The 71,644-nt window shown below is 42.9% G+C and overlaps 5 protein-coding genes and 2 non-coding genes across 9 annotated transcripts in view; 4 read left to right on the forward strand and 3 right to left on the reverse strand.

Moving 5' to 3' along the window:
* Positions 1 to 889: 889 nt before the first annotated feature.
* sytl2a (synaptotagmin-like 2a) lies at positions 890 to 14,678 on the reverse strand (the record flags this gene model as incomplete). Its single annotated transcript, XM_084474190.1, has 18 exons — positions 890 to 1,038; positions 1,449 to 1,654; positions 2,029 to 2,134; positions 2,218 to 2,311; positions 2,528 to 2,695; positions 3,412 to 3,514; positions 3,621 to 3,790; positions 4,548 to 4,658; positions 4,769 to 4,860; positions 5,153 to 5,209; positions 5,414 to 5,509; positions 6,068 to 7,981; positions 8,735 to 9,253; positions 10,300 to 10,432; positions 10,528 to 10,597; positions 12,401 to 12,515; positions 13,464 to 13,618; positions 14,578 to 14,678. 18 exons carry the CDS (start codon positions 14,676 to 14,678, stop codon positions 890 to 892), a joined length of 4,359 nt encoding a protein of 1,452 aa, XP_084330316.1.
* A 2,346-nt stretch (positions 14,679 to 17,024) lies between these two features.
* AC3HAE_024898 (transfer RNA tryptophan (anticodon CCA)) lies at positions 17,025 to 17,096 on the reverse strand. The gene has a single exon. It is a non-coding gene; the product is annotated as a tRNA-Trp (tRNA).
* Positions 17,097 to 17,267: 171 nt separating this feature from the next.
* On the forward strand, positions 17,268 to 22,433 carry ccdc83 (coiled-coil domain containing 83; the record flags this gene model as incomplete). The annotated part of the gene is made up of 10 exons (XM_084474158.1): positions 17,268 to 17,326; positions 17,423 to 17,507; positions 17,780 to 17,936; positions 18,960 to 19,127; positions 19,664 to 19,752; positions 19,868 to 19,942; positions 20,070 to 20,191; positions 21,021 to 21,079; positions 21,539 to 21,633; positions 22,266 to 22,433. 10 exons carry the CDS (start codon positions 17,268 to 17,270, stop codon positions 22,431 to 22,433), a joined length of 1,077 nt encoding a protein of 358 aa, XP_084330284.1.
* Positions 22,434 to 22,675: 242 nt separating this feature from the next.
* On the reverse strand, positions 22,676 to 48,946 carry picalma (phosphatidylinositol binding clathrin assembly protein a). 3 transcript variants are annotated; one of them, XM_084474305.1, is made up of 23 exons: positions 48,810 to 48,946; positions 48,405 to 48,642; positions 39,533 to 39,675; positions 39,075 to 39,150; positions 38,860 to 38,962; positions 38,466 to 38,559; positions 38,274 to 38,385; positions 37,511 to 37,617; positions 37,338 to 37,379; positions 35,796 to 35,881; positions 35,264 to 35,387; positions 33,602 to 33,702; positions 32,869 to 32,963; positions 30,860 to 30,946; positions 30,203 to 30,289; positions 29,538 to 29,648; positions 28,071 to 28,199; positions 27,944 to 27,974; positions 27,723 to 27,822; positions 27,424 to 27,447; positions 25,106 to 25,165; positions 24,329 to 24,427; positions 22,676 to 24,185 (listed from the first exon to the last, which is right to left on the reverse strand). In XM_084474305.1, the coding sequence occupies exons 2-23, from the start codon at positions 48,532 to 48,534 to the stop codon at positions 24,171 to 24,173; spliced, it is 1,956 nt and encodes a 651-aa protein (XP_084330431.1). In that variant the 5' UTR covers positions 48,535 to 48,642; positions 48,810 to 48,946; the 3' UTR covers positions 22,676 to 24,170. The 3 variants fall into 3 exon arrangements, with proteins under 3 accessions (XP_084330431.1, XP_084330430.1, XP_084330432.1); XM_084474304.1 differs by having other exon boundaries at positions 32,869 to 32,966; XM_084474306.1 differs by lacking the exon at positions 27,424 to 27,447 and having other exon boundaries at positions 32,869 to 32,966.
* Positions 48,947 to 49,447: 501 nt separating this feature from the next.
* On the forward strand, positions 49,448 to 49,519 carry AC3HAE_024882 (transfer RNA glutamic acid (anticodon CUC)). The gene has a single exon. It is a non-coding gene; the product is annotated as a tRNA-Glu (tRNA).
* An 8,007-nt stretch (positions 49,520 to 57,526) lies between these two features.
* Positions 57,527 to 65,263, forward strand: zpld1a (zona pellucida-like domain containing 1a; the record flags this gene model as incomplete). The annotated part of the gene is made up of 10 exons (XM_084474185.1): positions 57,527 to 57,632; positions 58,176 to 58,396; positions 59,304 to 59,485; positions 59,881 to 59,953; positions 60,505 to 60,602; positions 62,279 to 62,359; positions 62,714 to 62,885; positions 63,286 to 63,391; positions 64,186 to 64,215; positions 65,088 to 65,263. 10 exons carry the CDS (start codon positions 57,527 to 57,529, stop codon positions 65,261 to 65,263), a joined length of 1,245 nt encoding a protein of 414 aa, XP_084330311.1.
* A 5,232-nt stretch (positions 65,264 to 70,495) lies between these two features.
* The window catches only part of LOC311354454 (zona pellucida-like domain-containing protein 1), a gene marked incomplete at both ends in the record, with an annotated part of 4,090 nt that continues 2,941 nt past the window's right edge, over positions 70,496 to 71,644 (forward strand). Inside the window, 3 exons of the mRNA XM_084474256.1 lie at positions 70,496 to 70,774; positions 70,868 to 71,052; positions 71,398 to 71,470. Coding sequence (XP_084330382.1) covers positions 70,496 to 70,774; positions 70,868 to 71,052; positions 71,398 to 71,470 — 537 coding nt within the window. The remainder of the gene's footprint in view (positions 70,775 to 70,867; positions 71,053 to 71,397; positions 71,471 to 71,644) is intronic.

Raw genomic sequence — 71,644 nt, forward strand, 5'->3', positions numbered from 1 at the left:
TGTATAACCATTAAATTGCTTTGGAGTTCCTAGTGTGGATGAAAACATTTACCATACTGCTTTTTCAGCCAAAGCTATTTCCCCTATGCAGCTTTCTTGGCTAGTTGACCAACACTGTGCAATGATTTGCCAATAAATCCCCCTCACCAAGTAGCATGTCTAATGCTTCTCAGCACTACTACTGACATGTTTAACCATACATGGATTATTTCTCTGTGTTTGATTTGAAGATTATTAAACAGGATTTTCTCGTTCTGTCCCTTCAGCCAATCCTAATCATTCCCTTCGGGGTGGTTGTTGGTGTCGTCATTTGATGCTTGGAACATTCCAAGTTATGACTACAAGCTGATGAATCCTTACTAGAAAGCTTACACCACAGCACATGCATACACAATTTTGTCATCTATGCAGTCTCATCTAACGGAACTGGAAAATTTCTTATCGTAGGCATGAGGTATCCAAATGTACATGTATTTCATGCAGTGACCAAATCTCCACTCCACTTGTGAATTATTTTCATGTACTGTTTATTGAAGAAATGCAGCGTTCAAATAAGGAGTAAATGACAGTACAATGGTCTTTAAACAAATCATTCATGATCATAAATCAGTGATGTTTTGATTCTGGATTAAAGTGATTTGTCAATATAAAAATGGTGTGTGTGTGTGTGTGTGTGTGTGTGTGTGTGTGTGTGTGTGTGTGTGTGTGTGTGTGTGTGTGTGTGTGTGTGTGTGTGTGTGTGTGTGTGTGTGTGGCACTTTGCCTTGTGTAACAAATTAACAAGATGCACATTACAGTATTCTGTTAATGGTTCCATCTGTTATGTTCCATATATATTATTGCTTCCGCACACATATTTATATTACTTTACTCTACATTTATTTTAAATTCACTTGGCCCTGCTTTTTGCCACCACAAATGTTCTCAGAGGCAAAATGTCTTCCACCCATTCTCCCTCAGAGCCCATCATCTTCTCCCATAGGTTGGTTTCAGGTTCAGAAGAATCCATCCAGTCTACTTCTGCTCCATAACTTTTACCTGAATGGGCAGACAGAGGAAATGGCATTGTGGACTTGATGATCACAACACTATATCATCACAATTGAACAATAAGGCATTTAGAAACACGTTTCAAAAAGCATGCATTCCCATAAACACACACTACTTGCTGCTAACTTGCCTATTTAATACAATAAAAAAGGTTACCTTGCTATAATGGTGTCCATGATGGTGCAATAGCATAGCTCTATATAGAGTCATATGGCAAAGTGTCCATCGACTGAGATTCATAAGCTAGTAACCTTATGAACATTAGCTCATTGTCATTCACATTGACCGTCACAAAATAACCCTCGATCACACCCCCTTCCGACAGGTTCTGGTCAGAGAAAGGCCTGTGGAGAACCTTCTAGCAGTGGACCAATGGACGACCACTGTCGACATCTCACCTGTTCCGAGACCCAGCCTGAGGCCGCCGATGTAGTGGTTGTTGAGCCGATCGTGGTCCCACACCGTGATCTCGGCGCAGGCCTCTCTCAGGTCCTCAGGCCGGAAGCCGTCGTACACCATGGTGTGGTTGAACATGGGGTTGGCCGTTCGCTTCACCACGCGGGTCTTCTGCCGGCTCTTCTTGCTGGTGTCAGGAAGCACAGTGCTGCCGCAGTGGGGGAGAGGTGATGCCAGTTTAGCCCTCGGTCACACTTTACCAACGGTGAATGAAGCATCGCGGTGTTTGTGTCAGATCATGTCGTAGGGGCACTAGGGCATGGGGATTAAGCGGATCCTAGAGTGCTCCACTTTCAGCTGAAAGGTCCTGGGTTCGATATTTCCTTTCTGCAGTCTACCTGTACATCCTTAATGACACGGATCTGAATTCACTATTTGTCTCTTCAGATAAATGTGGTTAACTAAATTTATTAAAAAGCCTAAAATATCAGTCCAAACAGGTTCCCACATTGATATCACATTCATAAGACTATAATATAAATCTTGGGAATCTAACAAGTAAGAAATGTATAAAAAACCCACCATTTTACAAAAGGGTCAATGATGACCCCTCGGGCCGGCGGGAGGTCTTTGCAGTCCTTCACCCAGATCTGCACCTCGCCCGGGTCCATCTTGGATGTCTTCTTGCCTACAGGTAGAGATGGGAGGTCAAAACGTAAACAAAACACGACTGAACCTTCCAGATTACAAAGAGCATGGCGTCAGGCTCACCGTGGGAGGGCTGGGGAAGGTAGCGCAGGGCTACCCTCATCTGCCCTTTCTTGTTGGTGGGCTTGGGCCGCTCACCCAGCGGAGATGGGAACTGCTGGAGTAAGGGATAAAAAAGCCCCATATATATATATATATATAAGGCAATTAAGACACTTGTTGGAAGACGTCATTAAAAACATACATATTCAGATGACATATGAGATTTATGGATTTGACAGCAAATGTACACAAGTCGACATAAATAGCCAAAACCTCTTTCATGTGCTGAAGTAATGCAGACGTCCAACATGAATTTCAATCGCTAGATCACCCATACCCGTGGTGTAAGTGCATAGTCGTTTATCTGGGTGTTGCCAAAGTCCCACTCAGATAAATCCAAGCTGATCTCGCCAAGGAAACTGTTGCGTCCAAAGGTGTCATTATGCCACACCGAGACGTTGAGCTTCTGCATTTTCAGCACTTCCATTAGGATCTTAAACTGCAGGAAGAGGAGAAATGAATAAGAATAAGATGAATAGGATAAAGTACAGTGGAGAGAGTCTAACAAATGAGTCTGACACTGCTGTGGTTTCGGGTCTAACAAATAACATAATTTATGAATGTCGTACAAATCTTGTTTCCAAAAATTAAGTGCAACTTACATTTTATTTCACTCATTAATATTATTTACATTCATTTGAAACATATGTAGTCTACAGTTGTTGCTAATCTTGTATCTAATGCCTTGTTCTGGCCTGGGGCAAACCATAGTGTAGTCGTTTCTAGTTTTGCCAAGTTATTTCAATGATGTTCTAAGATATCTACCAATCTATGGCTGTAATGTCATCACACTTTAGAACCAACTGGCAATATTGTGCATGGAGTGCAAACCACAATGAAATAACATTTCCTAATAAAGATGTAATTTTGATCATTGAAATTTTGATCGTCTTTATTCAGATAATAATTTTTAGAAAAAAAGGGCTGAACATGATCATTTCCCACATGCTTTCGATTTTTTTCTATGGCAAGACAAAACTGTCCACATGATATCATGAAAAAGATAGTATCAAGAGCCTCACAAGATATGTGTGTAACAGTCTGTGGTCTACAGAGGAGTGTGTGAAAAACACCCTGTCCCACTTGTATAAACAACTTTGTACAGGACTTGGACATCCAATAATTGGATTGAAGTAGCAGAGCTTCATTTCTTACCCTGAGTATTTCATTATAGGAGGGATTCAACGTCCTCTTCTTCACTGTGGTCTTTCTCTTTCCCAACTTAGTTTTATCAGGGACAAGGTAGCACTTGACATACCTGAAATTAAAAATAAATCATGTATCTAACGTAAATTTGTTAATAATATATTGCACTGTGATGAGATATATATATATATCTTTTGTTTTCTATACTGAGAACTTACGGGTCGGAGCGGCTTTTCTTGGGTTCTGCCAGTGCCAGGTCTCTGCACTGGACCACGAAGATGTGCAACTCACCCAGCTTCTGGACATAGTTCAACGCAAACTGCAATGTGCCCTGCACCTCAATGTCTCCAAAGTCTCCATGGCTGATGCTGGTCATACTGCCACTGACCTGTCGTTGGGGAGCCAAACAAAGAAGGAAACGTGTTTATGTGATTACAGTCATGACGTTAATGGTGCCCATTGTGGTGGGGTTTTGCTCTACTGTGTTCATATGCGTGCAAGAGAGATGATTGTTATTTTATGCCACGTTCTACTTTCCATTGGTTAAAGTCGCAATGTGTGACATTTCAATTAGTTTGTCGCTTACATTTAGCTGAACATATCTGTAGTCAATGCTGTTCGATATTGATTTTAGTAATGTTATATATTAAATCCCACTGACATGCCCAGAACCCCTACAACATTGAATCCTGAAAGTATCCCTAATAACTAGGAGGGGCTCAATCTTTTTTTTCTTTTTTGCAACTTTAACAAAGCAATGACAATGTCTGTAATAATTGAAAATAATTAAATAAAAAACGAAAATACATATGGAAGCTGATTATGAATTCAAGCAAATGTTAATTATTCAACAGACGTAATTACCGGGACATTAACCTATTCCTTAGGATATTAATGATAAGGTTCAGTAAAATGATTTATGAGAATGGGTTTCTCTCATCTGTCCATATGACCACGTGACCATTTTAATAGCTACTGCTCCCCTAAAAGTGAAAACCCCAGCGGTAAAAATGTACGATGGCGCTTCTTTTATGCCTCTACTCCTATTCATCAAACATAATCAATGGACATTCGAGATACATCAATAAAGTGCAAGCATAGCAGTAGGCTGTGACAAAACGGCGTGTGTCGGGCAGAGGATATACAGAGGACATGGACGCCAGGCCCGACGAGAGGCTGAGGTTCGACACGACACTGGCCGTTCTCCTTCTGGGTTTGGTGCCAAACGAGTCGTTGTCGTCGTCGTCGTCGTCCGTCTGCAGAGCGAGGGACGAGATTGAGCACACAGGCACCCACAAGCAGTGCGGCAGTGAACAAAGCCATTGAAGTCGGTGTGTGTGTGTTGAAGTGAGTCGCGGGCTATCACCTCTTCCAGCTGCAGCGCGGGCACGGATTTACTCATCCTCCGAGCCTGCAGGGGGTCTGGGAGGAGAGAGGCAGGCGCCACCGCAGCCCCGACTGGGGGAAGAAAAATGCTATGTTTAAAATCGGTATGTTTTAGACCGGGAGGGGTTACAGTAGTTCACACCACTGTGGTATTAGCATATCTTGTCCCTATTTACATTCCCTTACGTTAATCGGGTGTGCAGGAGGGGGGTTAATTCTGGCCATGCACCAAACAGCAGATATTGAAGTTACAACCAATCAGATAAACACACACATACATAAACAACAGCATTTTGATTGCGTCCCTGGTGGACCTTTTGTTTTGAATGTGTATTACAATATTGTTATGATGGTTGATTCTTACCATCATCCAAACTCAGATTCAGCTGTCCCAGAGAGCTGCCTTGGCCTTTGTCTTTGTCTAAGAAAAGTTTACAAGGGATTAATCTTGGTATACCAGGCTCACACGAATCAATCTGCACTGTGGACTAGGACTACATATACTGCTAAGTATCAGTGAAACAGCGAAACACAAACGGATTACAATTGTAAAGAAGTGGCTGCTGCCATATAACAATACAATATAAAGTTTTGGGTAGCAAAGTGAAAACAGGGCATCTTTTACCTGTGCGTGCGCCAAGATTCTCCATGCTCTGGGACATAGACATTGGTCTCTGTTTTGGGGCTGACCTGACAGGACTAGAATCATCATCATCATAACCTGCCACAAACAAAACACAATCAACTCAGGCAAAAAGAAACCTACAGTTTGAGATTGCACTGAACCGATTCATGTTGTTTGTCATTGAGTTAAATTGGTAATCAGTGGTTTTGAAAAATATATATTGGAATGGATATATACATTAAACTGAAAATTGTTATGATTTCTTACTAAATATGTTAAGAAAACAGCTACATTTCTAAATCAGGGTAAGTTTATTTTCAGATATATATTCACATAAGGGGTTAACCAGATGACCTCCATTGATGGTTTGATTTCTGAAAGTACACTGAACAATAAAGTAGAAGAAATTAAAATTCAGGAGTATAGAGTATCTTTAATGTGAAGAATTTGACCATTTACTGACCATTGACTGTTATATACTCAACAGGTTGTTAATGGGTTAGCCTTGAAACCTTATAGTTATTCAAAGTTTGCGTTGCTGGATCCCACATGGCTATTATGATTTGCGTTGAAAATTTTCACCATCACCAGGAGTTAAGTTACATCTCTAAGTTGTATCTAGAGGAATTGAGGATAAGAATTTTAAAAGCTCACTGCCTGAACTTGCCCGAAATTCGGACGGGGCGCTGGTTGTTTTGTCTTCGTGAGAAGAGCTTCCAGCATTTTGTGCAATCCAAGATCTGATGCGAGAATGATTACCCTCGATCATAGACTTGCCATAGGTTGCCCCTTGGCGTTTAAGAGGACGTCGGGGCTTACTCTTAGCATCACCCACAGAAATGGGACTGGAAAGGTGCTTTTCTTCCTCTTCAAATGGAGGGCGATGGGCCTTTTCGGGTGAACCAAGATAATGCTGATAATCATCAGGAACAAAAGATCTAGCAAGAGGGGTGGGCGTTCCAGGTAGTGTTTGCTTCTCAGAATCCTCAGGAGACAGTGGGAGAGATCGGGCTATGATATCTTCGCTGGGTATGCTAATCGATCCTGTTGCTTTTGCTTCATGCGATGGACCTGTTCTTTGCCTAGGTGCTGGTGTTGGCCTTTCGCCCTCTTCCTTGTCGTCTTTAGGTTCCAGAGCAATGTCAATCGGAAAGGTTTTCAAGGGAGAACCGTCAACGGCAGATCCCCTTGGCAGAGAGGACTCCCTGACTAGGACCTTGGGATGACAAGTCTTGGACGGACTCCTTCTGAGTTCATCGTCGGAAGAGTCTCTGGATCGTGAAGACTGAGACATAATAGGACTAAGAGGCCTTTCGCAAGATTCACTTTGATGGCTGAGTTTACTCAACTGTGATTTCCCCAAACTTTTAGGAACAAAGCCCTTTCCAATCATGGGTTTAGTGCTTGCTTTATTGTTAGGGTTTTCTACCTCTTCATTCAGGTCTGGTTGGGTGAGGCATACTTTGCCGATGAGGTCTTCTGATCTGTTTGGACTAGAATGAGCTGCACCGCTTGATGCCTCCTTAACTTTTGCAACAATGATCTTTGGTCCGGTGTACTCTTTCTCCCAAAAACCCTTGAGATCTGTAATCGTCGTGGGCTTGTCTTCTTGGTCTTCAGGAAGTAGTGAGGAACACATCACAGGACCAGAGAGGTTGTTTTCCTGGAAATCTTTAACTGATCCTGCAAGGGATTCATCTGTCTCGTCATTGATGAGGATTGGATGTGCGTGATATGTGCCATCTTCTTTAGGTAAATCGAACAAGTCATTAGCACTTTCATTCTCTTGAAAGTACGTTTCATCATCAGACTGGGCTGCTCCATAGTGCCGGGTCAATTCTGTCATAGACCCTGCGTTATCATGGGTTGGGACTTCGGGCTGGGTCTTCTTAGTGCCATCGGTCATAGCTTGCTCTCTGGTGAAGATCACTTTCGGTCCAATGTTTTCTTTTTCCCAGAAGGCCTTGAGGTTGGATAATTTCTGTGCCACATCTTCTTCACTTTCCACTGGTTCCTGTTGTGGATCTGAGCCTGTGTCTAATGATGAAGCGTCGCTGCCTTTAAAAGCAGGGTTTTGTAAGGCTGTGTGCTGCAGTGATATGACCTCTTTTGGCACTGGAGACTTTACTTCTTCATTGATCCAAGCAGGGTTGATTTGATTGTCCAATGGAACACTGTGGGCTGCTGTTGGGGAGATCCAGGGTTTTATTGAATTGTCAGCTATCTCCTCAAGAATCCTTGAAGAATCCTCTTCTTTAGAATTGTTGTCCATGGCTTCTACTTTGCTTAATGTCCCAATCAACTTGCTGCTGGGAATTGGCGAAACGATGTGCAACGGCTCCTTTGAGCCGTCATCGATCGAGGGCATGATATCTGAAGCGGCCTCAACAGGAGGCTGGGATGTTACGTTGTCTCCTGCGCACATTTTGAACCATTCTCTGGCTTTGGCCTGGGCATGAGCATCCTCTTCAGTACCGTTCTCCAGGTAAGAAGCCTTACCTGACTCCTGCTCAGTTGAAAGAGGCTTGGACACTTGGGGGAACTGGTCATGATACTGCTCTGATAGATCTGCAAAAGATGGGCAGTCATCGGTTGGATGAACATTTCATTATCTCAATTAAAATAAATACCAGATATATACTATTCATTAATATACTGTCAAATAAGTTGCGATTAAAGTATAGGTAAATACCAGATATATACTATTCATTAATATACTGTCAAATGGGTTTGATCAGGTTTGATCAGCATTCTCCATACAATGTTTTGATTATCAAAAGTATGGTAAAAAAAAAACTAAATAGCAACTTAATCAAACAGAAGTTTCAGTAGGTCTTCATCTGAATAGAATATCACAATTAATTTCACATTGATATATTAATGACAAGATTCTACGTGTAAATAAATCAAAACACAAACAATTCATAAAATTACAGGCAAACGGTATTGTAAACTGTCATTACCACTTAGTCTGATACTAAACGATAATGTCTGTTTAACAATAAATTAGTAAATATGCAAAGCATTAAGGAAAGTATGTTAGCAAATACATGACAGAGATGAAAAAGCACCAATATCAAATTTGCATAGCAATCAAGAATAGGTGGACATAAAAAGCAGGTTAATTATAGTTCATGCAGAAAAACAAACCAAAAAAATAAAAAAGGTAATAAAAGTAGGCAACAACCATCGTAAACAAATTTGTGTTTTTTGTCTGATTTTGTGAAGTGGTTGATTCAAGCTTCATTTTTTTTTTTTTTTTTTTATTCTACTTGATCTGAAGTTGATTGGACGGCGCATTGGTTTGAAGGAAACTCTTACCACCAGGGACCTGCTGTGCACTGACTTCTGGCTTCAGGACATGTATCTCCTGAGAGCTCACAGCCAGCAGTCTAAGTAAAGGCCTGCGCGCGCCCGCGGTACCACCATCATTGTTGTTCTCTGCTGACGGGGAACCCAGCACATGATCCACATCCAGCAGACTGTGCTCTCCGGGCTGGGGCTCACCTTGGCCCAACGCAGGGCCGAACCTCACCTGTTTCCCCAGGGCATCCCTCCCTGTGGGGCCTGCGTCCTCAGCAGCAGAGCCCCGGTCTGGGGGGCTCTGGGGGACTGCGCTGGCGGAGACGAGAGAGTCTGTGGAGCCCGGGTCGGACATGACCTTAAGGATGCCCCTAGGGGTTGGATAGTGAGCATGACTAGCTCCGTCTTGCGATAAGGTCCTTCTGTACACGGGGAAGGGGCTGGACGTGTTGGTGGGCTCTTCTGGGATTGATTCAAGGGGCTCTTGGTTTAGGTTAGTAGCATAAGATAGGGAAAATTCAGCCGAGGATAAAGGCTCTGAAACAAACGAAAGGGAAACCAGAAACCACATTATGATGAACAGAAACCTTTACTTAACAACAATGTTATGTCAATGTAATGTCCGGTAGCTTTGAGTTTCTATTGTATATTATATTATATGATGTTCTTTGCCTATATGCTTTGTATTACATTATATGGCACATACTTTAATTAAGTTGACAAATACAAAACAACCAAATATACTCATCAATTAGTTTGGTGTTTCAAATATAAACAGACTTTTCCATGTCTTCCTAGAACGCTTTCCTGCAGAGAGAAGTCATGCAGGGGAGATTATGCCACTGGAATGTATTTCTGTGTAATCCCAGCTAATCTTGGACCTCTGCGTATGAGAATATGCATTAACGACAATCCCTGGGAAACGCTCACTAACACTCAACCCTCTCCCACTCCATTGATCTGAGGACCTGCATGAAAACAAAGACTTGAAACTCTAAAAGACTGTCCACTAAATAGTGAAGCCACCACTTGTAAACAACATTTCCTAAACTGTTGAATTGTCACTTTCAAGCTACCTTCAGTGCTCAATTATTCCACCAAAGGCTAAGATTGCCAAATATGGACGTCAAAACTATTTGTATATCTTGGACAGATTAAATGCAGAGGATCAATTACGTAATGGTCCCAATCATCTATGTAAGCCTATTTTGGGTAAAAAAAAATTGCAAAGGAAGACAGAATAATTTCAGGGAGGATATATTGGAGACGAGAAAGTGTATGCTTGTCAACCGCCATGCAGTTAATGTTCATGCTAGCCGTCGCAAGTTAATATGCTGTTAAATATTTAGCAACAGCTAAAGCACACGTAGAACCAACCATGATACCTCTATATTACTTACACTTACACTGGTTTGCATAGAAAATGCTCTGACCGTTTTGACTGTCAAGATGCCCGCTTTGTCCAAAACATAAAAGATGACATTTGTTACAATATATCTGAGCAAACTATGGAATGCAACCACTGTTGTTCTCCAGTTGTCTGAGTTCTGCTGATTTAAGCGTCGGCATTGCGGAGAGCTCACCCTCATGGTGTGCAGGCGTGGGGTCGGGCGGTTCTTCCACTGCCTGCTCATTGTTTTCACTTGCTGGGTCTCCAGTCACTTCTGGGGGCTTAGTAGGGGCAAGGGCCTCCCAGTTGAAAGGGTTCTTTCTTTGCTGCTTGGGGACAAGGAAGACGAGGATGACGTAAGAACATAGGTGACTGTTATTCTTCTGTAGTTGTTTATGTTTGGCAGAACTGAATACTCTACCTTTGTGGGGGACTGTATGTTCGTTGTGGGTGTCTCTTTTGAGCATTCATATGAACTCCAGTCTTCATTTCTTTAAGAATAGACAAAATACATCAAATGACTACAAAACATCAAGTGAAAAACAAGAATCATCAGGTTCCTCCTGCAGATACTCACGTCTACTCTCTGCAGACCTAGATAACCAATCAGTTGCTTTAGGACTGATTTAAATCAATGTTCAGGCTAACAAGTCAGGCTTGTTGACAAAGCGGAGGGTTGGTCCTTTGGAAATTCTAATCACATGAACTAAACAATCAATGCTTTCTTTTGTATTTCCAATGTACAGTAAATAAGCATAAGTAGGGTACCAATCGGTCTTTCCTTCTCTTGCTTAAATAAGTGTTTTTTTGTATGAGCAATTTCAGGAAAAGGCTAATACTACGAACACCTGACAACACACACACACACACACACACACACACACACACACACACACACACACACACACACACACACACACACACACACACACACACACACACACTTAACTCAACTAACTAACCAAATGCAGCATGAACTTTATACTTATTTTTTACGCTTGCATGTGTGTGTGCATTTTTGTGCATGCATGTGTGTCGTGCACGTGTGTGCATGCATGTGTGCATGTGTGTGTGTGTGTGTGTGTGTGTGTGTGTGTGTGTGTGTGTGTGTGTGTGTGTGTGTGTGTGTGTGTGCGTGCATTTATGCGTGTGTGATTAGGAGTATGTCTGCTCCTCAAATTCTGTGGAAAAAACCAAAGCATGTGAGTTTGTGACCTTACAAGCGGATTAATGCGGCCAAGGCTCTTACAAGCGTATCGTTTCTCTCCTCTCTCACTACTAGCTACAGCCATGTAATTTGCTGTTATGTGAAACAAAACCAGTAAAACTTGTGATGGACTTTACGACAACATGACGAGATTAAATGCCGCTGGTTTGTTGCATATAATTGTTTGTTGCCTGTGTCTCAGAACAATTAATTGAAGCAGTTGAAATTGATAGTTGACGCTTTGATTCCCTACTAGCAGATATGTTAATAAATATGTAATATGTAAATGTAATAACAAATATGTTATATATATATGTATATATGTTATATATATATATATATATATATATATATATATATATATATATATATATAAGAAATATATGGAGAATTGCACGCATCATTTTGGATCGCTTTCAAAACTTTCAGAACCGATAGTAAAACCAAATAATTAAAAAAAATCATTAAGCTTTTGATTACAGATGGTGAGTGATGAATCTAATGAGCGAATAAGTGAGTCTAATTGGGTTCTGAATAACACAGTCAAAACATGTCACACACCCTAACCCATGAAGGGTGAAAGTCTCACATTCTCCATTCAGATCCTGTAAAACCGACACATTTTGGATAGGTCATAAGGGCGTGGATTCTTTTTTTCTGGATGCATGAAAACAGCTTTGTGTTAGCTTCTCATGAGAGGGCCGGTAATTGACTACAGAGGGGTATGGGTCATCAGACCCAGCAGTTTAATTGCACTGATGACCGGCTAGGAAGGCATTACGCCAGCAGTTCATACTCCAGGCTGCACTATAATAACTGTACAATGCTTTTAGTTTTCTACTAGAACCTGCACTAATCGCATAATTATCCTTTTTGCGCTGGATGTTATGCAAGTCTTGAGTTATTGCATTCATGGCTAGGCCCCAAAGTACAAAGTTCATTTTTTCTACTTTTCTAAACCAACGTAACTTTGAATACCTGCGTTCAAATAGTCGGTCCGGATAATCCAAAACGAATCCGTAAACACAAACAAAAAAACGTATTTGGCTCTTTTGTGAACATGGCTGAGCGTAGGTCCGGAGCTCACCTTCTGTTCTGAGGGTCCTCTGGGATGAGACCACAGAGCTCAGGGGGGATGTACACTTCCTGGTTACCACTGGCTACAAAGCTTGGTTTCTCAGGTAGCATCTGTGACAGCTCCACTGAAAGACATGAAATAAATGCACACACCAAGGTTGGTAATACTGTAAATAGATATTGTTCTTTTTCAATAAATATTTGTTCTAAAATATGCATCCAAAAAAAAGCCATTGTAATATTTGTTCATATCCCATATGTGTCCCATATCTCATGAATAAAACGTGAAAGCTATATTAACACTGATGTTTTTAAAATAACGAGATGTTGCATAAGTTGCTGAAATGAAAAACAGGGACATTTTTAGTTTGGCGGTCCATATATCAACAAGTTATTATTTATTTTAATTTTATTTTTGCCTATTCTTGTCATGGTAAATACAGTAATGTAGTAAAATATTTGGCAGTACATGACCATTGGTTTACTAGGTTGTGTTTTAAGTGTTGGTAAACGAGGCAAAAACAAGCCAAAGTGAGCCCTTGAATACAGAATCATTCTCTGCCATTTAAAAATGCATTCCAATATTTTTCAAATCACATTTGTATTGAAATAGGACATTACCGGGGACAGCCCCAGCCAGGGACAGGCCACCAACAAAATAATTTTTTTGCAGAACAAGATTAATCAACTGTCTCAATCTAAGAGGTAGGCGATAACATTTTAATAAGGCTCAACATTGTAATCTCAGGATTTGGAACTCGCCTGGCTAACATAGCCGGCTGCATCCTATACACACAGCATGCCAACATGTCACAGCTTGTTTCTATATCCCATGGCTTAGCTTGTTGTCTTACGATGTAATTTAGTAAATAGCCTTCAAGGTTTTTTTTTCTAAGAGTGCAAATCTTCCTTCACTTTCGCTGCTGTTCCAGATAAAACCTCCTGCAAATCCGTTGAACTCTTTACTAAATAAAGCAAACAAACACACCTACGCTTTTCAAAACACGTGTGTACATGCCCAAAAGGTGTGTGAATTTGTGTGTGGGTGGTGTGCACATTTCTGGGTTACTCACGCAGGGTGACGGGTTTGTGCTTATGCCTTATGGAGGCCCGGATGATGTCACAGCCGTGGATGCGGTCCCGATGGCGCAGCGACTTGGTCTCGTAGAACCACTCCCCACTCAGGTACTTCAGCAGGCCCCTGTCTTTCACCGACCGTTGGAGGCTCCTAGGCACCGGGACGGGAGCACAGAGCAGTATTTATAGCCACTTTGATGCGGCGCTAGTGAAATGTGCGCACAGTCTGTGGTATTTATAGTCATTCATAGTGTTGCTGCGGGTGGCAGTTTGTGCATTCTCTCTTCAGGACTTTAAAAAGTCATGTTGCTTATTGATATATCATTTAATTCATGATGGAGATATATCTTGACGACAGTCTCCAAAGGCTTCAGATTGACACATTTTAATTAAAACTCGCCAATACTTGGTGAATACTGTTCAACATGAACAACAATAGACAAGCACACACACGCACAAGCAGACACATTTTTGTCATGTCAGCAACTAATGCCATTTTTTTAACCACTTCAAAATGCTCTCCATTGAAGGCCATGCTCAGTGTGAAACCGGTTTTGCTTTTAAGTGGATAGCACACAGGCAAGTAAACCTTCATCAACAGGAAACTAAGACACAGGAAGGTGTGTATCTGCTGATATCTACACCGGCTGCTAATATCATTCATCGATGTTGCGTCATTTGTTCAAATGACAAACACAGGGGCTGTTTGTATACAGGGGCACTGTACACTGCACACAAACACCACTCTGAGACCACTCTGATTGGGCTACCGGGAACTTTCTTATGTTAAGTGAAAGTACTTTTTATGTGCTTAAGGTATATATTGCTTGTTATACCTGCACTTTACATGACCTTGCACTACCTGATTGGACGCTAACTGCATTTGGTGGTATTGCAATCGCCCAATGATGATGAATCTCATTGATTGTCTGGTCAACACAAGGCAGATCCTATCAATCAAATGCTATACTAAATGATCTTCCACATAAAATAATAACATATTAATATCTATATCTAAAACAATAAATATCAAATCACTTTGTATCAAGCCGATAAGCAGCAGCATCAACATGGCCGCCTGATGCGAGCGGTGGGCGAGCAGACGCCTACTTGACACGCTGCTCCTCTGCCTTCTTGAGCAGGGCGTCCCGTTGCAGGACGCCCAGGATGGTCTCCTGCTCCTCCTCGGTCAGGAAGCTCAAGTCGATCATGGTGCTGCTGGCGCTGCTGCTCAGGATGGGGGACTCTCCTCTCTGATGTTCTCAGCTCTGCCTGATGCCCTGAGCCTCCTGGTCGGGGGGTTCTCCTCACTGTGCGGCCCTCTGGAGACAACGCGGGGTGGGGGGGGGGGGGGGGGGACATTGTTGGGGTTTTCTTTTTTTAGGACACAGAGGACACACAGATCGTCCGTCCACGGATGTGAATCGGAGTGTGTTTAAACACACTTCCTAGTTGTAAAAGTGGAGTGAAAGAGAAAGACAACATCAACACCAAAAGGCTGTGTCCAGGGGGAAGTGGCTGAATGGTTTGTAGTGTGCCTGGTATGTCTGTTTTTGCTGAATGGCTTGCAGTCACACTAAAACATTTTGTAAATATTAAATTGCATTCGTATATATTCAATATCGATTCATATTCATTCAAAAATCTATATTTATTTTTTACATAGAAAATAATATTATCTGAGGATACTAACATTGACTTGTTTTTATTATACTCAGATTTGGACTTCACACCATGTGATTATTCAGAGACGTGTCATTTATGCCTGGGACTGTTGAGGGCCCCACATGAGATTTGCAACAGCTTTGTAACACTGTATAATATGGCCACTTGTTTGTTGTGCACGTTACACGATGATCACAATAAACATTTGCTGAGGACCCTCACTTACCACACTTCATCATTTACATATTTTTCGTGTCTGGCTTTTACATCAGAGACCTTTAAACCACATCCCACATCTTAATCACTGTTAGCCTGCCATTAAACCTATAAGCCTGCCATTTAACCTATAAGCCATGGTACATGAACAGCCTTTTGCAAAACCACTGCTGTAGCTGTTTTGGTCATGTGGTATGTTCCTGGGGCCTTGTGATGAATAAGCAGTAGAAAAAAAGACTTCAGCTCCTGCTGCCCTGCAGACCCTGTCCATCCAACGTTATTGATTCCATAACATATCGTCTACAATCACTCACTGCCATTTCACTGAGTCAGCCTCTCTGCAGGCCGACACAGATGGATGACTTGAAATTAGGAACTTAGCAAGCCTGCATTGACGCCTACAAACAAAGCCATGACAGTGAAGTCTTTATAAGTTATAGGCTATTGTTGTTATGTATTGTCCATCACATGTTTATATTAAATATGACTTTGGTCGAATATTCGGTTGTAAATAGAAAGACAAGCAGCATGCTTGGGAAACCTCTATCCACATCGCCAAAACAACCACCCAAAGTAAACCCTGTTTTTCCTAGGTAATTTAAGAGCCTTTCCTCAGAAAGGAAGAGACAGCTTTGTGTACGCTGCAGGCTCTTTGGAATGCTTGCATGTTATGACAATGTCCATATCTCACCTATAAAGCGTGTGTGTTGTCTGGAAACTGACCGCCCCCCCCGGACTAAAATGATTGTTCCCTGTCGGCAAACTATGTGTGAGTTTATGATTAAAACGAATAAGATAGGGAAATTCCACCTTAAGGAATGTTGCGAGTCTTCATTCACAGCAAGAAACATTTCCTTGTTTGCGTTTTACTAAGGTAATCAGAAAGGTTGGTAGAAGTTAACTGTAGGCGCCGGGGTTGCAGTGAGTGAAAGTGGGTGAAAGATTATGGTAGGTAGACCTATTAGTCCTACTTGTTGGCTCCAAGTAGACACTAGGTAGGCTAAACACTGAACAAAAAAGACAATTGTGATGAAAAACGAATGAATGTCTTATTTAATCGAATGTATTAAAGTGTCGAATGCATTTAAATATTAAAGTATCTATTGTTCAATTAGTTATGTGGATACAAAAATTTGAGGAACACTTTTTGTGCAATATTGTGTAAATTTAACTTTTTTAGTTAATCATATTACAAATCGCGGACTACTATTTGAATGAATACTACATTGAACGTCAGCTCCGAAATACATTTACAATACAATACATTTTAATATTTAGAATTAAAACAAAAACGTACCGTGCCGAAGTTGTCACCAGCAGACATCGAGTGGAAGCTGAAACCAGTGGGACGTCCAGTGGTAAAGCAACTCCATGTTAGCATCAGTCGAAAGGGGCGCGACCTAAACTGCCGTAGGAGTCGGACCTTATTCGGAAAGGGGTTTAATGCTAGATTAATTCATCACTTTGTTTCACTCTGTATTCCCTCCATGTTTGACATAATGTAATGTTTCAAAAAGCGTTAAATTGCCTCTCATATTTAAATCGTAAAACGTAATAAGGAATGAGATTTACAAATATATGATATAAAGGAATACATATAAAAGTAAACGGGAAATTAAAGTTGATATGGCTAAGTTAAAGATCGTTTATTTCAAAGAAATAAAAAGAAAAATGTATGACCCCGACGTGATTTGAACACGCAACCTTCTGATCTGGAGTCAGACGCGCTACCGTTGCGCCACGAGGTCCGTGCCGAGAGAAATGCGGTTATTCCAATTAGTTCACTACAATGTTGGGTTTTGGCGTTATGTTTCATTAGCAACGACATAGCAACGAACCACCAGACATCGAAATGGACCAGTACACCTTATAACATTATCGCCACTTCAGGTTCAGGCCCTAACATAGATGTGTCGGAAATGTCCAAACCATCGGGTGACGAAAAGGACACGCCTGCAAAGAGTTACATTGAATTTCGGTAAGTGTACATACGTATTGAGTTAGTATAACGTGAAGTAAAGGCAAACGTAGTTAACGTTTTATGACGCTGTTTTTTATTCCGTTTTCTTTCCAGTGTACAGTTAAAAAGAAAAGACATTCAGGACCTTCTCGGAGAGATAGACCAACTTGAAACGAAGAAGCTCCGAAACGTCAAGTTGGTAGGCCTACGCACATTAATAAGGTCATCTTGTAAATTGTTTTCAAAGATTTGTTTAGCTCAAACCCCTTTCATTACCGACACCTAGCGGTTTTAAACCACTGTTGATTAATGACCTTCAGAAACTCCCAAAATGTTTATTGTTTCAACCAAAACCATGCTGTTTAATCGATTGAGCGCACAAACATTATTTCCTCTCCTTCCCTGGTTGATCTTGTCTGTGACATTTTCTCTGAACGTTGAAATGAACAATGTCGGTGATGTTGTGGTCAGCTGCAGCAGCTCAAGTCGGAGCAGGACAACCAGATGCGGCTCCTCCTGAAGCAGGTGAAAGAGCAGGAGAAGAAACTGGCGCAGAAAGAGCTGGCGCACATGAAACAACTGGAACAGGACAAGGACGCAACCCTGGCCAAGAAGGCGGAGGTGGAAGGTAAACAGGCCTTCAGGTCCCTCGGACCTTTAAAAGGCAATACACAACCAAACACGATAAAAACACACCGCTGACCACACCTAAATGATGTTTTCAGAGGCGTCTAAGAACCAACACAGGTGTTTCTCATACCACTAATTATAGGCCTCCTTCTTTTATGTACTAGGGCATGGAGAGTAGACTAAACTAGTGAGTGTAACACATATTGACCATTGATAGTAGTGACACACGTAAATGAAACACCTTCCTTCACACACTACTTACCTCCCCAATGATAATGTTGTGGGCTACACCTGTGTTTTAACTGCTATGACAGCTTTGTGAAATGGTCAACGTGACTCATCTTTACTAGTTTTCTAGTCTACTACTCCCCGTGCCGTGGTGCATTAAAAGGGCTAACCCTAATAATTAGTGTTATGAACAACACCTGTGTATGTCCTACAATGGGATATATATGACTAACGCTTAATGAGGTGACCAGCAGGTAACCATATTAGCCAATCACAGGTTAAGCATGCTATCGCATGTGTTTAAACCAGAAGGGAGTCATGATCTAATGCAAATCAATGTACTGCTGTTGTTGGTTCTCCTTTCAGTACAACTACACCACCACAACCTCAGTACGACATCCTCAAATCTGCCTAGTACATCTCTCCCTTGTGGTCGAACAAGTATCAATGGCCGCGCTGGGTTTTACCGTCGTGTCTCTCATTGTGACTTGTGGTACAGTAAGGCCCAGTCCCATTTCTCTCCCCTTAACAAGAACACTTGCTTTGAGTGCCCTTAGCTGCTAGTCATTTACCGAGCTGGCTAGCATTCAAGGGATGATTTTAAGGGAAAAACAGCACTCCCCCTTGCTAAGTATTGGGACACCCTACCCCTTCGTGGGAACGCGCAAAATCTAGGGTTATAAATCTAGGGTTATAAATCTAGGGTTATAAATCCAGGGGAAGGGGGAGAATTGGGACAGGGCCTAAGCCTCAGACTGAACTAACTTACTTCTGGGTTTTGTTCACTTGGAAGACGCTCAGAGGAGGCTGAGCGACGTGGAGAGGCAGGTCTCGGAGCGGCTGGCCGAGTGCCAGGAGCTGCGGGACTACAGGGACCGGGGCGTCCACGAGCACCAGGCCCAGATCGCACAGCTGGAGGAGGAGCGCGAGCGCATGCAGCTGGACGCCGCCGCCGCCGCGGGTGCTGTGTTCTAGCTAGCAGCCCAAGGGGCTTTGGGAGGGCGGGGGGGGGGGGGGGGGGAACAAGAGGACTCACCTGTGCAGGTTTTGCATGGGAGAGTATTGGGATGGCAGTGACTGTGGGAAAATAGTAGTAGAGTAGTGCGCCGTTTCATTTAAAGTTTGTAAATTATAGTCTAAATTGCACCCCACATATACATTGAATGGATATTGCTACAAATATGGCAGATACAATAAGTCAAATGTCGAAGTCAAATTTAATTATACACAATTGGATTAGGGTTATAGGGTTATAGTAGCACTCTGCGTTAACCTTCTACAAGATGAGATGAGATTAACTGAGGAAGTCCTTTTTAGTTGAAGTGAACATCCTGAAAGGAACCCGAGGTGTGCAGTATGTAAGAGCCGGTTTCTCACGTTACATCGGACGGCGTGAGAGGGTTCCAGTGCGTCTGTTCCACAGCGCTCACAGACTCCTGCTGTTGTCCATGCAGTTATGAGTGTGCAATAATGAGTGCTGATGTTGTGCAATTGTAGAGCACATAAAGAGCCAGCTGTCCCTGACCCTAAGGATGATAGAGATGGGGACGGCCCAAGCCATCAAGGACAACAGACTGGCTGAAGAGGTAAGAAACTGAAGATTGTTGCCCTCCGTGTGTAGCGGTCACCCGCAGGTGGCACTATTTCTGAGGTCATCTCCTGAGGTTCTCCTTGCCATGTTTTGTCTTCCCCTTTTTTTAGATGAAAAGTAAAGAACTCAACATGGACGAGTCGCACAGAGCGGCCCACAAAGATAACGAATGGTTACGAGAAAAGGTAGTGCTCCTCTAGGGACCGTCCAACCCTGTTCAACGCTTTAGAAACCGAGGATTAACACTATTTATGTTTCACTTTATTCGGGGGATAAGGACTAACCCGCCTACTCTGTAAACTTTGACCCCAGGTTTCGGCCTACAGGGAGGAAGTGTCGGCCCTGGAACTGTCCGTGCAGAGTATGGAGGAGGAGAACGTGGGCCATTGCGATTGGCTGTTTGACCAGCGCCTCAAACGCCTCAGCATCTCCCGGTGAGTAAGCCATAAGTGCCAGCATGCCATTGCTAGGTTTAATACATGCAATAATTAGGTTTAATACATGCCATTGCTAGGTTTAATACATGCAATAATTAGGTTTAATACATGCAATAATTAGGTTTAATACCTGCGATAATTAGATTCAATACATGCCATTACTAGGTTTAATACATGCAATAATTAGGTTAAACACATGTGATAATAAGGTTTCATACATGCAGTATTAGGTTTAATACATGCTTTATTAGGGTTCATACATGCATTATAAGGTTGAATACATGCTTTATGTTTCATACATGCAGTATTAGGTTTAATACATGGAGAGGAATACATTCTGTAGTTCTCTAAGGAAATCCGAGAGGAGAAGTGTATATATTGGCAGAACACAATGAACAGGGAGGTGATAGGAACAGGAAGATGGCATTAACATTGTTATAGGATCCTTCGCTGGGAACAGAACAATGAGTGAAGTAGAGAAGGTCACACGCTGGTGTCCAGGGGCCTTGGAACCCTCCAGGCTATGTGCAGGTTGTAACGTGATGTGTGTTGTGTATGTTGCTTTTGTGCATCATTACATAAGTCACGATAATGGTAGAATATAGTATTGTAGAATAAAATATGGTAATGTTATGTCAGGTCGGTCCGGTTTGGACATCTTACCTTCATGCCGACTGGGCGGTGCAATCTTGATTAACTTCTTCTGCATTCGTTGTGTGTGTATTATTCAATATATATTTTATTAAATGAGAGGGACATGACAGGTTACAGCCTACACGATGCCCTGACATGTAGCAACTCCTTTACACAGGAAATATACTACTAGACCTGGGTCGAAACCGGGTTCAGACCGGGGGGAAAGCTCCATAGTGAATCCAACGTCAGGTGGGTTGACTGTGTGCACATTCTTAAGTGAAGATTTAATTTTAAAGTAGAAGACCCATGATGGGTAATTGTCCATGCACTACCATCCAAGTCCACAGGGTTGCAGCAGAGTTTAAAGAAAGAAAGATGTGCGATGTAGTCACTTTTGAGCAGACCTACTCATAGCAGAGGGCCAAACGTATAACTATCAGAAAGGTAAAACTACAGGTCACACTGCTCCCCAGCCTTTAACAGTTAAATATAAAAGATTCGCCTTTACTGACCATTAACAGTATTGTCTGCCCAGAACTATATGTTGGACAGGAGACAATACATCTTCAACTCACTGTATATAAACAAAAGGCAGTTAATTGTACATGCAGGGGTCATTAAAGTGTAGAAAGCTATGGGTTTATAATGTTTATTTTATTTTTTCAAACACCTGCACAACTCAAAACATCTGATGTCCATGGTTACCAGTTGCAGGATGTGGTGCCGTTGCAGCCAGCGTCCGTCTGGAAGGGGATGAAATAAACAGCAGCTGCATTGGATCAGCAACTCCCGACCAGCTGAGGGTGAGGGGAGAAAAAGTACTGTCTGTTCGGCAGGTTCAATAGACGGCTTCCTGTTTCACTCATCCAAGATGACTCTAGTCTGCGTTTATCAAAAGGTTCTCTCATTCCACCAGAGATGGTGTGAAAAAACTTTCCGAAAATATTTGTTATGCCTTCGAGCACAAATGCTTACTAGCATTGACTGATGGCTGGTTTGAGCAGTGAGAGCTTTCAATCAGAGATTCTGGTTACGAGCCAAACACACGTGGCTACTTTAGCCATCTGAGGGCCATTCAGACGATGTTCACCATCTATAGATCACTGAGAAGGGGAACAAGACCCAATTCAACAGAGAGCCCTTGATTAACTTGTTTTAGTAAGGATCACGCACACACAGACTAGTGTCTGGTCCCAGGCAAGCTCCCTACAAAGACCCCTGTTGTTCAGTGGTTGAGTCTTTGGTGCGAGCCCTGCTGCATCCTCCTTCCTGGCTTTTGCATCAAACCTTTTTATTTCATGCCCTTGGGCTTGTGTGTGTGTGTGTGTGTGTGTGTGTGTGTGTGTGTGTGTGTGTGTGTGTGTGTGTGTGTGTGTGTGTGTGTGTGTGTGTGTGTGTGTGTGTGTGTGTGTGTGTGTGTGTGTGTGTGTGTTAGCCTCGACACAACCTGAGTGTGGGTGAGCTGCAGCAGAGGCTTCTGACCGTGGTGGGGCAGACTGTCCCGCTGCACCTGCCTCCCACTGAGGACGACCAATGGGACGAGGGCATGACCTACAGCAGCACGGAGGTGGCCAGCACACCCCTCACCAGCAGACCGCTATGAACCTAATACACTTTGTCATTCATTGGCGTCATCTAGATCGCTTTGAATTGCATTTCATTCTTCATTTTCTTTGTATACACAAACATTTATTAAAAACATTTACAATTTTAATCTTGAATTTTTCAATATTTTAACTTAAATCCATCAAGACCATGTTGCCATATCAGAACTAAAACATGGGACAGACAAAATAAATACCAAGTCTTCAAGAAATATATTTTTGAGAAATTACAGAAAAGAGGAATTGTGGAAGCTTGCACTTTATTAAAAAAACACAACCCAAAAAACAAATCCATAAACTGCCGCAAATGTGAAAAACAAAAGAAAACAAACAAAACCCCTTTGTGAGTCACCTTCGTGTTCGGACCATAGTTTTATCATCAGCCCCATCTCTCGTGTTGCAGGTCCAGATTTTATTTACACAGAGCCCCGATCAACAGCGCTCCACTCTGCCTGCAACATATCTCTGCTCAACCACTGCAAACACAGTCTCTCTCCCTCTCACACACACACACACACACACACAAAATCACAGTCACACACACAGTCACACACGAAGGATCCCACATACTAAGGTTGGACAGCCAAGCAGCGTTGTTAAATGAAAATACATGGTTTGCTGAAAGCGTTGAAAACATACATGTGGATTCCTTTCAAATGCAAATTATTGTTTATTTCTTTGTATTATTCGGGTTCGTTCTTTTTTTTATTTTTTTTTTTAGCTGCGATGAATTTCTTCCCTCACCCAATTGTTTAAAATTAAACTCACCGGATCGATAGTGAGCATCTTTTTTTTTCTTTTTTAATATACTATCTTTATACATCCTCAACGTGACCCAATAGAACTATACAAGGCATCATGCGAATACAAGGATTATTTTGTGCCTCAACAGCAAAAAAAGTGTCATTTTTCCCCTCCCTCAAACATTATATTATTTTCTCTTTTTTTTAACACTCAAAATATTAAATTCCAGAATCAGTCATACCAGAAACCTGATGCCCTTCCTCGTTGCAGCGGGGCAGGGTGATGTCATTTGTTCATTTGAAAAAAAGAAAGAAAAATAATCTCATGCGCTCTGCAGGGTAATCATAAATAAATACAAACAAGGAATGTTTACTGCAAAAAAAGAAAAAAGTACATACAAAAAAACCGACAACATGGTTTAGACTGGAATTTCTTTTTTTCCTCCCACAATAAATTGGGGTAAGGTAAATCGTGATTGACAATCAAGAGGCGGCAGAACCTGGTCGATTTACCAGGCTAAAAGGTCTCTCCCTTTGAAGGGAGTATTCCGTTTCCCCCTTTGTCCGGGGTCTTACAGTGAGTTGGTGGGAGGTGGAAGAGGAGGAGGCGGCTGGGATCCACACAGCGCTCCCTGTCCAGATGGTTCATGTGTGGCAGTGCACAGCCCTGCCACTCCCCTCTCAATGACAAGACACTGGATCTCCATTGGCACAATGTCCACTTTTAAGGGCTTCTCTGTATGTATCGTGGGACTGCTCGACCACATCGCTTGCCAACTTACTCCCTCTCGCTCAGCATCCCACTCCCACCCCCACCCCCCCCCCCCCCCCCCCCCCACCAGAGCCCATACAGTCTTAATCCAGCCCTACTTGGGAATAAAGAAAGTGATTGAGAGATGCAAGGGGAAAAACTGCAAACATTTGAGGTTTGCGTCGACTTTTGTGGTTTTTCGTCATTAATGTGGCAAAGGTCAGGCTGGACCGCGAACGCCTTTACATGAACTGCATCTGAGGACGAGAAAAGAAGAACAGAAAACCAAATCAAGAAAACGTTGTTCTTCAAAGAGTCGATTACAAATCATCTGTGACAAACCCCATCTCCCAAAACGTGGCTATACAAGTTTACGGTCACACGGGTAGGAACCCATTACCTGTGCTCCGGGGCCGAAGGGGTTGGCGGGCCTCATGGCTGCCTGGTTGTACATCATGGTGGGCTGCGTCGTCGTCATCATGGAGCCCATATTGGGAGGCTGCAGGGAAGGACGGAACAAGCCTGTTAGTAAGAGGAGGACGACAATCGCAACAGCCTCCACGTCGCCACACGTGGCCACTGGGTGTGTGTAAACGTTGGTATTGGGCTACCGTAGTGAGCAGCAAAGAAGAAAAGAGCCTTATTATTATTAGTCGACGTGCCCTGGGAACAAATGATTAATATATTCATTCCAGGCCTGAATGCTGCTAGTAACCCAGTGAAAAAAATACATTGTGTGGCTACGCAAAAGGGGTCGGTCACCCCCGTGCGGTGATTCATTAGACCGCAGAGGTGTAGCGCAGAATGTCGTCAGCATCCACCCGACACACACAGCAGCCCTGCTGTCTTTTTTGAGGGGCTTTCAGCTTTGCGTGGGCGGTGGCAGCGCCGTCTCTAGTCACACAGTGACTACCAACACCAGCCAGATGGACCAAATCAACACTGAGACCACTGAATGCTTATTATTTCGGTGTTGAGGGTACGTTCAAAAACATAGCAAGAGTCAACAACACAAACACCGTCCCCTTTCACCAACAACTGTGCTGTCAAAAGGACTGGATCGTCTTGATGGGATCTCTGGAGAAGCCCATCCCCTCCACCCCCACCGCCCCCCATGTATCCTGAGGCTGCATCATGTTTCACATGGCAGCGAAGAGGCGCATCGCGGCTAACTCACCATTCCATATGCCATCATTCCCGTCGGCGTGGTTGCGGGGTAGGCCATGACAGATGGTGCCTGAAGTGACACACACGCACACAAAAACCAGATCATTTCAAAATCAGAGCCAAGACAAAAGCTCTTTAGACACAAGCACATACCGAATGAACCTTTTCGTTCATTTCGGAATATTTTCAACACAAAGGGTATACTTATGTCAGTCTGAAACCCCCACTTCTGTTCAGATGTTGGACAAATATCTTTCAAACATGTACTGCATTTGCTGCCTCCTCTAATCGGCAATGCCGGAAATATATATATTTTAGATTTCATTATATTGAAACTGCTGCAAAACTAGACTAAACCCCAGGGCCCTACTTAGCCAATGTTGTGTACGAAGAAATCTGTGCAAAAAAAACATGCAAAGCAGTTTTTAAAAAAAACAAGGGATCAGTTCTTTGCTTGAAAATCTGCGTAGATCAGGATTTGATTCATGCACAGGCTCTGGCCATGGGTCACAAGCAGGAGAGAGAATAGGAAGCCGACCAGGTAGAAATTGTAAACCTGAAAAAGCTTCAACTATAGTCCTACTCCTTTTTGGAGGTGTCCGAGTCCTCTCCAACACCAGGTCTTTGGCAACTGCCATGCATCAGTGAGAGGGATGTATAGCTGGCACTTCCCAGCCCTCCCCAAGCTGTTTAAGGCCTGCAGTCCTTTACTGCAGACCGCATCACTTTATGCACACAAGTTCATTATATTTGATGCCATACACTGCTGCACAACAGGCCCATTATAATGAGGAATTTTAGGGCTGTTATTTCCAAACATCATACATGTGATAGACTGCAATCACCATCCAGCGATGAATTCAATCAAATAAACAAAAACAGAACGCACTCGCAAATGATAGTGATTGGTTTTCGGCCAAAATACTCTTAACCTCAGATAGGTTACTGTGCTGGGGAGATGGTTACTGTGCTGGGTAGAGGGATACTCCATTAACCCCAAAGCGCCCTCACTCCCATGCAACAATCTTTAGCTTAGAAGGTAGCACAGCAGATGTACCAACAACTGTCCCCCAAGTTGATTACAATTCTGCTTGATTAATCTTTTCATGCATGCAATAAGATTTAGTAGTCAAGTAGATTCTACAAACGCTGTAAAAATGAGGGCCCGGGGGGATTAAGCAGATAGAACCTAGATAAGATTACAGTGAATATTAGGGTTGTGGGGGGGAAGGAAGAAGAAGCCATTGCTGGCAGGTGCGCGGCTTTGGGTGATCTGAAGTGGGAACAAAAGGGGAAAAGGGGGAGGAAGACACCGTCCTCGCCAAGTGCTCTGTGGGGACGATCCAACTGCCCCCGCAGTGATAACAAACCCAGATTTGTCTGTCAACCAACCCCCTTTTCCTGGGAACCCACGCGTTCCGTTATTCCCTCCTATAGATGAGTCAGCTGCTGTGGCCACTGGGCCTGCGACCATCATTTAATACAAAAGACAAGTCAAGTATTCGGTCCTTGAGGGACCAAATGGTGTGCATAGCATTAGCTAGTTGAACGTGAATGCCGTATGCTGGTAATGAAGTACTAAGAACCATGTTCGATTGGCCCAAGGTGCATCATAATCTAAAATGACTAATATGCATACAGTCACAGCTCACACTGAGGGAATTCTGCTTTAACAATACTTCCCCCCCACAGTAGGAAGTGCCACCCACCCACACTTTTTGGCACTTGCTATGCCGTTTTGAGTTTATGAATGACACATCTTAGGACATGAACATAGTATGACGAAAGACAAAAGGTGATTAGTCATAATTGAAAAAAACATCAGACGATGAGATACCACCGGTGGAAACATGAGGATGTGTGCGTATGGCAACAGTAAAATAGATTTCATAGGCCAAATGAAAATCATCTAAATTATACATTCCAGCGATCACTTTGATGCTTTGCACGGAAAATAGTTCTCCAGTTCAAACTGCACATTACTTTTTGATACTTGGGGGCTATATTTGGGGGCTATGACCAATGGCTAATGACATTTTGCAGTCAAGGCAGACATTGCCATTCTTAAGCATCCATTGAGCCAGTTTGCCTGGCATTGGTGCAACCCACTGTGCAGCTGAGAGACTGACCTAAGGCAGGTAAGTGTAGGTGGTGGTGTTGGTGGTTGTGTGGGGTGGGGGGGGGGGGGGGGTGCCCATGCATCACTGCCGTGCAAGTGAAGAGGGGTTGAGGTTAACCAGTGCATGCTTGTGTTGCCAAGAAAGGAAAAGGCAAGGGAGTGGGGAGTGGTGGTGTGTTCAGCCCAACTGTACAGAAGCATGGACTTACGTAGTGTTGGAAATGCATGTCGTTCTTTGAATTTGGACCCCCAGAGAATAAACACAAAAAAATGAAAGAAATGGACATAAATTTACCAGAAGAATCATGGGTTAGGTAAATGATAACAAACAATCAAACGATTGATATGGATCCATCTAGCAGCTTGACTGAGGTTAACATCTGCACTCCAGAGGCTTTTTTTTTTGTTGCACAAAATATTTTCACGGGGGTGGCAACGTTCCGCAAACCACTTCCATTGTCTACTTCTGAAAACAACCCAAAAACAAGAAGTGGGATTGAGGAAGCACCATGTTGGGAGCGCTCCATGTGGTGGACGGAGCCATCTTGGGCTGCCAGTTGGTCCCACCCGTCAGCTTCTTCTCTCCAGGCTGACTCCAGTGTAAATCACTACATGGGGAGGAAAAACAATAAAAAAAATATACAACTACAACACAGCCATCCAATAGGAGATGTCCATGAGTACCACCACTGTGATGCCAAACCAAATAGACCTGAAGGGTGCACTTACTTCTTGGCGGTGCCGTTGCCGATTCCCAAATCTAACGGAGAACAAGAGAAACAAGTCGGTTAAAAAGCCAGAAGTTCCTCCCGATATTGAGGACACAGTATATGTAAGAAGAATAGCCGTCACGTACTGCCAACGAGATTGGCCAACGAGGAGTCCAGGTCGTCGGACACAAGCTTGCTGGGCAGATGGGAGATGGAGTGCAGGCCCTGATTCGGTGAGGAAGCCACTGTGGGTTTGAGGATTCCACCTAAAGCGTCTTGAAATAAAGGGGGCGACAGAGACAAAAAACGGGGAGGCAAGGGTGGATGGAGGGCATACGAGAAGACACAACATTGACACAACGTAACGTGAACAAAAAAACGAACAGACATGAAGACAGAGAGAGAGAGGGGTGGTTAGGAGTGAAGGAAGCAAGTGACACGACCTGAAACGCTAGAGTGATGCGTATACGGGTGTCCAGTCAACTCACCCAGGCATACATACGCCATGCACAAGCCAACGTTTCCCCCCAACAGAGAGGGAGTTCACCCCGAAACAGGTGGGGTTGTGAGGAGAGGAGAGAAACCGTTAATGAGCTAGCAAGCACACCACAACACCAAATCACTCACCGTGCACAAAACCAAATCACTCACATGTGCAAAGAATAGTGTGAATGCGGCGAGTCCCGACAAAAATGTATGCCATCATTTAAACATGAAAGTCTTCAGTTCATCGTCTCCTTTGGAGTGTATAACTTAGGGTTTATAGATTAAAGCCGACTGCAAGGTGGTTGATGGAAATATAGTCATCATCAATGGAAGCAGGCTGGATATTTAAAAAAAAAAAAAATAGTCCTTACAAAAGTAAACATTACGCTTCCATTTAAATGTTTCCAGATGTGCACCTGGCACCGTTGATCATTTATTCCAGAAGCGTTTCCAAGGACTAAACATTTATGGAATGGCAGTTTGTGCAACATCTCCAAAACAACCTTAGAGTTAGCAAACTATGTGTGATGTGCTACCAGGGGTATTTTGTTTAGTTATTATCAGAATACGTCCATTAGATTGTGTTGAGACAAGGACGCTGTCATGGCCCACATCGACGAGTCAAAAAACTATTTCCCAAGGCCCAAATATCAACTACAGACTCATCTCAGCGCCCTCTAGGTGGCAGCAGTGCACATGTGGCATCAGGGTGGGGGATGAGGTGAGTAAAGGAGCACACCTGTGTGTCTTTGACTCATAGCCTACCTGGGCGTTCCCCCTATCTATATACAGCTATTCCCATAAGCCTATGGTTAGGCTCTAAAAGCGGTCATCATATCTTGCCACCTTTTCTCACTGCCACTCGTATAGAAAATGTAAGGCACACAAGTCCAGTGAAACAAAGTGCAGAACCATCCACACTTGTCACAGCGCTTGTCTGCAGTTGATCAATGTTCCTAAAACAACACAGACTTTTGTGTAGCAGCCATATCTACATTTTCAGCTGCTACACACAAAATAAAGAATATTCTATAATGGCGCTGAAACAAAAGGACATCGGTTGGCTGTGGGTAAAGAAAGGCGTGATGACAGCGCATGTGGGTGGAGAGCTGAGGCTGGCCGTTCACCTGTGGGGTCCATGGTGTTGCCGTTAGTCTTGTTGCCAAACACGGAGTCGAAGTCCACGTGGAGGCCTCGGCCGTTGGCCGCCTGCTGGGAGGTCGGGGAGGCGGAGAACCCTGGTGACGGAAGGAGGGGGAACGGGGAGGCATCAGATCCAGACACGCAGGAAACCCCAGAGCCAGTAGTGGTTTGGAGGAGGTCAGCATCCAGCCATTAATCAAAATGAGAGGAAAACCCAAACAGGAAATCTAGAGTCCCAAACAGGAAATCAAGCTGGTTATTTTTGAAAGGCTTGACGCACACATTTTTTTAAATGTGACCAGCCATAGCCATGAAAGCCGTGTGAAATACGCTGATGGTGCTGATGCCACCCTCTGTGTTTTCATAGGGTCACTGAAGCCCATGTGCGATGCGACCCCATTAAAGGAAGTGTCCGTCCGTCGCAGTGTGCCAGTCAGCATGTAGCGCTGGCTCATATTCATAACGTGGCAAACGCTGGGTGCCGCGGTCAGCAGAGGATGTGTGCATACAGCAAACTCATTTCCTGTTTGGATTCCTTCGGGGCAGGCCAAGCCTAGCCTGTGTTTTATTTATGTGGGTCACGTATGCAAGGAGGAACAAAATAAAAGCGAAGGCCGCACCGTGCTGCTAAAGGAGCTGCAGGACCTACCTCTGAATGCACCAGCAGCAGCAGCAGCAGGGGGCTCAGATTGGAAGAGGGAGGAGTTGGAGTAAGGGCCGGGCCCACAGAAAGAGTCTGATACACGGACAGAGTAGGACCCAGGAAAGCCGAGAAAATGGAGAGAGAGAGCGAGAGAGAGCGAGAGAGAGAGAGAGGACAAGGCACTGTGAAAAGGCAAGCACAGAAAACAGGGCACCACACAGCGGTAATAGAAGCAAGCTGAAACCACCGGCGGTGAGGAATTGCAGTTCAAGTCGAGGAGGGGAGGGGGAGGGAGAGGGGGGGGGGGGGGGGAGCACAGGGATTAGCAATAAAAGTTTGCCGAATGCTCGACCACATGTCGATAAAAAAAAGGCCAAGCTCACAAGTCTGTGAGTTCATTCAAGTGCTTTTGGGAACCCGCGGGGGTTGGGGGGGGGGGGGGTGTGGTGGTGTGAAGGGCGGGGGGAGGGGAGGGGGGGGGGGGGGGGGCACGTGCTCACCAAAAGCAGAGGAGTGTAGGGCATGAGCTCTGGGAAGCATCCCCCCCCCCCCCCCCGACGACGGTGCCAAGCAGAAAACAACCGTGCCACTACAGCCCTTACCCGCCAAACCATGCACAACACAACGGACGAGCGCGACTCTAAGAGCTGCCCACTCTGGTACCTGGGAGAATATGCTCTAGGTGCGCTGAGCTATCGTGATCTGATGTCAGGGAGGAGGAGCTGGACTCCAGAAAGGGATTGCACTGATCTGGATGGAGGGAGGGCAGAGAACCAAAAACAAAATGAGCATTTCAAAACATGGCGGGCCCTGTCAGAGCGGGCTGGGAACATGGGTCTTATCTGTAGGAGGAAACAAATATTTACATGAGCACGGAAGCGTGCCAGGGCTTGAGATGAATGGGAGAACAGCTGTGTCACTAGACAGGAACATGGTTCAGAGACGAAGACGATCTCATGCTAGCGAACAGGAATTCAATTGGGCCAGAAACTTCTGATGCCTAACCCTAACCCTTTTTTTTTTAAATTCTTTCCAAACCTTATCGAAATAAAGTAAATATAGTGGGAAGAGCTGATTGTTGTGATACAGGCAAATTAACAACCTCCTTTACATTTCATACCTGCAGCTATAACTCATGTATACGTGATAATAAAACGCAGGAAGTAACGATGTATAGGAAGGAGCGTGCCAAGTGAACCTCTTTCTGCATTCACTCATTAACGTAAGCTGTTCTAAACTGAAAACAATCAACACTAAATAACGGATGCAACTTGGCACAATTTCATGCTCTAGCACCGATAAAAGAGTAGGAACAATAAAAATTATTGAATAAGCCAACAATTGAACATATTTAACTGAATTAAAAGGCTGCAATCGTACAAAAGGGAACAGGCCTTCTCCCCCGGCTGCCTAGACTTCCCATGGACCCATCGTCTGAGGCAGGCAGACATCTTAATGACCGCCAGCTTACTAGTTCATAAGAAACTTAAGAACAACCACCACAACAACAACTAACTTCACGGCAGCACAGGTATCCAAACTACGTCAAAGTCCAAGGTCCAATGTGCGTAGATAGTGTTGTGTCGTAGGGACGGGTAGAGTGGAATGGAGCTCACTTTCCGGTTTACAATAAACGCTGCACTGCCACACTGAATTAACAGTGCAGATATTTCAGTTTTGTGTGAATTTGTGTTTTCATAATAAAATTGATCTTATCTATAAAACAAATAATAATAATTGGAATAAGGTTGTCTACACTCTACTTGTTACACCAAACAATGAGCTGAGCTCACCGAAGGGCTGTTGTTTTGTTTAAATGGCAAATAGCACCTTATCTCTGCAGCTTCGAGATAATCATTGTTTGCCTTTCACTTCAGTCCCACATTAAAGCTAAGTACAGGTCACACAGATGATAAAGCAAAAGTTGACATAAGAGTGGAGCACACCTCTTGCCTGAGGGGAGGAGAACACGGGAGTATGAGATTCAGGTTTTATTTCACCAGTCACTTGAGATTGGTATATGGTAAGTAGAGCACACCCCAGGCGCTGAATTCTGCGTATGCAATCTGCCTCCAGTAATATTAGTTTGTTGATAGAGTATGATACAAATAAACCATGCCGTCTATGCATATCAAAATGAATTGATTGATTATGAGAATGTATTCTGAAATTCTACTTGTCAAACCCGTTTCCCTCGTGCCATTTTATTTCGCTTTACTCAATACACCCTGAATAACTGAGTGTTTATCAGAAGATCTCGCCTACACCCCACCTCGGCCCCAAAGTGTGTGTGTTTGTGTGTGTGTGTGTTCAGAGGCTTGAATGTGTGAGACACCACAAAACCAAACTTCATGCTGCCTCTTTCAGCAGGAAGCATGACCTTGGTGAGAGTTTGCAAATAAAAATGTGTTACGGGTTTGTGTGTTCCAACAACGAAACGTGACAAGGGCCAGTTATATTCGTTCCAAAATAGCATGTGCACGCGTACATGACGGGGGGCTTTGGTGCGATTGTAATAAAAAAAAAAAAGAGCTGACAGCAGGACACATTTGTCCTCCCGCAGTTTTTGGGGAGAGGTGTAAAGCCACGGGCAGGTCCGCCACGCTGTGCGCTGGTGTGTGTCGTTGGGTGTGTGTTGCTGGTGTGTGTCACTGGTGATGGGGAGCGCTCACCTTGCCATGTGTTGCTGGGCGTCAGGCCAGCGGACAGGGGCAGCGTGGACTGAAAGGAGGGCTGGAGGTCCAGCAGGTCGTTGGCCGCCTTGGAGCTGCTGGGGGGGGGGGGAGGACAGGGACGGGGGAGGGGGGAGGTCACAGGGTTCAGTTGCTTTTCTACCTTTCATTTGGAAACTATTTTCCCCTTTTAAAACATGGGTTAGGCAAAACCAATGGTGACCGCTTGGAAAAGTATTTATGGTGGCGGTATGCGCGTTTCTCTCAACAAAAGCGGATTAGTGGAATCTGGGCCGCTGCGGGATGTTGGATACAATTTATTAATTTAACTTCAGAGTATTTTAAGGCTTTTTTTTAAGCTATTTCTACAGCGTCATTAAATGCATCATCTCTTTATTCAGCTGTGCCAATGTTTGCTCCAACATCCTCTTAATATATTTCTTCCAGATATTCCAGACATTTACAAGAGACTTATGCGCAGCAAACGCCATAAAAATGGTAGTTTGCATTACTAATCACATCAGATGAACACAGAACAGAATGGCGTGTAAAACATGTAAAAATGTACATTGATTGAAAAAACATTTGATGTGAGGTTTATGTAAAAGTGATGCAGCAGCAGGTCTAACCTTGTTACCTTTTACATGTTTCCATTTCCCCCCTGCTGTGCAACCATAGCCCGATGTTGAACTGTAATAGACGTCATTAAAGGACTTGGCGTTGCGTGGCTCACCTGTGGGTGGAGCTGGGGGTGGAGAAGAGGTCGATGGCTGCACCCGAGGTGATGGGGGACGAGTCTGCGGTGGAGGGATTCTTGTGGAGCTCCTTCAGGCGCTGCTCGTGCCATAAGAGGTGCAAACCAGTCAGCGTTGATACGGGTCAACAACACACTACAACTGAGATCAGCTCTAAAAAAGTTGGCTACTTATACCACACCTCCTATAAAAAGGGAGGGTAAGACGCCCATCTCAAATAAGTACAAAGACAGTTTTATTGCAATGATGTGCTTGTCTACGGTAATCTAGTAATAATAATAATAATAATGACAGCCATCTCTTCAATTCATTTTTGACATTGAATGGCATGGTTGGTTTTAATTAGTGATCGACCGATATATCGGTTGGCTGATATATCGGTTGGCCGATATTATTGGCCGATATTTGCGTTTTTTACGTGTATCGGTCGATTTTTTTAAATTTATTTTTTTCCCAGCATGATATACAGACAGTTCAATAAATGTTCCTTTTTTTTAAATTGAGACTTATAACATTTGTTATCATCATTGTGTCATTTTTATGATGTAAATTGAGGGAGCAAAAGCAGTATCGGCTTAGCCTAGAAATCCAGACCCACATCTAGAAAGCTGTAGGGTCTGGCAATGAGTAATGAAAATGGCCCAACTCGAGGGGCGGCACCAAGCATACATTTGAAAATATCTGCACGCAATTGGATAACACTACAAGCAATTATGAATTATGAAGAATACAAGGGGTGACGTATCCAGACCAGATAGATACTTTTATTGACCAACGGAGCTAACCAATAGATAAGACTCTTCCGGTCGGTAAAACAGCAACGCTTTTGGCCCGCCTACATCAGATACACTGATGTGATTGGTGCTTTGGAGCAGGGCAAATGGGGAGTGAGTATATTCCTCGTTCCCAGAGTGTTCAAATTGTGCCCTCACGAGAACTCTGGATTTCCAGGGTAGTTTCGGCTCCAAATATCGGCTCAAGAAAATTGGTATCGGTGTATTGGTCATCGGCTAAGGCTGATGAAAAAATATCGGTATCGGCCCTAAAAAAAAGAATTGGTATCGGTCGATCCATAGTTTTAATGGCCCAACTAAGACAAAGAAGGTTGGTACCAAGCCATTTCCGGGTGACTTGTCACCATTATCATGCTCCTTCAAGTTGATCATTGCCACCACCTCACCTGTCTGAAATAATAGTACACTAGTAAACATAAGGTGACAAGAAAAACACTTAAAAGGTCCCATGACATGCCACCAGGTGTGAGTGTGATTAGCCGTTACAAGCCGTTTAGAAAATCTGGCTCTTCTGACATCGCAAGTGGGCGTGTCCACCTAGATGCGTGATGGATAGATGAGCGACGTTTGCTACAGACCACTGGGTAGCCTGGTAGTCTGATCTATCCCGCACACACATCTGGGTGGACACGCCCATTTGTGTCAGAAGAGCCAGAATTTCACACTCACACCTGATGGCACGACATGGGACCTTTAACAAAGGCTCTCCCGAGGACAACGTTCCCCAGCTGCCACATGGACACAATGGCCAGATATGGGGTGGAGTGGTTACTAGTATCCTGCGCTGGACATGGCTGGCTCAGATGAAAAGGAGCAGGGCTACAGAGCGGGGGGGTGGGGATGTACCTTCAGGGCTTTAAGGCGAGCCTGCTCTTCCTCCAGGGCCACCTGCTTCTCCCTCTCGTCCACTTTGGTGAAGGATATGCCAGTGCTGGCCAGGGACGACACGGCGTGGGACAGAGTGGTGGCCCTGCGAGCGCGCACACGCACACGCACACACGCACACACACACACACACACACAATAAACTGATGTCATGTAGCATTGTCTGCAAATATTCAAATGGATTCTGCCCAAGCCCACAAATGCAATTGGACTCTTGACCCTACACATCAACAGATGGAGCAACAGAAAAATATCAATTGCCGCACCTCTCTGCTTCTGCGTTGCAGCACAGACCAGAAAAAAAAAAAAAAGCTAACACAATCCAACATTTGAATATATGACATGATTGATGAGGAACCAACAGTAGAAACTCTGGTACTACCGAGAAAAGGACAGGTGTCATTTCCAGGCCATAAAGAAAATAAATGATAACGCAAAAGAGGAGTTGAGTGAGCGGGAGTGGGTGAGGTGGGTTATGGGTGAGAACACCCACCTGCTGGCTGCCGTCGAGTCTTTGACCTTCTTGCCCTCCAGAGAGGCCAGGTGCTGCTCCAGGGCATCCAACAGGCTACTGGGGGCCTGGAGCCAGAGAAACATCACGTCACACACGGAACAGAGGAACAAGCGACACGGGAGGTCTTCAAAGACAACATGAAATTGACTTTGTTTTATAGGTTTGCATATCTACCATACCATTTTTTTTTTTTTATACTTCAGATGCTATTGAAATCTAGAACAGGGCCATGCACACCCATGTCTTGTCAGGCGTAAAGGATAAGTTCAGGGCTTTTTTTGCCGTCGGTGCTCATGGCCCAGACAAGAGCTGTAAAACCACGTTTTTCGTCGATCGATTCAGCGATCCCCCATACGTACCCGGTAGCGGGTAGCATTAGCATGTTGATGTGAAAACCCCGGTACCAAAGCATTAGCTACACAACTCAAAACCACCGCCCTGATGATGAAAACATGAACCTATTTACACATGTACATCTGGAATGAACATAAAAATAACATTTAAAAAAGGCATTGCTGCTTCCGACACAAGTTCCCAATTCACTCAATATAAAGTCTGCAAGTGGACAACCAACACTGCCTCGAATATTTTGTAATTTACAGGTCACAATAACAATTAAGATACACTTCGAATGCAATTTCACGTTGTCTTTAGAGTCAAAGAGACACTGAAGCATGCCAGGGTGTGGATCAAGAGCACAGGAGAGTGGAAAGCACGAAAACATGGGAGTCAGAACACACAGAAGATGGAGGAAAAGGTCCAGATACTTACACAAACCGTGAACTGACAGAGAAAAGCGGGAAAAATACAGAAAATAAAGGCGATAACTTATCGACAGCTCTTTAAGGAAAGGTTTGAGAAAATTGACCAATCTAACATTTAAGGCAAAGAATCTAGTTTTGCTGGTGTCTGGTTAATTCCTTAATCATGTGAACTGAACAAAGCTAAATCCTCATTTCTATGTGATCATTAACCAATAAAATCATTCACTCCATCTCATCAATCTTGGTGATTTCTTCAACTTGCTTTCATATTGAATAGTAATAGAAGGTTACCACTCTATGGCTGGCTCGTTTTTGTTACACCTTTATTTACTGTATGAAATGCAGGGTTAGCAGTGAGTGGCAGCATGAAGCTTATTCAAGACTGGAGCTGGACTGTATGGGTGTCTGTCTATTTGTCCGTCTGTGTGTGCCCGTGTCAAGCTTGTGTGACAAAGAGGTAGCAGCCAATTATCAGCAAGTCAATAACAAGAATACATAGTGACACCCACACAAAGAAATGCTACATTAATTGCCATGGAACAACAATAGTTTGAACACTGAAATAACCAATTTTGCAGGCTGCACACAAAAAATGTGTACAAACATTTGTATTCATTTTTTTTCTTAATCAAGAGCAAGCCAGCGACTACGAGAGTGAGGTTAAACAATAGGCCGGGGAAAACTCATACTCAAGCTACTGCGTGCCCGTTATCAGACCTGCTGCATTGAAAAGGCCGGAAGCCTCCGTTCTTCTTACCTGGGAGAGATCCGGAATGTCCCCGCGATCGATTCCCACTTGCTGTAGTGTAGAGGGACGGGGGGGTGGGAGACAACAACAACCACACATGAGCCGGTGAAGTACAGAACACAATCCGAGGCATTCATAAAGAAAGACGACCCAAGATGCCCTGGGGCAACACCCAGACTTGCCTCCGCCACTTTGAGGAACTCTGAGATTCTTGTCATCCGCGTGAGGAATTTCTTGTAGATATCTAGACCTTCTTTGCACTGGACTTTCTTCATGTCAAAGTACTTCTCTGTTTTGCAATAAAGGGAGAGAGGGAACACCGTCATTACGACACAATGTTGAGAAATCCACAAAAATCTTTTGTAATGGCACGGCAGGGGTGAGGGAAAAACCTATGACTGTTTTTTGTGCTTTGTGCACCATACTTAACCATGAATACACTTTACAACATAACTGCCTGGATTTTATATCATAACGGACTTGATTTAATATATATATATATATATATATATATATATATATATAGTAAACTATTCAATATTCCATTCCAGCTTCTTGCTGAAGTAAATTTTTGCAGATAACGCCTTTGAAACCCAGCCCTGAAAATGTGTGGGGCATGGCTGGCATGCACAAACAGAGGAGCCCTAAACAGCATATTAAAGTCTAGGTGAGGAATGGACAGGAATTCACAACATCCCCTTTGGAAATTCATCTTTGCAACAGCCTGCTCATTGTGCGTGCCTGTGGTGCGAAATTAGAAATATCCTGACAACCGAACATGACCTGCCATAGCATTGCGAATTATTTATTTCAGAGACTCCATCTGCAAAATGACTCATTTGTTGGGGGTTATATTATGAATTAAGGAAAACATTGCTGCAGTCACTTCACTTAAGACCTAACAGGACATTTTACGTATAGAAGAGGAGCCAGGCTAGCCCTTACCTAGCAGGTTGATGATGCCTTCGTTATAGGCAGCAAACAGTCGGATGGCGTCTTTGAACAGAAGCATAAAGGCTGCGTTGATGACACCGTTCGTCAGTTCGTTGGCGTTGACCTGTGGGCCGTACACAAACGATTACATCCAAAGTGAATGGAAAGGGACGTTGGGGGTGTAGAGGTTGACTTTCTCCTTACATTGAAGTCCAGGAGCACATCCATCTGGTTCTGTATGATGGGGATGGTCTTCAGGAGCTTCTCCGTGTTCACTGTCCTCATCACTCCATCAGATCTTCGCAAAAAAAAAAGATAGGTAAAGAGCCCAAAAAAGAGAGAGCAGGCATATCCCAGCACAATCTACAAGCGTATCCTCGATGTTGTGTAACAAAACTCCCAAAAAAAACACTCCTTCTATTCGATAGCATTCATCATTATCTGTAATCAAATCTAAAAATAACTTCTTAAGCTGAGCGAAGCTATATCGATCCTTTTCAAAATTGGATCATCGCAATAACAATTTAGCCACTGCGCCTTCCTTCTGCCACAATGTTCTGAGGAATCGCTGACAAATTTAAACCACATCACTCCTTACCCTCGTTTGACTTTTGTGAAGTCGAAAGCGACTTGTCTGTAGGACACGGCCTTCTCGTTTAGGTAGCGGCTGTATCTCCTGATGAACGTTGACATGTCATAGCCTACATCAGAGGACAGGACCCGACGGAAAGAGAGGTTAACGCGGATTGATTGACACCAGGACAGAAGCCGACTGAGGCATGTGGTTTACAGAGACTTTGATGGGCCATGTACCTTGTAGGCCACTTTTGTCCAAAAAGTTGCTGAGGTTGAACAGCGTGTTCCTTGAGGCCAGGTATTGTATAAATCTCTGCAAGAAAAAAACAACACATTGCCCTTTTTTTAGTGCTGGAGGTGCAATGTAGTTTCATTTACTTTATTTTTTTTAAACTGCATTGTATATATACCGTTTTGTCTTAACTTTGCACTATTTAGAATTATTTATTGTAAATATTGCTTATTCTATTTTACCTCATTTTATAATTTATCATTTTTTTATTGCACTGTGGGTCGGAGATAAACAAAATTTTGATTCCTCTATTTGTACTGCACATATTTTGGAATTGACAATAAAGCTGACTTGCGGTATGATTGATGACTGACTTGAGGTAGATTTACTGGCCAACTGTGGCAGACAGTTGGGTGGTATTGGCAGTGAAGGAAAACCTTCACCATCAGTGCACTAGCCCTACCTCATTGCCATAGACCATCAGGTTGTGTGTGGCCGTCAGGGACTTGAAGACCACCACCCAGCTGGTGCTAGCAGTCCGCTCGAACAGAGTGTCGGCCAACTGGGGGATGTTCACATTCATCTCGTTGGTGCATTGAATCAGATCTGAATGGGAAGAGGAAGAAAAACACACCATATATTTCCATCCATCTATATCAATATCTATATACACACATGCACACAAAACACATGTTTGCATAGAGCTACAAGGAAGATCCAGTGGAGTCCCACCTCCAGGGAACCATGCATTATAAAGCCTAAAAACACGCTTTGTCCAAATCCCTTTTCCGCTCAGAAGTGACCCAAAACTATTTAAAAAGGGATAGCCAGAGAGTGGAGGTTAACCGAGGTCATGGCCATAGTTCCTGAATACAAAAACTCAGAAACAGGGGACAGACATTTACACCACCCAAGCCCTGGCTTCCCCCACCACTCCTCACTCAGTGGTTTGTATCAAGAGCGCCGATTTAGAGGTACCGCCTGAATTAATCCAAAAATTCAGTCTTCTTCTTGTAGGGCTGACAGCCATCAGCCATGTGGATATAATTACTAGGGCTAGGAGGAAAATAATATAACTGGTAAGAACAATCTGGTAAGTTCAGAAAATGAAATCACTTTACTCTAATGCAGACATTAATACCACCATAATAAAAACTGTTATTCAAAATATCAAAGAGGATATGCAGTCTCTTATCACGATATCGATATATATATATATAGATACAGAATATCGATACATTGCCCAATCCTAGTGAATTACTACTGATTTTGTCTGTGGAACCCATCAGCGATGTTCTCTCGTCAGGCAACCCCATGCAAGTCCACACGTAGGGTTCCTTCCTTTTGCACCAATACCACAACCGCAACCCTTTGAAATGAGAGTACACATGATATGGATTTTGTGTTCTCCTGCCATTCGCTGACGAAAACAGATGAGCTGCTGGGCGAGCACACCACGGACGCTAAGCAGGATGCATTCTTTGTTGATGCCAGGGATCTTTTGGACCTTCTGACTCAAGTAGAATCCTAAATTTAAACTCATCTTAAAGATGTTTAAATCCACCATGGGAATGTCAAAGAGGCAGATACTCGCTGAATACCATCCGATAGGTAGGCCCCCATGTTTTACTGTGCCTTCCACTGAGGCATGAGAATCCAACCACCCATGCCCACCCTCATCGCCCTGCTGTGAAATCCCGAGAAAAATCCCACAGCAAGCTGAAAACATTGGGACTGAAGAGCCAGGATGAATAAAGAATTCACCCACCATACTCCACAAAAATAAACATTTACACGGTAGTCGGAAAAACATTATCAGGAACGGCAGATGGACAACCACAGAAACGACAATAATTCATCCATTTTGTCTGGATCCATATAAAGTATATTCAGGTGGATGCTGAAATCCCACCTGTGCCAGTAAAAGCAACTCTAGACTCAACGACTGTAGCCAAGGAAGTGAGTAGGCATGTGTGTGATGGCACGCACAAGTTTTTTATTTTTTTTTGGCTCAGAATAAGCCCTCATCCAGTCAAGAACGCCTGCATCACCACCCCGGCCCAGACAGACTCCCTTGCACACAGTCACATCATCGCAATCGAGAGGGAAATCAGGCCATGCGATTTCCCCCCAAAATCCAAATAAATCTTTTTAAGCCTCTATATCGATGACGTTGTGGTAATCCACGGCTCCAAGGCCCTGCTTCTTGGAAGCACTCCTTGCCATCCGACGCTCCCAATAATAAAATATTCATGGCAATCAGATGCCACACTTGGCAGGGAACGAAACTGAATATTGGAGTGAAACATGTCCACGTGTACTGTGGAAATATTATATTGTTCTACCATTGTGCAACACAGGGGAGGAGAAGGAGGTGAACAGCGTGGTGGTGCTAAAAATACACAAGTCACAATAATTAATTAGTCACCGTTTAGTGCTTTGTCGACAATCGCCTCTGACTCAATGTTAACCTCTCAGCGGCACACATGAATAGATGTCCTGATGTCGATGTGTTCTGGAAGCCAACACCTCGTCACAGTCGCAGGGCGCCCGGGGCCGAAGCAGCGGGGGCTGCGGGGCACATGGGTGGTCTCCGTGAAACCTCCTCAGTGTTTGTTCCAATGCAAAACACAAAAGGCCTTTTTCACCCGCCATTATTGTGCGTGCACAATGGGCCACCCATGTGACAACAAAAGGTCTTTTCACACAAGACAAAAATGACATAGCGGGGACCACAAATACAAACTCCACTCGTAGCCCGTAGCGGTAGAACGTCCCATTTTTTGACCACGCCTGGCCGGATGGACCGTAGCAAACTTTCTCATATCAGACACAATCGGACTCACTGCCACTGAAGGTTAACAAGACTGTGGAGCCCTGCCTTTGTACTTCACTGGATGCCAAGTTTAGACTTTGAATGGGATTTTCCATGACTAAGGGATTTGCTGTGTATTATTAAAATCAGAAGATGGCAAAAAAATTAATTGACGCTGATGCAAATGCACACAGAACAGTCCTGAGCTAGCCTCTCTACCATATGGCTCTGGACCAACGGTCTTAGAACCCTAGCTGTTGCCTTGAGAGGAACATAAATTCTCTTTTGCTGCGGAAAATACTGTCGCCACGCACACACGCACGATTAAGCTCAGATAATGACTTAACTGGCATTGATTTAAAAGACTTTCTTCGGAATTCAGCTTTAAAACCCTTCTTTTTTAGGATGACAAGTAGAAAGAAGTAACCCCCCAAAAAAACATACAAATAGGCAACAGAACTTCACCAGGTCCGAATTATGAATCGTTAATCCCTTGCCCAGTTTAGTGAAAAATACATTCATAACGAAATAGGCAAGGAGATAATTCCATTGATTTATAATTTCTGGAGTGCTATTTAATGACAAATTACAGCAGTTTCTCAACTTAAATATTCTACCACTGCTTCTATTACCGAAAATTCTAGATGAGGCCAACTAGTGATCCGATATTTGCGTTTTTTACGTGTATCAGCATCGGCCGGAGCACGGCTGCTGCGTTCGCCAATAGTTTTTTTTCCCCGACATGATTTACAGACAGTTCAATAAATGTTCCTTTTTTAAATTGAGACTTGTAAAATTTGTTATCATCATTGCGTCATTTTTGTGATGTAAATTGAGGGAGCAAAAGCAGTATCTGCTGAAAATATCGGCTCAAGAAAATTGGCAGCATGTATCGGCCATCGGCTAAGGCTGATGAAAAAAAAAAAACATTGGTATCGGCCCTTAAAAATCCGTATCGGTCGAACCCTAAAGCCAACGGCAAGAAAAGTATCCCACACCCATCAGCCCTACATAAAAATGTCCTGCTCACTGTACATTTGCAAGTGAAGTGACTAAATGAACCGGCCCAGGTGACAGGTGAGATGCAGACAACCCAAGACTGTGGTTTCATTCGTTGTCACTTTTTTTCAGGTTGGGAGGGTTAGGCCTTTCGTTGCCTGGCTACCAACAGGAAGTGAAAGTAAAACCATGCAGCTGGTGAGAGTCGCACAAGGGCCCGGTTGTGAGATCCAGTGAGTCTGTCCGTTGTTACGTTCATGGAGGAGATCCAATAAGGAAACGCTTAAATACAGGGCGAAGGGTCTGAGTGGCCCAGTAGCGGTTCCTGCATCAGACAGACACAGGCTGTAGGCCACTATCAGAGAGTAGTGGCATTTCCTCTCAGATCCCCAGAGACACAGGCTTAGTAATATCTCTCTCACACACGCACCAAAATCAGGACAGAACTTGTACTCAGAAAAGACAGCTGACTGCGAGCAGAATAAAGCTGAGGACATATCGTCTCCAAAAAGGATTACTTTCTCTAAATTGCCGCCCTTAAATTAAGACAACAAATGATCTCACAAGAATGTTATCTCTTCTAATCGTATTGTTTGTGTAGCATTTGAATAGAAAAACAAGGATCATAGAGTCGAAGATGGTATCAAACACGACGAATTACAGCCGGTTTACTTGCATTGTAATTAGAGACAAATCATAGGCCCCTTCTGATCCTCAATATACACAACTGCTAGCAACGAATCTTAATAACTACATACTTGTAAAAGCACAACAGAAGGCTGTCCATATGTTCATTATTGACTAGTCAAGAGTCAATGGATAAAATTCATTAAAAGAAAAGGTTCACCAGGAAGATGAAAGCCCTTTTTGTAGATGTTTTTACATGCTACATGTTTGTAGATAGCATGCGAGGGGACCACCATGGAGGAGGAACTATATCAGGCTGCAATAACATTTAATTACACGTTTTGCGGTACAAATTTATGCTTTACAACTTGCTGTTGGGAGTAGTAATTTAGGCTTTTAAAGTCGGCAGCTTTGCCAATGAGGGGCCCTCCTTCCTGGTTGGGTGCACGGCAAATCAAGTTCCCAGTGAAATGGATTTACCGCTTCAAAGTTGTGTACTTACAACAAAAAAAGGACATGATTGAGAATTGGATGCATGTTCCAAAATGTTCAGAATCCAATGACCAATGCTTGTTTTGGGATCATTGCATACCCTTGTAGTCAACAAACTAATTGACGGGAAGTGGATCAAAAGAAATCCCTGCCAATCTGACTTTTGATCAGCTCGACTCCCTAGTGTTCCCGGAAAGGATTATGTAATCACTTCCTGTTAGCCATTTTCCCCATAGCGATCCCAAGACTCGCCTCAGGAAATATCTTTCCGATAACGATCCTGGTACCAAGGATATGATTCAGGCCATTGTGTACGCAGTGCCCGAGAAACTATTTCAATACATGTACATACTTTACAAGAGGGACAAAACACCAAAAATAAAACCTAGGTCAAAAGGTGACTGCGGTGAAATTGCTCCCAATGTAAACGATTCTTACATGATGGAATTGGCTGCTCGTTTAGTACCGCTCATTTGGAGGGATTTTGCCCAAACCACCTCAAACTAAATCCCAACACTTGCTGTCACACCACAAATTACCAATTAGTCTAACAAGCGTCAGGCCATGGTCTTTTCTGATAGATTTGGTTGAATTTGTTTTCCAATCTTACGGCCTCTTTAAAGTCAAATGTTAGGCTTTCAGGCTATTGGCTGCCTGGCTGTTCAAGTTCCAAACAGACCTCATGGTGAACAGTGTGTCAGGTCAGCACTCTTTAAAAAGGGACTGTCATTTGATGCCTTTGCCATCACATGCCTTGTAGTCTGTGCCATACCATCATGATCTAATGGCATGATGCCAGTGCCTTCAGCATGGTACAAAAGTGCAGATGTGGGTTACATTAGCGACTGCCACTCACAGCCTTTCCGTAAAACTATTCTTATCCCAAAAGGAATGCAAACACCATGAGGGCCACCAAGCCATGCCATTGTTGTACTTGGGAAACAAAGAAACATTCATAAAGGTGTTCCCAGGAACTGTAGGCGTCCATGCTAGGCTACAACAAGCTGGTAGGGAGACAGCTGGAAGTGACACAAGTGTAAAGGATTTCTAAGCCCAAAATAAACAAGGAATCTTATTTTCATTCATTGTTCTCCCCTCTAGCAATACCCACACAACTCCTCCGTCTGACCTAATTTTGTCATTTCATGTGCAAATGCAACAGTCTTAAGGAAAACGAGTTGAACACAACCTGCATCAAAAACTTGGTGGGGACAATGTCAGTGTACCGCCACCCAATGTTGACTTTATGTGTGACCACAACTCCAGCGGTCAAGAGTTTAACCGGTGCCAGTGGAGAAGCAGACGAAAGCCAGACCACAATCCCTGCAACAGGTGAGAGATGAATGAGAACATTCATGGAGCCCCAAGTATCAGCCCAAAACACATTTACATGCAGGTCTGGGACGTGTGTGAGATTTTCAGCAGGTCTCCCCCTCTCCCAGCGTCTCCTTATTCCAGGCTGTGGCAGTGAATTTGCTCGGAAAAACACTCACAAGTTAAATCAGCCAACGTAAAGCCAGGTGACTATTTCTCCACATTATTTGTCGATCCACTTAAAAGTTGCCAATAAGAAACCACTTATTAATGTGCAAGTTATTGAAAATTGTAATTAACCTTCATTATTTTGATTTCCAATAAAAAAGGCACAGGTCTGTCTGAACAGTTGACCAAAACAGAAGTTTATATGAAGGACACCAGCAAACACAGTAGAATGGTGCTCCTTTAAAAAACAGTAGAGCTGCACTACAGAAAGGTTTGATTAAACAAATCTGCTTAAACAAGTTTTTCCTGCTAAATGTTCATAGTTGATACCCAATTTACAAAACATGAACATATGCTGGTCCCACTTAGTTTACCAGTGGGACGGATACAAATGAACACCATGACATTAGCCAGGCCGCCATGTTCATAGGTTATAAATCATAGAGTGAAGTTGCACCGCCTCTGAGGTCAAAGAACCTTAACAGACCTTTGAGCATGTCTGCAGCTTGAGCGTGCAGGATTACATGACGATAATGAACACATCAAACCACCTGAAAACTTTTATGAACCACATCCAGTCTTTTTGTGTTTTTGTTTGGTTAAAATTCTCCACTGCCATGTATTATTTCACACCTAGTGTAGCCAAACAGGAAATGGAAATGCAGTACAGGCCTCCTTTTGACTTTAACCAACTTCTACCTCTCTGCACGGTACAGCATAGCAGGCAAGCGCCTGCCGTTTATCTAGCATGGTCGTGTTGAAAAGCATGCCCAGACTGGGATGGGCTTCAAAATCAAGAAGCCAGCACACTGGATCATATCGCACCTTCACATCAGACAGGACGAAGACAGACCGGGAGCGGGGGTCTGGGGCGGTTGGTTTTAGGGTCTGGAGTAGACAGACCGCTGCTATTTTCGGTCGTACAGGAAACTTTCAACACAAGTGCGTCACCTCCCTCTCCCTTCCCATCCTCCTAATATACCTCCAAACGGTGAGCGAGAGAGCACTGCCGTGCATTAACTTTCTAGCTTAACTGTACCAGAGGTCTGGGCCCGAAGTCATCCGTTTGGCTAATCGCACAGAGAAACATGTAGGAGGAGCTGGATTGAGAATGCCATGGTCAGTGTTCCATGCTATTGCTGTTTAGCATGTTCTTAAGACATGGCATATTGTCATGGAGCCAATTCTAAAAATAGCAGCCAAGTGGACACCACGTCATGCTCGAGGAAATCTGTAGGTTCTCCAAATAAGCACTCTAGGAAGAACAGGTATTTTAGGGTGCATAAAAAGGCCTAAGGCCACTCTTATCCACCCACCCAATTCTTTTGCGATTAACGTGTGAAGTGTTACAATTTGTGAATTTCTGAAATGTACATTATGTTGCACATCTTGGGAGTGTTAAAACCTAAGGGCTCAACAAAGAGCTGCTGAAATCATAATTTTGCTCCAAATTAACAGGTTGGCTGTCACTCACTACAGCATCACTACATTAAAGATGTACCTGCTGACCCTTCCTTATAGATGACCATTACTTCCCGATTTTGAAGCAGAATAGGCAATCTTAGACATTCAGTTTCAAAGGAATAGGAACACAAAAATAATTTCAATTTAATAAAAAATATATAACATTATTCATAGTACTTGAAAAGGTACTTGCAACAATTAAAATTCTAGAATAGAACGTAGGTATTTGTCTTTGTTATCAACAATAAATGCTCTGTGTGCCAAGGCAAAATGAGTATGTCAATAAAAGATAAACACAGGACTGTTGATCCCTGTATCGTCATCCACACACACGTCATTCTAAACTGTGTCATGTTTATAATGATTGAAGCAAGAGTCTCTTAATATAGCTACACAAAAACTGCATGCATCTGTGGATGGTTACTAAAAGGAAAAGTAGGCCTTAACCGCGCATTCATTTTAAGTCATTCCTTCGCCACTCATATCAGTAAACCCACACAATCCAAAGCCATAATCTGCATTCATTTTAGCGCTTTGCATTGATGTGGCCGAGAGAACAGAGACAGACATCTAAAAAAAGAATTACGTAAATTTGGCTATCACCATTCTAGGTTTCAGAATAACTGCAGCAGAGGGCAAGGGCTGAATACGATACATTTGACTTGCAAAGAGGTCAGCCCCTAATAGCCAACGTGCAGAGAAGTCTGAGAACATACAGTGGCTCAAACCGAACCAAATGCCAGGAAGTGCAAAGGCTATGTCAACCAGCCAGCAGTCGAGCTCTTTGCTTACAACACTGGACAATAACACTCATTATCTTGAGCACTGAAACATCTACTTCTGAAAACAAACAAGAGCTTAGGTTGTACAAACTAGAATACTAGTATACACATCTGGTGACCAACTACACTAGCTATTCTATTCACATAATAGTTTCCTAAAAAAAAACAAAAAAAAAAACACTTTTGTTCACAACAATACTGTCAAACTAGTTTTGGAATCGAATTGTCCCCTGCATATTTCTTCTGCTTCAGTTTGGCAAGGCAAGAGCAAAATGCGAAACACTTGAGTAGCCTACCAGACAAACTGGAACTCCGGTTTGTGAAATGTCACAAGTACAGTGGGCGTTTGATGTGGTTAATGGTTTCAGAGAAGTTGAAGAGTGCAATCAAACGGGACCACTCCTGCAGAGCACCGTGACTGAGAAGCAGTCTAGATTGCATGTTGGTCTTTTAAAGTTGGAAGGATTTAACAAAAATGTAATAAATGTTTGTTCGAATTGTACAAATAATACATGTGTATTTGTGTGGTTCTCTCATACAGGAGGCACATACTAGCTGGTGTTTTGAGTAGGCCTCACTGCCAGAGAATCAAAACGAAGATGTGACAATAGAGAGTCGACATAATGGAGGGGGTGGTGAATGCGAAACAATGCAACAACATATGCGATACTTACAGTCCAAATGTTTCTTTTTTGGCCCCATAATTTCATGCGTGGTTGCCTTGCATACGGTTTTGGATATCGCCGAGCCAGTGACACTGTGCTGAGCGGCAGTGATCCTGTCTGTAATGCTTTGCCCCGACATCCTTGTAGGTAGAAACAATGAACCACGATACGCTTTTTAAAACAAATCCAGTGGATATCGTCTTTCGTGTGTCGCCTTGTGTGTGTCGTTCCCACGGTCGTTTGCCACCTGACACAAGACAAGAGAGAAGGAACAGCATTGAGACGACCGCAGGCGTTTCGTTTAACTTGTAGCCCCACTCAGTCGGATAACATAACACAAGATCCAGGGTGTACAATTAGGAAATTGCAGTAACGAGTGATTATATTGTGGCAAAGCACCACGAGGATACGAACCACAGTCTCTCGATGGATTTCAAGCGTCTCCGTCCCTCACCCTCTCTGTCTCTCTCCCATGCAAGTCTTTCTCTCAGACCGAATCCCACTTCTTTCTCGCTTTCCCTGGTTCCCACACCAACTCGGTCTGCTTTCGCACCGCCTCCCCCTGCTGGGTTTAAATGGACTGGAGGTTTGCACTGAAAATGGCGGGGCCGTTTCCTGTCTAACTAAACCCCAGCCTCTCCCAACTTTGCATACAACAGCGTCTAACATATGCTGAAAGATGGCGGCTCTCTCATTGGACGTCTAGCCCTCATAGTATGCTGTTAAAAGTGAATTAAAGGAGTCAATATTTTTAGCTCACGATATCCATCAAACATGTAGAAGAATGCAGGCGTCTAGTGGTTATGGGTGGCATTCTTTTAGCACTCTGAATCGGGAGGAAACATGGCACGCATGGATGTTGGATGGAAATAATAGCCTGGAGAATGGTATTCTTAACCGAATTACATAAATTCGTATTGGACGTATGGAAGTATGGAAAATCTCTAACTGCATGAACAGGCAACGAGACTGAATAAAATGTCCCAACAAACGTTATCAGGATGGATACCTGATTGCCTTCAAAAATTATATTGAAGCGTATTACATGCAGGTCCCTGGTGGTCTAGTGGTTAGGATTCGGCGCTCTCACCGCCGCGGCCCGGGTTCGATTCCCGGTCAGGGAACTCACCTTTTGTGCAAGCAACTTGTGTGTTCTACTATTTCCCTTGTGTACTATATTTTTCGAATATTCTAATATATATACAGTATATTCAAATATTTTAATAGCTGGAATCCAGCTATACATTATGTAACCTATTATACTGTATGCTGTTTTAGGGAGCCCAGTGCACGCAAAATGGCCAAAATATCTGTGGCAGGTAGGCTAACGCACGTACAGCAACAATATTTGTATTTGTCAGTTCCCTGATTTGTTCAAGTATAGTCATTGTGAAAGGTACTTTTTTTCATATTTTTACATTCATTTTTTATAATGTTATAATATAATTAATACTGTTAAGAAAGTTAAGAAATAGTTAAGAAATAAGAAAGAATCGCTTTATTTCCGCAATTATCGTTTGAAGGCACTGCGCTCACAACTTATAAAAGGTATTATGCTGTCACCTAGTGGTCAGAAAAGCAAGAACCATGTGGGTACATTCAATAAATGAAATAAAGAAACAGCTTCAAGTGCTACATTATAAATCAAGAGATAGGGCCAAGATGCAGTCTGAACAGGTGATCTTTCAGTCTGAAACGTCTGATGTCTGCTGTCCTGATGTCAGTGGTGAGCTTGTTTCATTGTTGATGGAGCCAGGACAGCCAACATCTGGTATTTTCTTGAGTGGCAACTTGGGCCCTCTTGTGGTAAGGGAGTTGCAAGCTGTTTGCCAGTCATAGAGCTGGGGTGTATGGATTGATTTGGCTGTTTACTGGGTGTTTCAAGGGCACAGAGCCATTTGCAGCACAATAGGCAAGTAGCAGTGACTTAATTGGATTGGAGCAGCCACCAGTAGCCAGTGCAGGGTGCAGAGGAGTCATGTAGTGTGGGAGAACTTTGGATGCGCATTTTGGATGAGCTGCAGAGAAAGAATGCCACATGCAGGCGGACCAGCCAGAAGGGGGTGCAGTAGTCTAGACGCAAGACGACAATAGCCTGGACCAAAACCTGAGTGTATGCATGGTCTTTGAGCCTGAGTCTGCATATGATTTAGGATACTTGTCTCCAATATTTGTGTTCCACCTGCTCTTAGTACTGTGTCTCTGTGATCTTGCAGTCCTCCAATGTGATATTGCATGATTCTTCCAAACATAATCTCTGCCACTTCAATGTAAGTGCAACACTCGACAAAAATGCATCATAAGACGTGTTCTTTATACAAACAGAGAGTTACGTTAAAGGTTGCAAGTAAAAACCTCAATAAGAGCTCACACTAAAGCTACCAAGATGTGAAATGGATCTAGCACCCCGACTACGTACAGTGGTATCTTCATGGCACTTCAACACCACAAGATAGATGCATAACAAGGTATGAAGATCTGTGTATGGAAAGCTGCCAGCGGGAACCTGTCATGTTGAGCTATGGTAGGACTGGACTGCAGGTTTGGAGGGGGGCATTCCCTCTGTCATTCACAAATGCCAGAGCAAATAAAACATGAGGTCACAGATTAGTCTGGTTCCCACGCTAGGTGTTTTCTACATCCTAAGTGTGTTTTTGCCCCCATCTATCTATTCTCAGTCTCAGGGGAATAGAGAATGCAATACGCCCTTAAGCGACTTATTAAAAGTAATTTGCTGAACTGATTGTAATTCCCAATGTAAACTATTGAAACAGGTGTGTGTAGCTGAATCTTGCCTTGCCAAAATAAAGTGTGAATAGAGCAAAACACTGAAGCAATATGACTTGATTATTTTCCAAATGACATGTTTGGTTAAACAATGGTTAAGTCAACACAATAAACACAATCCCATCAATGACAGGCTGTTGCCTGTTTGCTTCAGGAGCCCCGGGTTTCAATTACCAGCTTGTCAGAAGTGAGGAAACACGTTCTCTTTAATCAAACCCAGAAAATATTAATATACCAACAATGTTGGTGCCTGAAGTCAAGGTCAGCAACAGTTCAGCAATCTGTAATAATTTTCAATTTTAAGGATATTAGAGTTCTGAAGGTACTAAGATAAGAACGTTTTATTAACCTTTTTAATTCAACCATCATGTGTGGGTTATGCATTTACAATGTAGTATATTACATTCAATTGTATTACATTGTTGTCTCTAGTCAGACAAACATCCCTGAATTATGTTTTCCCATTTCATTCAACTGTTGTCTAAACAGACACAGACAAACAGACAAAAAGAAAGTAATACATGTAGATAAGATTCAAATCCCATTCGAGAGAACTAATGAAGGCCTTCAGTATCCATGAATTTAAAACCCATTTAACCAGCCGTGGAAACTCACAAAGGATTCTCAAAATAAAACAACAAATGAATAACACTTTTGTAGTCGTGTTTTCCACAGTAAAAGTTTACTCCTTCAGTATTCTACAGAAGAATCTACCAGGGTCAGTCTTCTTTTTTTGGCAAAAGCAAGAATGGTATATATACAGTATAACATCAGTTACCTAAATAATAAATGACCACACAACGACCCTCCTATGCAGGCCTATCCCTGGTTTTCATTGACCCACAATGACCTACTGTATACTTATTGACCTGCACACTAAGGATCATAACATAAATAAGAGCTTTGTTCAAATGACACCACCAGTTGTGAACGTACGCTGTCTTTGCGGATCGACTGTCACCTTTTCTCTCTTCTTCTTACAAGCAGCTGAGAACGAAGATGGGGGTGATTCACACAGGCGGGCTCCGAGCTGATGTAGACCTCATCACGCAGCATGATATAGAAAGCGATACAGTAAGCGATGAATGTCACGATGGAACGAAAAAGATCAACACTTTCCATTCGGACACGAGGTTTCCTTGGTGGAATATAATACATCCTATTGGGTAGAATGCGTTTATCACGTATATAATGGGCCCCTGTCCTCTGGGAGCACCGGCTTATACACAGATACTCTCAGAGGGACTCCACGAAAGGATGCAAAGAATCGGGAACCTTGTGTTATTTGTGCCAAGTGATGACATTTCACCAAACAAAAGCCCAGAGACGTGCCCTTTCATGTCTTCAAAGACGCAAAGCCGTTTGTGTGCCATTCAAAGATCCAAAAGATGGCCCTGCCTGACGGCATCCAGTCTAGATTGATTTCAGCCAGGATAAAAGACGCTCAGAGCGTGTTTTAGGGCTAGAAAGTGTTCAGCAAGACTCTGGAGTCACATCGTAGCTTGAGGCATAATGTGATTTGTTGTTTTTTTCTGACCTTATCCGTGGATATCAGTTCCCACATATGGGACAACATATCATGCAATGCTTGATCTGATAAGATGTTTGCACTGTGTTTACATTCCCTTTGTCAAGGTGTGAGGAACTCGAAGGGCTGTTTCATACTGTTAATCTAACTTGATACACACAGCCTCATGAGATATGCAGCAAAGGGAAGAGATGGAGTAGAGATACAAAATAGGTATAAGACTGTTCACAAAGCTACTTTGCCAAAACTCAATGAATAGTGTGTAAGAAAATAATGTTAACAAACATTAGAGGTACGAATACAGTGAAAACACCTGTCACATCAAGTCAAGTACATTTATTCGTCTCCCTTGGGAGAAATTTGGTTAAGAGACAGGGTACTGCTGCATAGACAAACATGGAACATACAGACACAACAATCCATAAAGATAGTAAAACATCCAACATAGAAATAAAGTACATGGTAACTGGTAACCAGATAGGGACCAGAGTGCAAGAAGATCTGAGCTGTGCAATCTGCCCTACCTACTAGTCAAAAGTACAGTGCTAGTACACATGTAAAGTGTAGTGCACTATAAAGTGCTGGTGCATATTAGAGTGCTAGTACATATTAAAAATGCTGGTACAGATTAGGTTAAAAGTACAGTTCTATTACACATTTAAAGTGTAGTACACAATAAAGTGCTGGTGCATATTAAAGTGCAAATACATATTAAAAGTGCTGGTGCATATTAAAGTGCTGGTACATATTACAGTGCTGGGGCTTCTTAAAGTGCTTCATAGCACATTTATAAGCTCATACAATACACAGAACCTCCCTATATTTGCTCATTAATGAGCTTGACTGACAATGGGACAATGGAATGTTTGCACCGGTTGTGTTTACATAAGGAGACCCTGTACCTTCTCCCTGAGGGCATTCGTTGTTCAAAACATGGGAACTGTCGTTTAGAATGTGTGGTCAAGTGATGACCTATTATAGTCCTATTATAAATGTCAATATGTTATTTAGATAGTAACAATATACTAATATCAAACTACAGTGACAGCTTTTTTTCTTGCTGCTATGTTGCATTGGCATGTTTCTACAGTAGCCCAGAACGGACAAACGGCTCTAGAGATATCAAGTGTTTATGGTTTGATAGACCCATTATTATATATTATTATAATTATTATTAATGATCATTCATCTCAATGGCAGTCGGTGCTAAAAGCCAATCTTTACTTGCACTGCGGTATGTGAATATGTTAAGATGCGTGGAGCTTTGCCTTACCACACTTATAGTATAATATATATATCATATATATAATAGTATATTAAGCCACAGTGTGTATTTCATATACAACATCACTCATTGTAAAACTCCTACACAGCGATGCTACTAAAAAAGTATCATAAATGGGTAGTATCCATGGGGATAACACGCCCCCTCCTTCCTAGTACCCTTAGCCAAAAACCATAAAACCGTGATATCTCTAGAGCTGCTTGTCCGTTCTGGGCTACAGTAACAACAGCTACTATAAAACATGGCTGTGCAACATAGTGGCCCCCATGGAAGAGGACCGGCTCCCCATGTAGATATAAAGAGCTTGTTCTCAGGGAATGAAAAACATTACCTGAGGCTTTCTTAATTTCTCATTTCATGGGGTTTTAAACTAATTAAAACATTATTTTGGATAATATATAACATTTATAACAAGTCAGTTTTGCTTAATTTCACTAAATTATATTACAATTATTACTTTAACTAATTATAGGAGGATAGGGAAGTAAAATAACCAAAACATAAACACTATACTTCAGTCAGGAGGAGTGAATTACACAAAATCTCTAAACACATGTTTCTGGGGAAAATTCTAAATTGGAATTTATGAGTAAAACAAATATGAAGTCCCTCATAATAACAGGAAATCGTGGGAGACTCACAACTTTACTTAACTACAGCAGTTCAGCAGGTGAGTACTCAGATATGTTCCGCCCCTGCATTTCAGAGAACACTGTATTCCCTGATCAAAGACAGAAATATCAGGTGCAGTCTATTGTAGCCTGTGGGGGAAAATCAACAATAGCTGTTGATTTCATACTCAGCCTTTCCCACACCTGAAAAAAACAACCATTGCACAACACAAGTACTGTGGGGAAGACGATGTCACCTGTTTTAACCAACAATAATCCCATCCTAATTTCCTTATCTCCTCAGGCCATGCATTACGATAGCAGTGATGTAATCACTCCTGTTACATGTTACATGTTACCGATGATTTACATGATGATTTATACATAGATACATAGATACATGCCAGGTATTCTACATGTGTATGTACTCCACATTCAAAGACCAGGGTTCAACAGTGCTGACGCTCCCTTGAATATATAATTTGATAAAAGGGGTTTTTAGACCATCATTTGTGAATTTGTTGTCTGTGTAAAATGCTCTCAAACTGATAAGAGCCACCATCAACCCAGCCATTAGCCCTATAGAAGGATGCCATTCTAGGAAAGACGAATGAATGGATGAATCACTGGCGTAATTGAGGTCCTTGGGTAGCTACTTTAGATAGCAATCAGCCTGTGAGGAAATTTGCTCTGAGCAATTTGCTCTGAGCCTTCTCCGGACTGTGATCGTAATACACCTCAGATTAGAGATCCCTAAAAATATGAAATTGCCGTCTCCGGCAGATCCTAAGTTAAATATCGCTGCGGGACAGTTCAAAATGTCTTGAGACATTCGACTGCGACTCATTTGCAGTACGGTTCCCTGCTAAGACTTTCAACTTGTTGGCCATGCATCAGGCACGTTGTATGTGGGATCACATTTATGGACCGATGGAAACTACACTGCAACTACTCATCTGGATAGTTTAATGTAACGCTTAGATTATATTATTGAGATTGTGCCAAAAAACTGACAAAAAGAATGTGGACTTATTTAAAAATGCGGAAAGGTAAGTGACGATTATAGACTTATTTTCTTTGCCCTGACCACTGTAACTTGAATTACTTTAAGAAATAACAAATGCTGCCTCAGCACTTTTGCAGCAGACAAAAGATACATGTTGGGGTGATAACATTGATTTCTGAACCGACAGTTTGAATCATTATATTTACACACACCATTATTGTGAAATCCCAAAGGGTTTGCGTTATATGTTTCAAAGTCCAACTCTGAACAGTTGCAATTGATGACAAAGAAAAAAACAAGTGAGCCCTTTGTATTGACCATGTTGACCTACATCCAGGAGGTTTGGACTGAGCCCTCGCTGCTGGGGTCTATCTCATGTTCCAGACCCAGCAGGCCGACCCCGTTTGCCCTCAGACAGGTTTCTACCGGCTGCTCCTCGAGGCATAACCCCCACAAGGCTGGACTTCCTATCGCTACATGTGGGTTTCGGAGGACACTTGAACTCTTGGACCCTTACAGATCCCTTTGATACGCTCGCCTCTGTTTCTTATGTCTTCTGGCTTATCCTCTTGCTGGGATTCTCTCGGGATGTGGGGGTCAGGGGGAGCTGTGGTTGTCAGTGGGGGTGGGTCGGCAGGTGTGAGGGGGTTCAGCGGCGAAGTCTAGCCGGGTCTGCTGCTGCGTTGACTGAGGAACGCCGGACACAAAGTGGGGGGGGGGGGGGGGGGGGTGGAAAAGAAGGGGACACCACAGGGTTGTGTCCTACGGCACAGAGTGGCCTGGGCGATTATGGGCTTTGCACCCGCAACCCTTCCTCCCCCCAAAACTCCTATCGAAGGGAGGGGACGGTGCGTGGGGGGAGTGTGTGGGGAGGGGAGGGGGTGGGGGGGGGGGGGGGGGGAGTCCGCTCAGTCAGCAAGCCAGGAGCCACTGAAGCGATGAAAAGATAATTCTGCCCGCTACTCCCCACTCTCCCCCTGTGCTCGCAGCCACTGGACCTCATACGGCGTTAAACCATTTGTGAGCGGTGGACAGGGGCAGATTGGGCCAAGAAGGATATGAGTGGGAAACTTCAAAAAGCTGCTCATGTTTCCCTGCCGCCGTGAAAGGGATTTGTATAAACACAATTCAACCTGTCGGCGGCCCTTCCCATGAGCGCCCAACAATCCAAAGCCCCCCACCCAAGACCCCCCCCCCCCCCCTCCACCGATACCCCCACCACCAACCTCTTTTTTTTTCTGGTTGGCATGTTGAAATAATGAACCTCTTATGTGTGGGGATCCCTCTTTTTTTTTATCAACCCCCCCCCCCCCCCCCCCCTCCCACTGCCCGCCCCCCCCTCACCTGATCCTCAGTGCCGTTTTCTAGTCGTCGGCCGGGCATGCTGGCCGTGCCATTCGACCACCTGTGGCAGTCCCAGACATATGGAGAACCGCTAACCGGGGAAGGCTTCAGGGTGAGTAGCGCGGGGCGGAGACGGGGAACGGGGAGCGAGGACGGCACTTGCCCAAGGCCAGTGTCTCTCGCCCACCTTCATTGTTCCAGATGAGGCTAGGCACGATGCAATGCAGATATTTGTGATCAGATAAATGCAGTTTATGACGAGGATGAGGATGAGTGGCGCTGGTGGTGGCGATGGTGTGGTGGAGTTGTTTCCTTCACAGGGAATAACTTTTATTATGTTAGCTCGTGCTTTGGTTTATATGTCGTGTTTGTATAGGTGGATGATATGTGAAGTAGAGCAACCTTTTATCTCTCTTTTGGTGTTTACTGGGAAAGTTGAATAAAAGTTGTTTTCCGATTACTGAAGTTGAAAGTTGAACTTCAATGTCGTTAATTGTATAGACGGACATTCACCTCCTCTGTGTTCAACTTCTAAACAGCTTGTGTGCTTGTTGTCTTCCAGGTGCTGAAATGGAGCAAATATTGTTGATTCTATTACTGTTTATCAAGGCCTTGTCAGTTGGAAGTCAGTTCAATGGATACAACTGTGATGCCAACTTCCACAGTCGCTTTCCTGGTAAGAAATACCTATCTTAAGAAGGAGCCATGATAAATAACAATTTAAATAGCTTCATATGTAAGCTCCATATACTACTACCTATCTTAATAATTTGATTATTTGACTAGATTTCTTTTTTTGCCTTCATTGTAAGTTGCTTTTCATAAAAGTTTAATCTTTATAACACTATTAAATTAAATTATTCAACAATAGATCATGTCTAAGCATTCATCATATTTCCATTTCATAAATATGATGAGTCTTTGACATGACATTTTAATGGAGTGTATTTTCCACAGTTTGAGACATTATATATCCTATTAATCACCATTACCAATATCTGTCCAAACTACTCCACATTTGCTTATTGAAGTTAACATTCATAATGAAGAACATATATTACAAAGAAAAGGGCAACTTTTGGGTCTGATGCCAGTTTTTGTGTGCCTGTGTGTGCGTGTGTGCGTGTGTGTGTGTGTGTGTGTGTGTGTGTGTGTGTGTGTGTGTGTGTGTGTGTGTGTGTGTGTGTGTGTGTGTGTGTGCGTGGGGGGCGTCCGGCAGCTGAGAGGGACATCAGTGTGTACTGCGGGGTACAGACCATCACGCTCAAGATCAACTTCTGCCCCGTCCTCTTCTCCGGCTACACCGACACGGACCTGGCCCTCAATGGTCGCCACGGTGACGCCCACTGCCGCGGCTTCATCAACAACAACACCTTCCCCACCGTAGTGCTCTTTAGCATCAGCCTGGCAACGCTGGAGGCCTGCGGCAACGCCCTGGTGGTAGGGAGAGAAAGGCCATGGTTCTTGTCGTCATAGAAACAGCATTGTAGTAGTTCAGCTCTAAAGGGTGGGTTCCAATACTAATAGAGACAAAATGGGTGACGGTATTTTAAACGTTTTCCTAAAATCCCTTAAAGGGATTTTTCCATTTATAAAAGATCAAGATTCGCTTAAAAGGTCTTCAGGGACTTTTGCAGCACTGCAACATCAGACAGAATAATGATAGGCATATAATAATGATAATGGGATTTGCACCCGCAATAATGATAAGAAATAGGCCAATTCCATGTGGCCTATTTCATCCATATAATGGATTAAATCTGAAATTCAAAGTACTATGTTCATATTAAGAAGTTGCACGGTGTTGCTTTGCTACTTCAATACCGATGGTCAATACTAGGTCAGTTCCTTACCCTAATTTACACAGATTTTTGTTAAAAAATGTTCTACGGTTCACACAAAACCTTGAATCGGGTGTTTAATCCAAAAATAAGCAAATAATATAATAATAACAAATCCTGAATATGATAAAAATTGGCCCGTTATACCTATCCTTTTTTGAAGCAGCACTGAGGCTACAAAAATGACATATATTGTTGAATGAATGGAACCGGTGGCCTGTTAGGGTGGCCCCTACTTACTACCTGAAAGCCTTTTATTTCCCAGGACAGAGTGTGTTTGATTGCATTAGCTCTTTGTTCCCTCCTGCTCCTATCATTTACAGTCATGAGTCAGGCAGGGCATCAGAGGCCAGACAGGGAGAGACGGGGGATTGGGGATTCGCACCATGGCACATCGCATTAGTATTCCAGAATGGTACGATGCAATCCCCCTGCAGTCCTTGCAGAGGTGGTGGGGGGGGGGCACATCATTGAAAAGCTGAGTGTGTCATCTGGCTTCACCACAGGTCTCCACAGGTCAGGGGCCCAACGCCTATGGGAACCTTTCGCTGGTGCAGATCGGCAACATCTCTGGGTACATTGACACGCCGGACCCCCCCACCATCGTCAGTTACCTGCCCGGCTTGCTCTACAAGTTCAGCTGCAGCTACCCCCTAGAGTACCTGGTCAACAACACTCAGCTGGCCTCGTGAGTTACACAAACACAAACAACACGTTGCGTGTTTCAACTCAAATTCTCAATGTTACGTTTTGCCTTTAGGAAAAAGGTATGCAAACAATTGTATGCGCGCTACAAATGTTTAACTCAAGATAATTAGAGATGAAACACCTGGGCCAATGAAAACTGGATTGCTATAGATCAATGTTTACTGGCAAATTGGTTTACTGGCAGACAATTGATTCATGACTTATGGCCTGAAAACTCTGTATTTTCTTTTGTTTTTGTTTGTTTTTTCCCCCCCGGTTTTATTCAAATCCACTTTCAGCAAAAACTGAGACCGAAATTTCCTTCATGTTCCTTCTTCAGGTGTTCCAGCTCTCAGTTGTCTCAGCTCAACAAAGCTCTGCTCTTGTGTTACAAAGGTCAGCCGCAGCGATCTCCGTGAAGGAAAGCAACGGTACCTTCATCAGCACCTTGAACCTGATGCTGTACAACGTAAGTCCCCACACCACACTGATGGTAAACTGTGAATGCTTAGTTGGCAAAAATGAAGGTATTCAAACATCTGTGGCTGGTTTACTGTAGGTTTGGACCTAATTGTCGGTTGTTTATATAATATTCTGTTATTGTCAGGGTTTGAATTAAAATTCATTGCTGTATAAATAAAATGCCATGTATATAGGTCGGTTGAGGCATTTGACGTTTTATACAAAGGATCCGCAATCCATTTGTATACTTTCTAAAGCGGAGGACAAATTGCCTCTAATCCCTTAATGGCCGCAGTTTTATCCTGAATCATCCTGTATTCAGAGCTAACTGTAACCTCATTGGTCCGCTTGAGTCCATTCAACTGGTGGCCCGTGAACAAGACTCAATGGCGACTAGATAATCTATGTTGATGGAGTAGATATGCAGCGATTTATCGTTGCACAGTGACAGGGCGGAAATTGGAAAAGGAGAGGGAGAGAAAGCGAGAGAGAGAGGGTAAAACTACAGGTCTAATCATTACAGCTGAATGAACCTTTACTGTTGTGGTCTTTCTGTAGGACTCGACGTACGTTCAGCAGCTGTCCATCCCAATGGCGGGACTCACACTGAAGACACGTGTGTTTGCAGCTGTGAGAGCCTCTAACCTCGACAGAAGGTATTTCACTAACACTGGTATACACTTTCCCACTTAATACAACAAAACAATACAATACAGAGTTCAGAATAGGGTTCAATCTATTCTCACTAATGGCAGAAGACCTCAAATTTGGGTGAATGGAGCGTAACACTTTCCTTGTCTTAATATTTGTTTTCGACCAATCATGTCGCAGGAGGCAGGGGTCTCTAAGGGCGTAATTTAGTAACAGTTAATTCATTAACAGTAGTAAACTGTAAGGAAAATGTCTACGGTTTCAAATCAACACTGTGTCGACAGGCCACTATAGTAATACATTGATAAGAATTCCTGCTGAAAGCTCCATCTACTCGCAAATTTTTTTTGGTAGTTTTCTTTGGTACAATATCTCCGTAACAACACAGGTATCAACTCCGCCCCTTGCAGTTTTGGTTTCAGGCTCAGGGTCTGTGCCGTATCCCCCCAGAAGTTCCGCTTTAACATAGTAGGACTGCTTGATGAAAGATTAGGTCAGACGCTATCCTTTAATTATCATAATCATTTATTTATATTTTTATCATTTTGTTTGCAAATTAGTTTGAACAATATTAAATATTTGCACAGAATATTAGTATTGGCAGTCTCAGTCAATAAAATATCAGTTTCCAATGTATTTGCCCTGGAAAACCCCTTACATGGAGCCCCAGTTGGGATCGACTCCCCCATCCTTACCCTTTTATAAAGACATCAAGAGTATAGGGCTTTCTCTGCAGTATCCCTGGCCCCACAAAACCACTGTCAAATCAGTTTTCTTAAAACTCTAAGCGGCAACCCCAAGGAATGTGTCTTTTATCTCTAATTATGATATATTTTAAATCCAACATATCATAAAAATAATAATGAACTTTCTTTATACATCGCATTTCAATAATCCAAGGTGCTTTAGAGTTATAAGGAGCACATATTACTCATTCCAGTCACACAATATCTGGTCATAACATAGCTAGTTAACCACTCCCTATCGTGTGCGTGCTTCACACTGGGTAAAATAATATGAAGTGGTAAGCCAACCCAATGGACTACCACACAATAGAATAATGATGACCTACTTTAAGGACATCCTCATTTCTTATTACGTGTAAAACAAACCCTCATTCATTGTGTCAAATGGGTTGATCTAAATATAGCCTGATGAGAAACGAATGAACTGTGATGAAGGAGCTTGGAGCTATTAACGCAAACACTGGTTGCTAGGTGTGTTAATGGGGTGTCTGATTTTGTCCACCTGAGAACTGCACTAGGTTCTAAAGTTTCATTATTTTTGACGGCCACTAATGAAATAGCTTTTTTCATTACTACAAAGTAATGAAAAGTTACTTTTGTTACTTTTCTTATTCGTGTCACATGTTCTCTGGCTAAGGAAATGTAAGATGTAGTAAGTAAAAGTAAGTAAAAGTAAGTAAAGTAACATAAGCATCATACAAACAAATATATCTTAAAGTGGTTATTAGTCTGACTCTTTTTATGACTTTGAGTCCTAGTCTCCACATTTTTCTCAATAATTGGCCAAATGACAATAGTTGTTTTTTTTCGGGTGGCTTCAAGAAGGGTTAAAAGTGTTTTTTTTTAACCTGGTTACCTGTCCTGCTCATGACGTGACTCAGGTCCAGACCTTGTGGCTGACATGTGGCTGTTGTGTGGCCCTTCCTCCCCAATAGATGGAACGTCCTGATGGACTACTGTTACACCACTCCGTCTGGGAACCCCAACGACGATCTGCGCTACGACCTCTTCTTCAGGTAACGGAAAAAACAAACGCGTACAATTAACTCATCTCCAAGAATGATGGAAACAGCCAGCCAGCGAAATAAACATTCAAACCTTCTCATTCTATTCAACCCTATTCATTATCTTCCAGAAACTTGAAATTCTTGTCTGCAGGGTCCAACATTAACACCAGCCAATGTCTGATAGGTTTAAACATTTGGCAGGTAAAAATATTCAGGGTTACATTGCTTGAAAGAGTTTAAGTAAATTTTGGACCCTGTGTGTCGGGTTCTGTTACTTATTTGCAAGAAGTTGCAAGTGACTAGTGACCAGTGACAGCTAATTTATTTTTCTGTCTCCTTCCTCCTTTCTTTCTCTCACCTCAGCTGTGATAAGGACCCCCAGACCACAGTGTTTGAGAATGGGAAAAGCCAAATGGGACGCTTTGCCTTCGAGGTGTTCCGCTTTGTCAAGCACAAGAACCAGAAGATGTCCACCGTCTTCCTGCACTGCGTCACCAAGCTGTGCCGATCCGACGACTGCCCAATGCTAATGCCGGTGAGGCTAACGACCTCAGGGATTTCAGGCTTAAAGTGTAAAGGGCTTATATGGCTAACCATGAGTGTCAAGAAAGCAATCACGTTTCTGAATATGATGAATACAACATTTGACAGGCAGACTATTAAAGCAGTCTAAAAATAAGTTTCTTGAAGATACTCTGAAATAAAATATGGAAAGCTGGATACCTGCTCATGCCCTTCCTAAGAGCGTTTACCTCATTTTAATTTTGTTGTATTTAAATGTATACTTAAAAATACATGTGTTTTGAATGAGTTACATATTGGTCTTCTGTATCAGACACATATATATATATATATATATATATATATATATCCGACACACAACATTATATTCTGAAATGACCTTGCAAATCATTCTACCCCAACTCTTTTCTCAGATTTGTGGAAGCAGAAGAAAGAGGGACCTCCTAGATGGGAAGGAGAGCCTTCCCTCAGCCTCTGGAAACGCTGTGATTACAGCCGGACCAATCATCACCCGCAGTGGTACTATAGAACATGTACCTTTGCCAAAAAAAACATATACCTATAGACCAACTTCTACAAAGAAATCGAAATTCATTCCTCAGTTGTCTTGAGAAAAAAAAACATTTAGCCAAGTATCCAAATATTAACACACATTAAAAGGTTCAGAGTGTAAAATTGAGGTGGCCACTTGCAGTTTGGAACCAAATTAATCCCCCCCCCCCCCCCCCCCCCCCAACACATACCCAACCCTCCCGTTCCAATGACTACAGTGGCCTGTACTGTGTAAGGTGCCAGTAGGCCTCCATAATGTGTCAAGGGATGAGGTTCTTTGATAGATTCATGAATTGTTTTTAGTTATTTATAAAGAATGTATATGTAAAACTATAGGTCATTGCGTACAGGTACGGGTTATTTTACGTTAAATGTGAATGTGTGAAAATGAAATAATTACAAATCATTAAACTAAATTTTTTGTATGGTGAAAATTGGACATTCGTATCATACCAAGGTCGTTTTTTAGCTGCTTTTTCGCAGGAGCATGAAACACAAATGAATATTGAATCATTTCTCAACTGATGTTGAAAACTGTCGAGTAAAGCAATGTAAAAGTTTGGAGCATTGTCTAAGAAAGCAATTTTTCAGGTGTCTGAGATAGCCGACTGTAACCGCTTGTCCCCTGACAGCCCGTGGGCGTGGTGGGGACTCCTGCACTTTGCGTTATATAATCCGCTGGTCCTTGGCCCGCATCGGATAACAAACCAGTAACTAAGTGTCTGTGTTTATCTTTCAATGGTTTTTTCTTTGTTTTTCAGATGAAACGCCCACCAACAACTCACAACTGGGTAAGCCATTCGTTTGAGAGAACCTTTTACCATATTAATCAATAAGTTATAGTACAAAGGGGTTAAAATTCTAGTAAGTTACAAATATATGAATTACTACGCGTCATCCAAAGTGAATGACACAGATTTTCTGTTCACATACGTGTCATTAATGAGGTAGGGGTGAGGCCAACTTGCTCAGTGATGGCCTACAGGTAGAGTCCAGAGACATCGGGGTTTGAACCCAGAAGCTTTTGGCTATGAGTGGTGAGACGCAAGCCACTATACTATCCTGTGCCCCTGTGCTCTCTGACCGATTACAAACAAATAGCTAGTGTAGAACATAAAACACTATGCTGACATTGATAGACGGGCATCAATATTTACATGACGTTATACTAAAGGTACGCTGCCCTGGAAGATACATACAGCAAGAGGGTGAGGGCAAGGGCCAAGAAAATCAGGCAAGACGCCTCGCAGCCAAATGCTGGCCTCTTCACCCTGCAGAAGCCGGGCAGACGCCTACGCTGCCTTAAAGCTCGGACTGAGAGACTGAGGAGGAGCTTCTTTCCGCAGGCAGTTAGACTGCTTAACTCTGGTGGACTATAACCGGCACTTTCTGCACGCTTGCACAATTTTCTAGGCACTTTTATATTTATATACCATTTTTTTTTATGACCGTTTTTATAGCATCACCTCATTAAGGGACGTCTGTTTCTGAATACTACTATTGATTAACAGGCCAGGCCACTTTTTATTCCTTAATTCCACTGTATGTAAAATGTTACTTTTTACACACGTGTGACCAATAAAAACTTTGACTTTGACCTTGACCTGATGCGATGTGTGTGCTGCTGTTGTCCTCCCTCCCCCCCCCCATCTCCCCACCCCAGGCCAGCCGAACCCTCCTGCGTTCCGGATTAACGCGGTGACCAGCGCCCTCCTCTCGGGCGTGGTGATCCTCGGCGTGGTGAGCGTGTGCTTCTTCGTACTGTCGCTCACCCTCCTCAGGGGCAAGAGCGTTCCCGCCGGCATCGTGTCGGGGGCTCGAAACCCCGCCTTCAACTGAGCAAGCGCCTCCGTCGAGCCCCCGTAATCCCAACACACCGAAGCTACAGGGGTCAACCGTTCGTCCAATATGCCGTCACTCACTGCTTCATCCTGTTGTGGTTTAAAGAGTGAGTTTTTTTTTTTTTTATATTGAATTAGATACAATAATAACTGTTTAGGACTGTAGAAGACGTCCACATGTGTATCATACTGTGTACCTATTTTTGTTGTTTCACCAACACTGTGACCAATCCAACTGTTTTTTCTGCATGGGTATAAGCACTGTACAGGTTTACCTAACTTAAGTCAATACCTCAGCTCAACAGCTTTCACTTGCAGGGTATCGGATCTTTATTTTCTTATTATACGTAGAGACTGGTGTAACTAACATAACCATAACAAAGGGGCCACACAACGGAAGGACATTACAGTAGGTGTATACAGTTTCTCCCTAGATGGTTTGATAACGCATGATGAATAAAGTGCCTGGATTTCACGTGACGGAAAATGGAAATACGTATGTGCTTGAGGTGCTTCTTTAGAGTGAACTTTTTAAACCATATTAATATAATGATTAAAATGAGTCTTTAATTTATTTCTTGAACAATTATTAGGAAGTTATTGTGATGATTAATCTATTAATACAAAAATGTTGTAGCTCAATTTTAGCTTGAGACAATTGTACAACGTGCCGATGAACTACCTTAGTCAAGTTCCAAGTGTAGACCAATGACACTCTTCTATATCTGTTTTATACAATGTTGAGGAACATTGCTTTCTGGCATGTTGTGCAAAGCATGTGCAAATGTTTAAAATTGTTCTTGGAAGTTATGATTAAAGTTTGCCCAGTCGCACAATAACTTGAAAGGACCTAGCCTTCCTTGCATCAGGATATTAGGATATCCCGTTAGCATGGGAAAGGGTTTGAGCAATCAAACCTGACCTTCATTTTCTGAAACATCATATTAATGTTTGCTTGGACACATTCACATTCTGGTGGTTGTTTTTTGTGTTTTCAATATAGCAAGTTAAATAAAAAGAGAAAATTGTTAAGACCGTATTTGAGTTGAGATTGCCCTCTGTCATGTTTACAAGACACTGTTATGGATAAAAGCACCCGTTTTCTGAGAATGATTGAAAAACCGAGAAACACATAGGCCTATTAATCTGAAAGCGTTACGTCACGCTTTCTCTGAGCCTGTGTGTCGCCCATGAAAAAGAATCCGCCTGTTCTCCAATATACAACGAGAGAAAAGGTTGTGAGTCTATATGACCTCATCACGACCCATATATATAATATGAGCGTCCACTGGTACAGTGCCCCAATCGGAAGAAACAGTGGTGGCAGTCTGCCAAAAGAGATGGATGTTTGTTTTTGCGTGGCAAATGCAACATTTTAAGGTAGTTTCTGCATTAATATGCGTTTTGATCACTACGTTCAATGCAACGTTTTATATCGTTGTCATTGTGATTGATTTTGACGCTGCTAACTTACCCCTGAAACCAGTCAGCTTTCACGTTGTTTCAATAAAGGCTGGGTTGTGCAGACATCTGGGCTTTTATATTATGCGTTATGTTATGTAACGGATGATGTTCTTTCAACAAAAAAAAGGATTTTTGAGTTATCCAGGATCCAGGGAGAACATTTAATCTTATTCTTTGGGGCAGACAAGGCCCCACGTCCATAACATCCGCCGTTGCACAATGAAGTAGCCTGGAGGTGCAGTTGGATTCTCTTCGCAGCGCGGTTGTCTCTCCTTAAAGGGCTGATTATGGTTCCACGTCGACGCAACACAAGGACCACGCAGACGCTTTGACGCAGTTGTGAACCTGTTTTGGTTCTGCGTCGGGTTTTAGTGAGCGGACCAATCACAGCCCTTGCTGTTGCGTAACCTCGACGCAAGGGTACAATTTTTGGGAGGCACACGTCCCGCCATGTGCACGCTACCTCCGTCTGTCGACGGATGGGTGAGGGCGTGTCGGACGTATTGGGGAGTAGTCTTTAGTGGACGCAGCCTGCCGCCAATGAAATCGCTCCCCGCTTAAAGCCGGCTTTTTCCTGCGTCTTCCTGCTTGTTGTTGTTATTGCAAAATGGATCCCGTAGTCGCAAGCAGAGTGTTGTCCATGTACGTGTACAGGGACTGGTCAAACAGAATTGGGCGATTGCCCACAGCAATGATAACTTTCTCCTCCATTCCTTAATCCCCCACTGCCGGCCGGCTTTTTGACGTATCCACGTGTTGTTGTATCACAAAGACGATTTCATTGGATAGAGTCCAAGTAGCGTCCCAGTAGTGTATTTGCATAACCACGATCTGATCAACTTTTGTTGGTCCATTAACCCCCTTGCGTTACGTCGATGTGGAACCATAATCAGCCCTTAAGGTCTTAACAATCCTCCTTCACATCTTTCCTTAACCTCATGACGTTTTCCATCGAGCTAAAGGAAAGAGGTTAGGAAAGGACATATTTATTTGACCGAAAGCCTTGATAAACACGTTGTGTTGCTGATTCGTCGACCAGTTGACAGGGGGCGCTGTACCAGAAACATTCTGTTGGTTACACCCATGGGGAAGGATGTTTTTCATTTCATTAACTTTTATTATGAAATATGAGCCACCTGTTTGATGAAGTGTTTCACGCTATCAAGCAATGAAGAGGGCGCGGAGAAACTTGGACGACTTGATACCCATGGGTTACTAGATACCAGTGACCATTGTGCAACATTGTTTTGTCTGGAGTCTGCAGTTCATTTTACAGGGTTATGCAAGCCGATAAACTTAGAATGTTAATGAAAAAATAATACATTAGGAATTGGTTTTAAAATGTTCCTTAACGCCAAGGAACTTTACTGCAAATCAATAAACAATCGATTAAAAGATATAGACAGGTGGGATTTAAAATAGATGAACAACTGACATTCAGCCAGCCAAATGCCTCCAAATGGCTTGTAGACCAATCAACAACCTAACCCTCTTTTGTTGTTATACTTCTTTCTTTTTCATTTTTTTTAGTTAACTACATTCCCTAATAAAGAAGTATCTTTATTAATAAAGAATAAAGAATTATCTTTATTAGGGAAAGTTATTTATTAAGTAAACAATATGTAAAATCATCTGCCATCCGTTTACATCCTGTGAAGATCGACTCCACCTGCTCTAACTTAACTGCTACAACTTTGTGTAAATGTAGCATACAAATACAGCCTTTGAGAATTGCCGATATTGTTAATGAAATGTAGCCTGCATTTCAATCAGTTTCAAACTGATAGTCATTTACACTGTACACTGCTAAATAACAACATAGTATTACAAATCGAATGGGGCAGCAGGTTACACTAGCAAAATAACCATGGGCTAGAGATGAAAAGCAATTTAACAAAACATTTTGGTGTGATGTTGTTTGTTAGAAGGAGCGCTGGTATAATTCAACGGACATTACAATCCGTGGCCTTTTTTTTTTTTTTTTTTAATGTCTTTGCCTTCGCCTGCACTCAAAAATCCATGAACATCCATTCCAGTTTAGCAATTTGTCTGGTTCCTTTCGGAATTCACCCACTGAGCAGAAATGTTAATGTACAAACATTGGGTTTAACTTACTTGTGAGCGAGTAATGCGGGCTGAAAGGCTTTCTCCAGCTAGAAGTTATGTTTGTAGCACCAGCCATGTAATGTATTTATACACAGGCACAGACACGGACACAGACACAGTCACACAGACAGAGACACGCACACAGAGAAACACACACAGACACACACTTTTAATATATCTATTACCTTTGTTTAACGGAAAGGTCACAAATTAAAAGGTCTTAAATCAGAATAGCTACGCCAATTTCTAACTAGAAGACATTAAAAGTCAAGCGGCAAGTGTGTCTCCTGTCACCTTTTGCACTATGCAAATGTCAATGTGTTAAGTGTTTCACATTTCATGAGCACTATCTGTAGGCTCAGCTTCTAGTGTACCTTTTCTCACAATGTAATTATTGGAATACCCTTATTTGGTGCTATTTCTGTCCCATAGGTCAGGAAAAGGTTCCCCATTTTTCCTTTATTTAGGGTATTATGAATGAACTGGGGTTGTTGCCAAGACAAATAGTCTACTGAAAGGACCACCCAAGTATTGTGTACCATCTCCAGGGACTCTTTGCTAAGTAATTGAAGAGTCATATTTACGTATGAATTCTCCATTTGAAGGCCTGCCACAAAAGGAAGTGATCTGTTGATTCACCTTCTAAACTGAAGAGGCAGTTTAGAAGTGAGTTTGGTTTCACAAGTTTTGCCTTAAGGGTATGGTCCATGCTTCTGCCAATACAATGGAAGTTTTCAAACAATGGACACAAGGGGGATACGCCAGACTACATTGGCAATGACTCCGCCCCCCCATTATGAATGTACTTTCACCACTCACATATAATGTTGAAAGACTCAGACAGGCCGTAGAGGAAAGTCAGGAGTGCCACAGTTACTATAGCCTGTATCTCCATTTACTTTTTCCAAAACATTTTTTATCACATACTTTGATGCACAACTTTTTTTCCTCCTGTGATGTAGTAATTGAGATTTAATAAACTGACAAAAAGATAGCAAACTATAAAAAGAAATTCAACAAAGAAGCAAGAATGTACCTTTTCATCTGTCTACTCTTGAGCTCTATGGTGCTCAAAAGCCATCAGTTGGAATTGTCTGACTGTGGAGATACTTATAGAAGTCCAGGTAGGCTATTCGTACTTACTTTATTTTTTAATATTTTATATTATCATAACGTACTAGCAGACTTGTATCATCTTGTTTGAGAGAGATTATATTCTTCTGTATTATGTATATTGTTAGTTGTATATTGTTATTTATATGGAAAACAGTTCCACCTTACCTAAAGCACCTTAAATGTCACCTCCAAGAGTTCTTAAAATACACATATTAGTTTTGTATTTGTTTTGTGTACTTGTCTTATCTAAGTAGCAGTCTTTTTCAATATTATAATTTTACACAATGATAATCAGATGCAAGTGGAACTTTCATTTCAAGTGAAACTTTCCAATACTTGAGATACCAAGCTTGTTCTAAGTTATTCCTTGACTTATTTCTGTAGCCCTTACCATTTCTTTGTTAAATCCTGTACAGTCCCAAGGGGCTTCGCCGGCCATATCATACCCCACATCTAACCCTAAACCCTCTATAGGGTAAGGGAAAACTCCCTTACTTGTTAAGAAAGAAACCTTCAGAAAGAAAAACAGAAAGAGCGGGCCACCATGATAATGGGCAGACATAATGGCAGCATAACAAGCCTGCTCTACTTATCCACCACAGAATACAACGACATCTCAGTGGAATGTGGCACATCTACAATTTCCCTCTCCATCCTTCTCTGCCCGGTGGTCTTCACCGGCTACAACGAATCTCTGCTCATCCTCAACAACATGTTGAACGACCCGCAGTGTAAGGGCACCATGGACGAGAGCGTTAGCCCACCTGTCATACGCTTTGAGTTCCCCCTCAACAGCACCAACTCCTGTGGGAGCGTCTTCAAGGTCAGTCGATGGGAAGATTTGTAAACCTCTAAGGAATCGGCAGAAGGGGGAGGCTTTTATTTTTTGTGTGACTTATTATATGGCACTCGTCAGACCACCAGCGAGGTCGGGACGGGCGTCTTCTCGGACTTCTCCAACATCGAGAAGGTGAACATCAGTGGCATGGTGCGCTCCCATGACGTCACCACGGGGACGGTCACGTACAACGCAGAGCTAAAGTACTACTTCTCCTGCTCTTACCCTCTGGAGTACCTCATCAACAACACCCGCATGGATGTGTAAGTTCCTCTGATCCCTGTAGAGAAGTCCCCCACCAAGGATGTTTGACATCCTTTCGGTTCTAAGATGTCACAAAGGGTCATAGTCCGATTTCCCCTTTGCCTACTACCAAATGGTGTTTTGAAACGTACAAGACACTAAAAAAATTCTCCATTGTGTCCATGGAGTGCAATACACACAGGCAGAAGTGTGTGTGTGTGTGTGTGTATGTGTGTGTGTGTGTGTGTTTGTGTGTGTCCGTCCGTGCATGCGTGTGTGTGTGTGTGTGTGTGCGTTCATAATGGCCTATCCACCCACCCACATAAACACACCTGCAATCTGACACAAAATGTTGTCCAATTTAGGGCGACATCATCTATTGCAGTGACGGACAACAATGGGAGCTTCATCAGTACTCTGAAAATGGAGCTCTACAGCGTGAGTTCATAATACTGTGGTTACACATATCTTGTTCAACTGTCAGCAACTCCATGGCATTTCCTGCTATCGAAGTCGTATTAAAACAACACAAAGAGAAAGAGTAATTTAAATCTTTTAAATCGAAATTAAATTAAGTAAAGTTAATTCAATTAAATAAGAATAAGAAAATAC

Source organism: Micromesistius poutassou (assembly GCF_964030765.1).
Source record: "Micromesistius poutassou genome assembly, chromosome: 10".
In the NCBI taxonomy this organism is placed as follows: domain Eukaryota; kingdom Metazoa; phylum Chordata; class Actinopteri; order Gadiformes; family Gadidae; genus Micromesistius; species Micromesistius poutassou.

Bases quoted from the DNA above. Each gene is read 5' to 3' on its own strand.
- picalma (XM_084474304.1), bottom strand. From the start codon at position 48,534: ATGTCGGGGCAAAGCATTACAGACAGGATCACTGCCGCTCAGCACAGT. The intron at 37,380-37,510 runs GCAAGTCTGGGT...TCTACACTACAG, and splicing joins AGTTCCTCAAAGTGGCGGAG to CAAGTGGGAATCGATCGCGG. The intron at 25,166-27,423 runs GTAAGTCCATGC...GTGTCACTTCAG, and splicing joins ACATGCATTTCCAACACTAC to GCACCATCTGTCATGGCCTA.